This window comes from Engystomops pustulosus, chromosome 5, assembly GCF_040894005.1.
Source record: "Engystomops pustulosus chromosome 5, aEngPut4.maternal, whole genome shotgun sequence".
Classification (NCBI taxonomy): Eukaryota; Metazoa; Chordata; class Amphibia; order Anura; family Leptodactylidae; genus Engystomops; species Engystomops pustulosus.
The window spans coordinates 179118059-179190147 of record NC_092415.1 but is presented as its reverse complement, the minus strand read 5'-3'; the positions used below and the strand labels follow the sequence as shown (position 1 = coordinate 179190147).

Below are 72089 nucleotides of genomic sequence, written 5' to 3'. Positions count from 1 at the left end.
GCGCACGCGATCGGATTGTGGCGCATCGGCGCTGGCATGCACGCGACGGAAATCGGGGGGCGTGGGCGTACGAAAACCCGACGGATTCGGGAAAAACCGGCGCATTTAAAAAAAAAAAAAGGGTTGCGGGACTCGCGCTTACCTTCACCAGGAATAGGCCGGTGAACTTCAGGGCATTCCGGCGGGCCTCGGGGAACTTCAACGCACCAGGAAGGAAGTCGGAGGAACTACCTTAGTGAATCGCCGGAAGACCCGAATCCACCGCAGAGAATGCGCCGCTGGATCGTGAATGGGCCGGGTAAGTAAATCTGCCCCATTGACTTTGTGTGGTTTCTTTCCTATGTCAATCAATTTTACCATTGGAAAGGACAAATGATTAAGAAGATATTTGTTCGTCGGAATCCTACTCATATAAAATAAGCAAACACCCACTTTTGGGCTGATCACATTGTTTATGAGGGCAGGTAAAATGTTCATGGGCAGCAACATGTAAAAAGGGGATGTGTCTGCCATGATATGGGCTGTGTATCATTGTGAAGAGAGGAGAGAACCCATGGAAGACATAAAGGGGGGGATTTATCTTTTTTTGTTTTTTTTTCTAATGTTAGTGTAAAAAGTTGCACATTTTTGTGCAGTTTGGTTTCTGCGCAGTTTATTCTGAATATTCCTTATTTATACCACAATTTGTGGTGTACACGTTTAGGATGGATTAGAATTTTATCTCTAGCTGTTTAAACTAAAGTAAATTTAAAAAAAAAAATTGGACAGACTACACACCATACAAACATGTTAGCCTAAGAAACACAAAGAAAAAACACTTGATGTGTAACCATCATCTGGGATAATTTGTTATATTTTGTAGGGAGATGTGGTGAATAGTTTTTCTAATAGTTTTTCTACTTCATTAACACATTCTGCTTAGTTTGTAGAAATAAATCAAGCTACTCCCTCCAATACAGATACATATTCCAGCCTGTACAGCCTGCTGCATTTACATCCAATATCTCTGTTTGGTTAAACAGCCGTGAGAAGGGAGGATTAACATGTTCACTTTCAGCTGGATCTTTGAAAATACTTCTCATAGCATACTACAGCCAGGGAGAGAGCAGGAGGGGTTAACACTCACAGCTCAGTTAACAGGAGAAGGGGGAGAGACCCAACTTCAATCTGGTGCAAGCTAAGCAGAATTTCTTAATGAAGTATATTAGAAAACTGTTCACAACACGCAAGCACTCCCCCTACAATATCAAACATCATCTGAAATGACAGATACTCTTTAAGACAAATTAGAAAAAATCCAAAACTGAAACTAAACTGAGTGAAAAACTAGAATGAGAAAAGATAAATCTCCCCCATAGGGCTTAGGGGGATAATGTACAATTACATGTTTCCAGGCATCAGCACAATGTGGAGAAGATTTCTTATATAAGGTAAAATGTACATAAAATAAAGCTCCTCTGATACTGTGCATGAGCACTAGTGAGCTTGTACTCTATTACAGGGGAGCAGAGGTAAAGCTAAAGGGGACACATGTACCACAAGACCCATAATGCCCTGCAGCCCAAAGACCCCTCTTAAATTATTTTGATCTCTGATGCATCACAATTTATGTATTGTAAATTCTTTGCTCTCTGCACTCAGATTTATGTCATCCTGGGGCTCATTTACTAAGGGTTGTGCTGCTCACTGAATGGGGCAGATTTACTTACCCGCTCCATTCGCGATCCAGCGGCAAGTTCTCCGACGCTGATTCAGGTCTTCCAGGGATTCACTAAGGTAGTGCGCCCGATGTCCACCAGGTGTCGCTGCTGCACTGAAGTCTCTCGGAGTTCACTGGAGTTCACCATCTGTTGCTGGGTGCTGGTAAGCGCGTGTCAAGCGACACATTTTAAAAAAAAAATTCCGCAGTTTTTCCGAATGCGTCAGGTTTTCCGCCGCCCACGGCCACCTGATTTCAGTGGCGTGCATGCTGGCACCGATGCGGCACAATCCCATTGCGTGCGCCAAAAACCGGGGCAATTCGGCGCAAACCGGTAATTTTCGGGAAACCCGACGAAAAAAAACGATCCCGGCCCTTAGTAAATGACCCCCATTGTTTTTTGTCTGGCTTCTATGCAACAAAATTTGGAAGGGGGGTGGGGGTGGCGTCGGAATCAGCGCCGGATTTAACTTTAAATTTGTTGCAAGCCCAAGCACTTACATGCATCATTAAAAAGATGGATTTCGGACATGCAGGAAACCGGGCGCACGATCCTAGTGAATCGCGGCACAGTGCATTGGAGTCGGACAATGCACTTTCGATGAAATACAGCAGACGGATAAGTAAATGTTCCCCATTGTCTGCCAGACAAGCCCCCCTCCGCTTTCATTACATAGTGTAATCCAGTAAGGAAGATTGTTTGACAAAATTTTTACACTATTCTACATATGTGTAAGGACAACACTGCTGACTACATTACAAGACTGTTACTCCCTTATCTTCACTAAAATAAGAGAATGGGAACATAATCCCTTCTCACTGGTCACAGATGCTACCCAAATAATATGTAAAGTGAATATTCTGTTTGTAAGGTGGGTTCTGGTTTGTACTACATTAGTGGACCATGTGATCTGCCCAACTTGAACTTTTGCAACAAGCTCTTTGAGCCTTTAGCTACAATATATTTGCCCCAAATGTGACAAAACAAATGTAAAAAAAAAAAGATCTGTATGTAAGAGCAGGAATAGAGAGAGATAGCAGAGTCAGATAATAACCCACAGCAATGAAAATTGCTGTCTTTGCCTTTGGAACTGATTCCACGGTCCCCCTTGTCTAATAGTATCCAATCTCCCTCTCCTCATCCTCTGGTACCTTGTTTATAAACCCATCCCACCAGTAACAGATAACCTGGTGGTCCGGAGTTTGTTGCAGTATGGTATTACCCCTTTTGGGGCAGTTGCTCAACTTACAGCCAGCGTTCATGTAGGAAATAATAACTTAACCACAACATTGGGGCACATTTACTTACCCGTTCCTTGGAGTTTACCAAAAGTGCATTGTCCGACGATCATGCATTCTGCCGCGATTCACTAAGATCGTTCACCCAATATTCTGCATGTTTCGCTTCCCCGCTCAGGTCTGACGAAGTTCACCATCTTCTCCCTGGTGCATGTAAGTGCATTGTCTTGCGACACAATTTGAAAATTAAATTCCGTGTTCAGTCCGAATCAGTTGGATCATCCGACCGCTGTCCCCCCAATCTGTCTTGCATAGAAGCCAGCGCAGCTGCGCCAAAAACCAATCGCGTGCACCACAATCCCAGTGCAGACACCTGTTAAATACTCATGCAAGCTGCGAAAAAACCCCCAAAAACGGCGAACAGTCTGACGAAAGTGCGATCCGCGACCCTTAGTAAATAAGCCCCATTGTCTCGATTTGCTTTACAGATGTGATGTATAGAAATTTCTGGAATATGGATATGAGTGGACGGAAGACTTGTGTAAATTGACACTAATGGAAGGAGTATCTGTTAAAACCGGTATGTGGCTACGACGCCAGTGACCTTTCTATCACCCATCATACTGATGATTCCATTTTATCATTTACATTGCACTAATCAGACTCATAATTTGGTTTACAATAGCTTTATTGTAATAGGAATAGAAGTTGGGAATTATTTTTAGGACTATATATTAGTTTCAGCTTGCTGTTCAATGGCTGATCCACTTCCCAATAGCTTAAAATGTTTCTTCTTTCTGTTCAGGGTTTACTGTGTCTTCCTCTACAAGACCTTTAAGCTGCAAAGTGGAAAGGTCAAGGATCTCATCTGATGTCTTCATTATAATGTCATAGTTATAATGTATATACATCAACGCCTCTCGCTGAAGCTCACGGCAGTAAAAAAAGGTTGCAAACTTATAGATTCCAATACAATTTTGAGGACAGAGTTGGTTTCTTAGGAAATTGGAACAAAACTGTACAAGGTCCAGGATGTTCAGGTAGTCTGCGGCAATGAAGAGATCCTCAACATTGTCTGTGTTGATGTGGGCTACCTTGGTGTAAGCATAGTCTAGAATCAATTTCATGACGTCCGGAGAGATGCCAGGGATGTCATATACTTTCTTATTCGTTTTGTGCCCGCTGTACGTGAATAATACTCTGTGAAAATAAAAGAAATAATAAAAACCCATCCAAGTTAGGCCAAGCTCACACAAAGAATTTGGGTTGCATTTGACATTTGGGCATCTTCTGAATGAAATGATCCAAGACGGAGTTACTGTCTACTCAATTGTGAAAAGTGTAGAGTGGTATAAAGATAAATCATGGGGGGCGATGTATAATGTCATATAGGCTAGTTTTCCGGTGTATAAAGCATGAAAAAGTCACAAGGTTTGGAGTATGATATTGAAATCACAACATAAACCAGCTTTTCTGGGTGAGCCCAAACACTGAACCTGAAGTTCTGGTTGAAGTCCTGATTCGGAGACTCAAACCTGCAACGTTCAGCATGGACCCAAACCCAACCCTAGTGATAACCATTAATTGATTAGCTGTTTATTTTAACCAACACCATGAAAACCCCTGACCTGAAATATGGACTGCAGTCACATAGGATGTCCTTATGAGCCAGGAACTCCACTCCACTGGCTTTGATCACGACGTCACACAGCTTTCCATCTAATCTTAGCTCATTACAAACATTGAAATCCATTTGGTTTACATTGTGATCCATGGTGTTGGTGAGTTTTTATCAATATCCGTGATGGGTATATGGTTCTTCACCAAGACCTTCAGAAAGACACTTGTGCCGCAAGAGAGAACTCTACTCTCCGTCGTGATGTGACATCACAATCTACATTACACAATGGAATTCTGAATGGAATAGTCAGGGAGGGACAGCAGAAAAGATATGTTTAAGGATAGATACATCTATGAATAATAAACATCTTAAACGTGGGAAAATCGTATAACAGATTATATATAAAATATAAAATAAATATAATATATATGATGATAAAATAAGGCTATATAGATCATTATTTACTGTCCAGGCTTTCCATGTCCATATATTAGAACGCCACTCTTAAATTTCCACCCGCCAGCAGTCCTGTGATCGTATTCGCTAAGAGGCTCCGGATTCTTAGTGATTTTAGGCGCAAACTCCGCCAGTTCTGACCTGTAGACCAGATCGGAACTGAATGAGTTTTCTACTATAGTCTCCACCGGTTTTCCCCGCCCTGCTCCTCGCCCCAACACGCCTATGGTGGAGAATGGCCAAAATTGGCAGAGAGATTCATGTGGTTACTCCTTCTGGTGGAGAATCCATAATGAATCTCCCCCATAGTGTCTAGTATTACAGCTCAACACTGTTAACTTCACGGTAGCTGAGCTGTAGTACCAGACACAACCTGCGGACAGGTCTGATGCTGGTTTTGAAAATTTGGATGGATTCAATAATAATAGGGTCTGTTCCAAGTCAAAAAAGATACACAGCCATCAAGTTCCATCAAGAAAGGCAAAGGAAGGGGTTGAGGAAAGGGATACAAGTTGTAAGCTTTTTAAACCTTAGCCATTTACAAATTTACCATAACCAGTCATATTACAGTAATAAATTAGTACCGTATATACTCAAGTATAAGCCGGCCCAAGCATAAACCGAGGCCCCTAATTTTACCACAAAAACCTGGGAAAACCTATTGACTTGAGTATAAGCCGAGGGTGGGAAATGCATTGGTCACAGCCTCCCAGTATATAGCCTGCAGCACCCTGCCCAATAGTTTATGGCCAGCACCTGCCCCCCAGTATATAGCCTGCCAGCCCATATCCCCCAGTATATAGCCAGCCCCCTGCCCCAGTATATAGCCAGCCCCCTGCCCCAGTATATAGCCAGCAGCGGGGGAAGCCGGAAAGGTGAGTTTTGATATATATTTTTTTTGCCTGAGTGTAAGCCGAGTTTGGGGTTTTAGCACATTTTTTTTGTGCTGAAAAACTAGGCTTATACTCGAGTATATATGGTAATTGTATTTTTATTATTACAAATTGATTCCAATTGCAACTACATGGATCTCCTGTCAAACGAATGGTGCATCAGCTTGTAATCAGTTAGCAGGTCATGTCAATATGGGATCTTCTGTGACCTTACACATAAGAATGATATAGATCATATATTATGTCCTCAGCACATAAACATATACAGATGTCTATTACAAGCTGCTTCTGGGGAAAAAGTCTGTGGGGGAAATTTATTAAGGGCAAAGATAATCACAATTACCACCAAGGGGGTGTGAAGGGGCACGAAGGGGGAATGGGCAGCAGTAGAGTGGGTCGGCATGGGGCGTTCCGGCTCTGGTACCTGCGCACTGGCTGCAGCAAGCAAAGTTTCATGAGAAAAATTTAGCAGACTGATAATATTTCCATGCCGGAGCCTCTTGGTCTATCCAGCACCGCCAGAGAAGCAATTATTTCATTGAACAACGGTGAACAACATATGATAAATCTCCCCAAATGAGTTCAACTTCGAGGGCATCCATCAGAACTTGGAAAAACTGGCCCTTCCAAAAGAAGTGCAAATTACTACAATTATGGGATGGAGCTGGGAACAGAGAGCTCTGTCTATAAGATGGCGACTGTTTGGGAGATAGAGAACAACGCTGGGTGTACAGTGATTTACTACATTTGGTAGGTCAGGTGATGGTGTAGGCACAGAAGCTGTGCCCGCATGATAATAATAATAATAATAATAATTCTTTATTTATATAGCGCACACAGATTACGCAGCGCTGCACAAGCATGTCAAATTGGTCCCTGTCCCCATGGGGCTCACAATCTAAACAGCCTAACAGTATGTTTTGAAGTGTGGGAGGAAACCGGAGTACCCGGAGGAAACCCACGCAAACACGGAGAGAACATACAAACTCTTTGCAGATGAGCACTGGAGCTCTGCAGTAACAACACTTTAACCATTAAAATGCAGCTATAAATTTAGACAGTGGTGTCTTAATGTTAAAGAGAAGAAGGTGGCATTTTTTCCTTCACCGTATGAACTCCTGTCATGATGTCAAAGGCACAGCATTTAGAAAGCACATTAAAATTGAAAAATCACCCTCAAAACTACCAGTCCCTTAGGTGAGGCAAATATCCTTTGTAGAATTCCTTTTTTTATGTAAAGTATCACCCTTTTACCTATATAAAAAAAAATATCCTCCGAAGACATGTGAAAATGAGCAGAGAAGAGTCATATTTTCCCTGAGATGAGTCAAGCTTAGAGGTCGCAGGGGGAGTGTCACTTCACAACACCCTTGTCTTTGGTTCTATAGGACCTCGAAACATACATATGGTGCCATATTTAAGGAAACCTACCACCACGGATCTACCTATTAAGGCCCTGTATCAGCACGTCCCCTGTATCTTTTATTGCCCTATTATGCTAATTTTCTAAAGAGGCTACTGGAGTAGCTGAGGCTACACGGCGTGGTTACTCCAGGGAACAGGGAAACACAAGGGTATTTCCCTGTGTCTAGGTGTATTCCTCTGAGCACACTTGGATCGGTAGGGTCGATGCAGAAACGCATCAGACAGGGACATAATTGAGACAGACCTACTATATACAACCACTAATAATTGGTGGCTCACCTGTGCTCCTGTGATTGCGCCTACTTGTTTCTTGGTGCATGTTATCGGACTTTGGTTGGCACATATGCGTTTGGATTGCCACCTGAGGGTGCACCTTGAAAAGCCTGAATGAATACTTAGGGCTATTTTTCTAGCACAATTTTAATAATATTTTGAATAAAGATATTAAAGACCTTTAAACGTTCTAATCAGGCAGATCATTCATTTGATAACAGCAGGACGTGAACCTTGTATTGATAATACTTTTAGCCTCCGTATAGATAGTACACTGCAGGGCTCTTTGTCGCAGAACCACAATAATGTTGGGTCATGGGGGATCATTTATGAATGATAGAACAATGTTACTATTAAATTGCTTTTTACTAGCACTGCGTGTTCCCGCTGCTTCTGATAATAATGTAGGGTCCGGGGGTCACAGAAAATGGCATCTGTCACACAAAAATAATGACAGGCGCTCAGTGTAAACTATCAGCACTACCCTGGATTCTAGGAATTGGCTGATTCATAAGATTGGATGTAAAACAACACTAAAATTTTAAACAACTTTTTGGCGTCCAAAAATTGTGGGAAAAAATCACAAAGTTTTTTTTTGCGATTTTCTTTGGAGTAAAAAAATTGCAAAGGCCTTTTTCCTGCATCAATATAGGATCACTGCTAGTGCAACACTGTAGAAAGCCAAATTTATGATTTGCAATTTTTTAAAATAATTCAATAAAAGTCGCAAGATCATTCCACTCCCCTCCTGGAGTATGTGCGGTTGCGATTATTTTACTCTGCTTGTGATTATTTTGCAATTATTTTTTAAATAATCCTAGAGAAATTTATTAAAGGGCCAACGCCACTTTAATGGATCTGCAAAGCAGTGAAGTTCCAAATGCAAACAAAGAACTATCGCAAAGAGCCGACCTAATGATAAATCTCTGCCTAAATGTTTCTATAGGCCCCTCATGTAGAAGAGACATCTGCCTTCCATTGAGGATGGTTTTAACCTGTGGCACGTGTACCCTAGGGCATACATCAGGGGGTACATACACAGCTAGAAATGCTTCTTCCTTTCCCAATGTCACCACTATAGCCACTATGGGGCTCATTTACTTACCCGGTCCATTCGCGATCCCGCGGTGCGTTGTCCGACGTTGATTCGGAGCTTGCCGGGATTCACTAAGGTCGTGTGTCCAATATCCACTAGGTGTCGCTGCTGCGCCGAGGTCAGAGTTCACCATCCTCTTCCTGGTGCATGTAAGTGCGCGTCAAGCGATACTTTTTAAAAAAATACTGCGTTTTTTCTGAATCCGTCGGGTTTTCCGACGGCCACGCCCCCAATTTCCGTCACATGAAACCCTGCGCTGATGCGACACAATCCGATCGGGTGCGCCAAAAACCCGGGGGGAAACCGGCGCAAACCGGTAATTTTTGGGAAACCCGACAAAAATGAGCAATTCGGGTCAATGAGCAATGAGCCCCTATAAGTCTTACCCTATAGACAGGGCTGCCAGTAGTACATCAAACTTCCTGATAACTTTATATGCGTTAAACAGATCACCGGGCATCAGTCTGGAGCTGGCACCTGTTTTTCGGTACTAGACTGCAACAAGTAGGTTCAGAGACAGTTAAGGAGTAAAGTCAATGTAAATCTCACAACTCTCCATTACATTGTGTGCTTCCTGGTTGCTCACACATGTTAATCGTCTCACAAAGTGCCCATATTGCGCATAAAAAATTTGGAAGCCAAAAGTGCCTAGTTACAGGTAGGCCAATAAGTATTTGCCATGCCCTAAGAGTGTGCTTGACACAGCTATCCTATGGCTATACCTGCCAGTCACAGTTTTACCCATTTATGTATGTACAAGATGCCCCATAACAGTGTGTGCCCAACATAGTTTACCCAATAAGGAAACGCTTTACTGACATGTGCAGAAGTTGAAGCCAGTCAACTTAGGAATTCTAGGGATCAATACAGGTGTGTGTGGGAAAGGGCGAAGATAAAGATGAACTCATCGTCAAAGTAAATAATTTTATGCGCTATAATAATTTGAGGAAAAACAATATTTTTATAAAAACATTTGACAACTGCCTATTACCAGTTAGGGGGAGTCACTAAGAAGTTTAATACTATCCAATCAGTGCTGAGTAAGTAGACACACCCCATTTGATAGAAAGGGTAACACCCATTTGTCTATTGATTGATTAAATGCCTAGGGGAAATATAAGCAGGACAGCACAATGGGGGTCATTTACTAAGGGCCCGATTCGCGTTTTCTCGACGTGTTACCTGAATATTTCCGATTTGCGCTGATTTCCCCTGAATTGCTCCGGGATTTTGGCGCATGTGATCGGATTGTGGCGCATCGGCGCTGGCATGCACGCGACGGAAATCGGGGGCGTGGCCGAACGAAAACCCGACGGATTTGGAAAAGCCGGTGAACTTGTGTGCATTCCAATGCTCTTCAGCACAGCGCCACCTAGTGGATGTCGGAGGAACTGCCTTAATGAATCCCGGCCGGACCCGAATCCACCACATAGAATGCGCCGCTGGATCGCGAATGGACCGGGTAAGTAAATCTGCCCCAATGTGTCATGGTCTGAAAAGACAATCCAGAAATAATTTTACATGGGGAATACAGAAAGGTGACATGGAGTCCTGAAATACCCAGTGATCAGGTTTCTCTGCACATTTTATTGCTCATCACTTACTCCTGCATTTCCCCAGCGACAAATGAAGAGAGTTGCCTTCTTTATACCTTACAGGTCCCTGCAGCTTCGCCTGATAATGTGCTGAACTGGAAAATCACCTTCTTTTGACCTTGACTTTATCTCCTTATTCCGATTATTCTCTGTATTCGCTTGGCTAACCCTGCCTAACACCTCAACTTTACCTGCTGGGATTTCAGCTGCCCTTTGGTTCCCTACCTCATCGCTCTTGATGGAGACTGTGAAGGGTCATTACAATCTGTAGGTGTATTGAGATTCAGGGTTTTGTTTTCCTATATGTATGATCTGAGTGAATAAAGGATGTGTGCTTCTCTGTTCTTAGATCATATGGAATGGTGAGAATTTCAAGACCTGTTCACAGGCTGCGGTACTGAGTGGCACTCACTATTGTGTGGTGCTTGAGGGGTGCTGGGGCCCAGAGCCATGGGGGGTTAGCCTGCCCGAAAGGGTACTGGCAGGCTGCTCGATCTTGGTCTCTGTTGGTTCTGTTGTGGTGGTGCCAAACACCATGCAACATTTATTAGATATTGTTAAGACAATACAATGACTAGTTTATTGCTTACACTTGTGATTACTTTTCCCAATCCTCCACCTTCACAGCAGTCCGGCATGAAGGGGCAATCGGCCAGCCAGGAGCTGGGAATTACTGTCCCTACCCCTGTGCACTCATTGCAGCCGGCGACTTTTCACATCATGCCTGATGGGTAAAATAAGGTCTAGTGGTTTGGCAGGAATCATTTGCAATTGGATTGAAAACTGGCTGAAGGATCGTATCCAGAGAGTTGTGATAAATGATTCCTTCTCGGAATGGTCACCAGTTATGAGTGGTGGACCCCAGGGTTCTGTGCTTGGCCCACTACTATTTAATATATTTATTGATGATATAGAGGTAGGAATTAATAGAACTGTGTCTATTTTTGCAGATGACACAAAACTGTGTAGTATAATACAGTCTATGGAGGATGGGAGTAGTACAAGCTGTGTAGTGTAATACAGTCTATGGATGATGGGAGTAGTATAAGCTGTGTAGTGTAATACAGTCTACGGAGGATGGGAGTAGTACAAGCTGTGTAGTGTAATACAGTCTATGGAGGATGTTAATAGGCTGCAGGGTGACTTGGACAAACTGAGTGTTTGGTCATCCACTTGGCAAATGAGCTTCAATGTTGATAAATGTAAGGTTATGCACCTGGGGCCTAATAATCAAAAGGCAAAATATGTCCTTGGGAGAGTACCCTGGGGGTACTAGTAGATCATAAATTAAATAACAGCTTGCAATTTCTTTAGCCAATAGGATCTTGTCATGTATCAAAAGTGGTATGAAGAGCTTCAAGAAGGGTATAGAATTGTTTACCCTAAATCTCTTCCTCATCCAATCCCAACCCTTCCTTGGTTCAACTTGATGGACATGTGTTTTTTTTTCCACCATATAAACCATGATACAATAAACAATGCTAAGATGTAATCTGCTGGAAAACTGGGCTCCAAGGACATAAAAAAAATTCCATAAACAGTGAATATTTATGTCTTTTCTGTGATGGTCTTTGGATATGATCTTTAAGCCAGTTTTCAATCAATTTGCAAATGATTCCTAAGGGACAGTGTCAAATGTCTTTCCAAAGTCCAAGAACACAATATCCACAGCAGCTTCTCCACCCAGGCATCTGCTCACTTCTTCATAAAAGCAGATCAGGTTAGTCTGACAACTTCTATTCTTAGTAAACCCATGCTGGCTGTCACTTATTGTAATGGTACACAGACAACAGAAGGTACTAGGGAGTACCCAGGAGGAAAGTCTCTGTGGAAGGGAGGGACGAGTCTGTGGACCAGTGGACCCTCTGGACCACCTCGGGAGGATGTAGATGGTACTAGCCGACACCCAGGACCGGAGTCTAAGTGGCACCTGGTCTTCACCAGAGCCTGCCACAAAGCGGGATGGTCTTGCTGCGGCGGGATGCCAACAGGTCATTCCACGGGTGCGACTAGGCCCGTGGTGGTAGCCAGGGAATAAGGGGTAGAATGACACAATCCAAGCCTGGGATAACAGCAGGAGTACGGCTTGGAAGGATGGGCTGGAACTCACGGCAGGCAAGCAGACAGTAGCTGGCACAGGACCCAGGCAGACAGGAATGGAAAAGTCCTTAGAGGAGAGCTGGTGGCTTGGAGGCGTCTGGGAATGCTGGGAACACGGGTGCCACCACGAGCGTCAGGGAACGCTGGAGACAGGAAACATGGAGGCATCTGGAAAATCTGGAACAACACACGGAGAACACAAAGGCTTCTGGAAATGCTGACAGACATTCTTCTTCAACAGGAACCGCTGTGGAAAGTGAGGTCTGGAAACCTTGGAAGTTCCTTGGAAATGCTGAAGATCTGGCGAGGCAAGAAGGGAGGTGCCGGAATATAAGGGTAAAGCCGGATTAACGAGCTCCAATCAGGAGGACGCTGGCCCTTTAAGACTAAGAGAGCCGGCGTGCACGCACCCTAGAGAGCGGGGACGCACGTGGCCGAGAGCGAGGATGTGGCCTAGTCGGGAAGCAGGACAGTTGGAGAGGTAAGTACGGGCCGGGGGTGACTGTGCCACATGGAAGGGCAAGGGAGTACCTGCGATCCGTACCGAGGATCGCGGGTGCGGCCTTGACAGTACCCCCCATCCTTTAGGGCCCCTCTTCCTTTGTTTTTCTGTCTCCTCCAATTCTTCAAGGTGACGGGACATCTCTGGAGGAGGACAGGCTGGGGTGGCACTTGAAAGGCCGGAGACTAGAATGGCTCTTGGGAGCCGGAGACTGGGGAGGCTTTTGGAAAAGCCAGAGGCTGGAGTGACTCTGGAAAGCCAGAGGCTGGAGTGGCTTCTGGAAAAGCCAGATACTGGAGCGGCTCTGAAAAACCGGAGGCTGGAGTGGCTTCTGGGAAAGCCGGAGACTCTGGAGTGGTTTCTGGAAAAAGCCGGAGACTCTGGAGTGGCTTCTGGGAGAGCCGGAGGCTGCAGCGGCTCTGGAAAGTCGGAGGCTAGAGTGGCTTCTGGAAAAGCCAGAGGCTGGAGTGGCTCTGGGAAGCCAGAGGATGGAGTGGCTTCTGGAAAAGCAGGAGGCTGGAGCGGCTTCTGGGAAAGCCGAAGACTCTGGAGTGGCTACTGGGCGAGCCGGAGACAGGAGCAGCTTCTGGGAGAGCCGGAGACTGGAGCAGCTTTGGAAAGCCAGAGGCTGGAGTGGCTTCTGGAAACCCGGAGGCTGGAGTGGCTTCTGGAAAAGCCGGAGGCTGGAGCGGCTCTGGGAAGCTGGAGGCTGGAGTGGCTTCTGAAAACGCTGGCAGACTGGAGCGTCTGGAAATGCTGACGGGCCTTCTTCTTCAACAGGAACTGCTGTGGAAAGCGAGGTCTGGAAACTTTGGAAGTTCCTTGGAAATGCTGAAGACCCGGTGAGGCAGGAGGGGAGGTTCTGGAATATAAGGGTGAGGCCGGATTAACCAGCTCAAGTCAGGAGGGCGCTGGCCCTTCAAGGCTAGGAGAGCCGGCGTGCGCCCTAGAGAGCAGGGGCGTGCATGGCCTAGAGCGAGGATGCAGCCTAGTCGGGAAGCAGGAGCATTGGAGAGGTAAGTCCGGGCTGGGGGGTGACCGTGCGATATGGAAGGGCATGGGAGAAACCCCGATCCGTACCAAGGATCGCGGGGGCGGCCATGACACTTATTATACCATGTGATGTCACTCCTGTATATAGTCTTTTAGCAGCACTTCCAATATTTTCCAAATTACAGACCTACAATAGCTTGGCATAGTTGTACAGTACATGTACATGAATATTATACCCCCCTACAAGTCTGGAATTCACTTCCTACATATGATACTAGAATCAAGCTTCTTGAGACATGAAGGACATGTCTCTTCTGTTGGCTTTCAATCTTCAAGGTCCTGAAATGGCTCTTGTGTACATGTGTATGGAGAGCTGGAACAGATGCATGAAGACTTAAAGGGGTTTTCTCACGAAAACTTTCATTACTGAGACACCAACTAATTTGCAAGTTAGGGCTACCCCCTAAACCCCCTTATATTATAGTCCACTACTGATACTATAGGATTGCATTACCCACAATGGCACCACCAGCACCAGATTTTCTGTTGTGTAATCAATGCTAAAAAGCATGTTAAGTATCTCTGCCTTCTCTTGATCACCAGTCAGCAATTCCCTATTATCAGTATATGGGTGTCCCACCCGCTCTGGCCGATTCTTTTTCGCATTTATATACTTAAAGAATTTTTGGGGATTTATTTTGACAACTTTGGACACTTGTATTTCATTTTGTATTTCATTTTGTATTTTATCTGATTTAATTTCCTTCTTACAGATTTTACTAATTAACCCCTTAACGCTCTGCGCCGTAGCTCTACGGCGCAGAGGTATAAGGGATGTATGAAGAGGGCTCACGGGCTGAGTCATCTTCATACAGAGGTGGGGGTTTTTGCATTTTGCACAAAACCCCCCCGCTAATAACCGCGGTCGGTGCTTGCACCGATCGCGGCTATTAACCCTCTAAACGCCGCCGGCAAAGTCGCCGGCGGCGTTTAAAAGACGGCGGCGCGCGGGCGCCGCCATCTTTTTTTCGATCGCCACGCCCCCGAACGTCATCGGGGGGCGGCGATCGGTTACCATGGTAGCCTCGGGTCTTCTTTTGACACGAGGCTACATGGTTTATGCAGGTTCGTTACAATGAGCCAGTGGCTCATTGTAATGTATGACCTGCAAAAATGCCATATATTGCAATACTGTAGTATTGCAGTATATGGTAGGAGCGATCTGACCATCTAGGGTTAATGTACCCTAGATGGTCTAAAAAATAGTGAAAAAAAAAAGAAAAAAAAAAGTTTAAAAAATAAAAAAAATTAATAAAATATTAAAAGTTCAAATCACCCCCCTTTCCCTAGAACGGATATAAAACATAACAAACAGTAAAAATCACAGACATATTAGGTATCGCCGCGTCCCAAAATGCCCGATCTATCAAAATATAAAAATGGTTACGGCCGGCGGTGACCTCCGAGGCGGGAAATGGCGCCCAAATGTCCGAAATGCGACTTTTACACCTTTTTACATAACATAAAAAATGAAATAAAAAATGATCAAAATGTCGCACAGACCTCAAAATGGTAGCAATGAAAACGTCGCCTCATTTCGCAAAAAATGACCCCTCACACATCTCCGTGCGCCAAAGTATGAAAAAGTTATTAGCACCGAACCAGAGAATAAAGTAGGCATGTTATTTGGAGCGAAGAGTGAAAGTCGTAAAAACTGAGCCCACAAGAACGTGACGCACGTGCTTTTTTTTTTCAATTTTTCCACATTTGGAATTTTTTTTCAGCTTCGCAGTACACGGCATGTTAAAATAAATAACATCACGGGAAAGTAAAATTTGTTACGCACAAAATAAGCCCTCACACAGGTCTGTACACATAAAAATGAAAAAGTTATGGATTTTTGAAGTTGGAGAGCGAGAAATCAGCCGAAAAACCCTGCGTCCTTAAGGGGTTAAAGGCTTCAAGTGACCCATTTATGAATGCCCTCTTTTTAGCATTTTTTGCCCTTTGAACTGTAGCTGTAAGCCTTGTGCAGTGTAATCTAGCCCGTCTATAAATTTAGAAGTATAGTATGGAGGTTCTTCACTTAAGGTTGGAACCTAGTTCTTAAAAATTGTTCTTTAGGCTTCTCCACCTACCATCTATTTTATCACTGGCTCCCATATGGACCACGACAGCTGGGTCATCCCTAACACCTCCCAGTAATGAATCTACCATTTCCACCATATGCCAAACCCTGGCACCAGGGAGACTGCAAACCATTCAATTGAGGGGGTCTTGACAATAAATTATCAGTATTTCTAATTGTAGAGTCCCCTTCAACCACTTACTGTCCTGGCTTATCTGCACTGACATCCCCCTACTACTAGCTGGGCTGCTCCCCTGGCTGTAAGGTGGAGAGCAGTATCTTCTAGGGCCATTATTTCTTATACTGACATCCTTGCAATATCGCTCAATTTTTTCGCTTCGGTGTTCAGATGCAGAAGTGGTCTTCCTTTTCTTGGACCCCTTTTGGACACCTCTAGGTACAGTAACCCAGTGACCTACCCGGTCCTACTGGCTTCTCAACCCTCCACTTCTATCCCACTTATTTGCTTATTGAGCATCCTGTGTACTGCCTACACCCTGCACCTTTTCAGGCACAGGCTATGGTGCAATTCTACGCCAGGAGGCCGAAGCCTACTTATAAATCCAGTTCCAGGGGTTGGGGCAACAATTAGGGCAGAATGATCCAGTGTCTTGGCCCCAATGATCTTCTGAAAGTCACTTAAAATCCTACAGGTATTCAGCTGAGCTTCAGACTCCTCCATTACTTCTTTTACTTCTCCATGGTTACCAGTCCTACAATTTTGCTGAGCGGCCAAACGACAGAGCAAGAATAGGTCCAGTTCTATGGTTAACAGGGAACGGGTGTCTAACAGTGCCAAGTTAGATGGACAGGGGAACATTTACCATACAAGCCCTTCTTATGTATCTGCCGTCCGAGCTGTGCTGGCATATATTTCTGTTCCAGGCATTTGACCACAGGCCATGCACACCTTCATGCCCCCCCCCCCCCACCTTTACGGGTGGATCTGGTGTAAAGGGAATAATAATCGCAATGCCTGCAGGTTTGCATAGCACTGCGATTATTTTAGGGCTTGTGCATCAGAAAACTGGCACACAAGTTCGGATATATCTCCACCACAGACTTACCTGATGCACCTCTTTTCCTCCTATTTGTTGACTTTGATTTTTGTATATTTTGACAGATTTCTGTTACATTCAGATTAACCCCATAATGATGAGGACTGAAAAGAATTTAGTGACCAGCACGTTTAGTGAATTTTGTGGGTCAAAGGTTTTTTTTTACAATATTATTGGGAAATATGAGTATGTATATTGGTATTTGTTTTTTTGCTTCATATGACCCCCATGAGGCCATAAAACTCCTGGGGGTATTTCATCATACCCAAGCAGTTCTGATTAACTCTTTCAGACCTGGCAATCATGTGACTGCAGTGTCTATAGAGCTGCTCCTCTATTCACTGCCTAGCACTTCAGTATTACGCAGTAAGGAAAGGAGAAGGCAGAAGCAGTAATAAACCACTTCTACTTTCATTCTAAGGTCTCTGGTTGTCTCTGACAGCTGGAGACCTAGTCTTGATCCTGCTGTCAGTGCAGGCACAGGAGAAACTGCAGCAGACCTAGGCCATGCACCAGCTGACGTCTAAAGTTGGTGGGTGGTCAGAATTGAATAAATAAATGTGCCCCATTGTATCCAATAGAAAAAAAACAGAACATTGCAACAATTTTGCATAAAGCTTTATTAAAAAAAATCCTAAAAGTATATGTTTCCTCTGCAGATCTTTGTATGACTATGGTCAGGAAGGACATAAAATCTTAAAGTGTTGATCATCTTATTGCCACTCACAGAGGTGTACATTGCTTATGCCATGTGCCGTTTCACCCAATTCACTATGCATTAGTAGACACTTTACATCTGTAAAGATTTTTCAAAAATTGCAATTTCATCAGATGGTTAGTAAAATAAATTTTGAAGAGACAAAATAATAAAGATCTGCATATACTGCACAAGAACATATGCGACATCTATGCCCCTTCCTAACTATTCCGTATAGAATCCTCATGTACAATGCAGGTTGTGATGTCATTATAGAAGAGGCGATAGACGAAGTGAAATGACAGTTCAGACCATGATATGTCCACGATATGTCCATCATGGAGATCGAAGATAACATACCCACCAGGAACATGGAACATAAAATGGACCCGATAGCTTACATTGTATTTAATGAGCTGAGATTGGAGGGAAAGCTGTGTGACGTGGTGATTAAAGCCAGCGGGGTGGAGTTCAAGGCTCATAAGAACATCCTCTGCGGCTGCAGTCCTTACTTTAGGTCAGTGAATATTGGCCCACATTTATTAAAGCCTTTGCGCCAGTTTTCTGTCAGACTCTGCACTTGAAAGAATGTGCAAAGTTAGACCATGCGCCACATTTATTACCACAACTTCACAGAATTGTGTTGCACAATATTTGCACAATGGGGCATATTTACGTATGAATGTATGTATGCTAACCCCGCCGCTGCTCTTGCGCAGCGTGATACATCAAGAGGTTGAAGCCCTGCCTGGCGTATAAATAAACTAAAAAAACACAGCGGTCGAATTTTCAAAGTAACGCCCCGCACCTGCCCACTTCCAGCTGGCCACTCCTTCCACTGGTGTGAAGATGGCGGATTGGGCTAAATAATTGCAAGTGCTAGCAAAAAGTGCAGCCACTGGCATGGCACAGAAGCCCTGATAAATATGTCCCTCTATGTCCATCCCAAACTGATAGGTAGGATCACTGCTATGAAGTCGCTCATAGACTGAACATGAGACAACTGCTCCACAGTCTTTCTATAGGTCACTCTGGATGAGTAACAGCAATACTGAACAGTATATCCATCCTTATCTCTCACCCAACCCATTCTTCACTTCCTTCTCTATAGATTTCTATAGTCAATGCTTGTAATTTGATTTTTTAGAAGCTCATACTCTGTCTTGGAAGATCTAAGTAGTTTTAACAGAGTTTTAAGGGCTCATTCACATGGCCGTCTGCGGGAACGTACACGCGGTCGCAATAGTGGCGCGGCACAGATACGGTGCCGCTATTCTCTATGGAGGGAGGAGGGGTCACCTTCTCCTCCTCTGCAGCACACAACGGTATGCCCGCACGGCGGGCATACCGCGTGTGAATGTACCCTAAGAGTTAATGTCAAATTTGGAGGGGGAGCTGTGGTGGGGTTGGGTCAAGCTGTTGTGAAGAGCTCCCGCCTTTATACTCACCATCAAAGATTTTAAGAAGCACAGTATCAATACCAAACTTAAAATGGTCAATAACTTTTTAGCAAACTTCATATCAAGTAGTAATACAAGTGACTAGAAGATACTGTGATGTATCAAAACCAAATTAGCCCTTTCTCCATTTAACGCCAATTCACATCTTACTAATTTCCCCGTTCAATTTCACATCAGTGAAACAAATAGACGGATTCAAGCAACTGCTAAAATAACTGAGATTTGAACTGGAATTACTTTCCTCTCCTTATTTTCCCTTCTTCCCTTGTAAATTGCCTCTTACCCTCAATTTGCTGATTCCCATCTTGCTACTCTTAACCACAATTTGTCTGTCCAAATATCATTGGCTCCCCTTTATTTTGGCACCAACTCTTAAAGGGGTTTCCCCAGGAAAGAAAGTTCTTAAATTTGAATCTCCTAGTGATGTTTGCACAATAAAGCTCATGTGTAATCCCCTTACTTTACAATTTTACTGAGTTTTATTGTTGTTTTAGCTCCTATGACTCAGTGATGGTCAGTGTAAAATTTCAGAGTGTGGACAGGGACTCTCTAAGCAGACACTTCATGATCCCTCTGTGTTATGAGATGCTGTGTGCTTACAATGTAGTTAGATCATCAGGGTAAAAAGTTTATATACAATTTTATTTAGCTTCTGAGCATTCTACTAGTATCTGAGAGATCAGAGATCAGACTCACAAGAGATGATGAGATTCATGAGATGGATAAAATAACACTCTCAGATTTGATACATCTCCACTATAACACACACAGAGTCAGCACTGCTATGCCTCCCTCCCTTGGATGAAGACCTTATCTTGTCTGTAGCTTGCAGAGCAAGCCTCTGTGCGCTGCCTGCCGGCAGAAAGTGTTTGTGTGTGAGCTGGTCTTGTAGTGGAGGGGGAAAGGGAAGGAGGCAGAGAGTACTGCAGTGTGCAGACAGCAGAAGGAAGCTATTCATGAGAAAAATTTTGCCTGTCCGACCATGGTCAGAAGATTTATGGTTGGATCGTGGGTCAACCAAAATTGCATATACCAGGACTGATAGAGACAGGTTTGAATTATATCTATGAAATGCTGTATTTTTGTTAATAACAGTAAATTAGAGAATGTGTTATCCTGAGTATATTTAGGAATCTTGTCTTTGTGGGAATACCTCTTTAATGAACAGAATTTCTCCCCAAATCTTAATAGTTACAGACACTATGGTGCCTAAATATAATTGCTTAATATTGTGCCCAGTAAATGGAAAAATAGCTACAATGCACATTTAATACAGATTTTGTTCTGATCTGGTGAAAAAAAGTGTTAAAATAATGCATGTAGAAAAAAGCCTGGAAATCTGCAACAAAAATGCACTACACATAACACAAATCTGCATGTAAAACATATATACATAAAACATCCATAAAAACCATGTGGACTTGATACATGTGCAGATAGCCTAAGGCCCCTTACACACTAGCGAGTGAGATGTGTGTAACGCGCATCACACTCGCAGCATGTGCTGGCTGTGACGTCCGGCCCGAATGCTGACAACCGGAAGTAAACTGACTGTATGCTGAGCTCAGTCCTAGTTGCTCATTGTTCGTTCCGGATGTTCCAGCCAGCGCACGCTTCTAGTGTGATGAAAGTTGGACACATCTCACTTACTAGTGTATAAGGGGCCTAACGTTATGTCTGTGTTGAGATTTAAGAAACCCATTTATTCAAACTCTTCTATTCTCTCTTTGAACTGAAATCATTTTTTTCTCGCAGAAAACCTTTGTAACCTACTTTGTTCCAGTTACATCTTTCATGTAGTTTTGTTATTAGCTCATGCTTGTAAGGCCAATGTATTTGTACCTGCAGAGCATTGTTCACCAGCAGCTGGATCAGCAGTGAAGATGACGTGTATGACATCCCTGGTATCGATCCGGAGATTATGAAATTGATCATAGAGTTTGCCTACACCTGGACAGTCCCAATCACCTGTAATAATGTGGAAAGTGTGTTTATCGCGGCAGATTACTTAAATATTCTTAGTCTCGTACAACTCTGCTCCAAATTCCTGAAAAAACAACTGTGCCATGAGAATTGTATTGGACTCTATAGGTTCACTGAGTGTTATTACTCCCCCGAGCTGCATCAGGAGGCGCACATGTACATCTTACACAACTTTGAAGATATAGCTAAGCTCTCAGATGAGTTCCTTGACTTATCAGCCGTGGAACTTAAAGGCCTCCTAGAAAAGGACGAACTAAACATCAAACAGGAGGAAACTGCATTTGAAGCTATTGTGAAGTGGATCAGTCATAGCCCAGAACAACGAAAACATCACATTTCACTTCTTCTTCCAGAGGTAATAATCATTTTACAACATGTAATTTTCTACTTTTTGCCTTTATAGCTTTTATTGCCACTAACAAAATAACACAGCACAGAACACATAACACATTATAAATGGCGCAGTGTAGGAGATAGTGCCATATCTGGCAGATGATTACAGTTGTACAGGGCAGACATCTGCCAGCAATGTTTGTCTCAAGAGACAATTCACATTATGTTGAACCTCTCAGATGCTGCGGTCAATTATGACCACAATTTGCATCATGGATGTTCAACCTCTCGGATACTTCAGTCAATTGTGACCACAGCATCCTAAAAGTTGTTTTGTGATAAGAGGCTCCTTCCAGTAAAATATTAGGATTTTGGAAGCAGTTCTGTGGGTATGGAAGCCCCATGATCTTTATGGAGACTTTCTGGTACACGAATTATAATATAATATTGTATTTACCGTATATTCTCAAGTTGACCCCAGTATAAGCCGAGGCCCCTTATTTTACCACCAAAAACTGGGAAAACCTATTGACTCGAGTATAAGCCGAGGGTGGGAAATGGTCACAGCCTCCCAGTATATAGCCATCAAGCCTTCAGTAGTATACAGCCAGCCTGCCCCCTGTAGTATACAGCCAGCCAGCCCCCAGTAGTATACAACCAACCAGCCCCCAATAGTATACAACCAGCCAGCCCCCTGTAGTATATAGCCAGCCAGCCCCCAGTATTTTTTTTTTTAATTGACTTGTGTATAAGCCGAGGTGAGGTTTTTCAGCACAGTGTTTGTGCTTATAAACTTGGCTTATACACAAGTATATACGGTAATGCTTTATAGAGGTGTGCAAATCATTGCATTGACAATTGATTTAATTGTCATGGAAATTGGTAAATAACCATCTTTATAAAAAAAAAGCTCCTGTCTTGTTTCATAAAATTAAAATTTTTAGTTTCCAATAAAACTATTATAACTTCTGTTGATATCATATATACAAGCACGTCCATAGCACGTCTGAAAATATTCGGATTTGATTTGTTGCCTGAAAATCACCAGATTCTTACCTAATCTAAAAAAGCGATGAATAGATTCACTGATCCTCATCCTATTAAGACATTTTGAAAAAGTTAAGAAAAAAAAACATAAATACACAACTTGCAAAGTTAATATTAAAAATGTTAAAGGGAACCTGTCACTACACTACCCCCCACCTTCTTCCACAAACACTACCTTCTTCTATAATATGTATGTTCCCTGGAGGTCTTTTTAGCATATTTTTAGGTTGCAGTGTTGTGAGGGGATCCCTTTATAGATCTCAGAAGATGGTGAATCTAAGTTGTATACTATATTGGATTATTTCTCATTACTTCTCTAACTTTTGGTTGTCTTTTTTCATAAATTGACATTTCTAGGTTCGCTTTGCCTTTATGAACACTGATTTCTTCAACTTCAATGTCAAAATGAACAACTACGTAAAAGGGAATAAAAAGTGTAAACCAATTATCATTGACGCCCTGCGAGCTATGTTTAACCTCAACACAAATGGCTACTCAAATACAGATTTAAGCCCCATGAGCCGACCCCGTCTTCCATATGAAGTCTTGTTTGCAGTTGGTGGCTGGAGTGGAGGTAGCCCTACTAATGCTATTGAATGTTATGATGCCCGTGCCGCCCAGTGGATCCAAATAACAAGTGAAGAAATGAGTCCAAGAGCTTATCATGGAACAGCATATTTGAAGGGGTGTTTGTATATCATTGGTGGATTCGATAGTGTGGACTATTTCAACAATGTAAAACGTTTTGACCCAATCAAGAAATCCTGGCAGGAAGTAGCACCCATGCACTCAAAAAGGTGCTATGTCAGTGTCGCTATCCTGGATGAAAACATCTACGCGATGGGAGGCTTTGATGGCCATATACGTCTGAACACTGCAGAGTGTTATGAGCCAAAAACCAATCAGTGGACCTTGATATCACCCATGAACGAGCAAAGAAGCGATGCCAGCGCCACTACCCTAAATAACAAGGTAAGGAGATAATGGCCTCCATGCTCTGGTTTTCTCAATGATTTGTGTTGTTCCAAAAGATACAAACCTCCTTCATTTTTTAGCTTAATCTAGAAGATTAGCCCAGCACCTAAACCAAGCATCCTGCACCCAAAGAATGTCTACAGTTTGAATTCTGCACCCTAAATCCACAGCAATGAAACCCACAATGAAAATCAGTTCCAGTGTTTTCTTTTCCCCAGAGCATAAGTATAGGATTGGTATGAATCCCATCCACTGAGTCTATAGTATAAATTCCTGAAGATTATCTGCTTATGGCTCCACATCGAATAATTTGCAGCAATTATGGACTGTGTGTACCTGACCTATAATTGACTTCACCTATAAATAATAATAATAAATCTCCCTCGTTCCTATTATTAAGAGGTCTTACTTCTATAGGTACAGTACAGACCAAATGCTTGGACACACCTCATTCAAAGAGTTTTCTGTATTTTCATGATTATAAAAATTGTACAATCACACTGAAGGCATCAAAACTATGAATTAATACATGTGGAAATATATACTTAACAAAAAAGTGTGAAACAACTAAAAAATATGTCTTATATTCTAGGTCCTGCAAAGTAGCCACCTTTTGCTTTGATTATTGCTTTGCACACTCTAGGCTTTCTCTTGATGAGCTTCAAGAGGTAGTCACCTTGTCACGGGTGGACCCGCGACCCACATCGCGGGTCGCGGGCTCACCCGTGCCTCTCGCTCCCCGCAGGTGCCGCGCCAGCGCGTCTCACCTCTCCCCGCTCCCGAGTCCCGGCCTTGCTCCGTGTGCGCGCGGTCCCGCGCCTTTGGGCGCGTGCGCGGCACTTCTAGGAAATTTAAAGGGCCATTTCCCATGAGGCTATTTATATCTGCCTCTCCCAACTAACCCGGCCGGATCTTTGTGCCTCACAGCCTTAGAGAAAGCTCTGTTGCGATTTGCCTGCGTTCCAGTGTCTTCTTCGTTCTAGTGTCTTCTGCGTTCCAGTGTCTCCTGCGTGCCTGACTTCCTCCATGTTCCTGTGTTGCCTGACCTCCTCCGTGTTCCCGTGTACCAGTGTTCCTCCGTGTTGCTGTCGTGTGTGCTGTGTTCCCGTACCCTTCTGCTTGGACCTCCTGTTGCTGACCCCGGTTTGGACTCTGACGTTGCATCTCTGCCGCCTGCCCGACCCTGTGCCTGGACTGTGACCTCGAGCTTGACTGCTGTTTCTGTACCTCAACCTTGGCCGCCACTGCAGACAAGTCACGCCTGAGGAACGACCTGGTGGTACCACGCCGCAGCTTGTCTAACCCGCTTTGCGGCGGGCTCTGGTGAAAACCGGGTACCACTTAGACTCCGGTCCCAGGTAGTGGCTTGAGTCATCGTCTGCAGTGGTCCAGTGGATCCACATCCCGTAAGCCTGACAGTAAGATCCGGCCATGGATCCCGCCGAGGTTCCGTCTCCTAGCAAGCCTGACCTCGCTACTATTGTGATCCATCAATCCCGGCAGATTGCTCCGCAACGTGATCAGCTGGAGCAGGTCACCGCCATGTTGCAGCAACTATTAGCCAACCAACAACCACAACAGGTTCCGGAAGCTGCTCTTGTGACTCCTACAGCTCCGACTCCTCTTCCAGCTGTTGAACCCAGGATGCGCTTGTCCATGCCCAGCAAATATGATGGTGATCCTAAGATGTGCAGAAGTTTTTTTAACTCAGTGCTCCCTGCATATTGAGCTTATGCCGACCCAGTTTATTTCGGAGGGATCAAAGGTGGCATTTTTAATCAGCCTACTCTCAGGGAAAGCTCTGGCCTGGGCTACACCCCTGTGGGACAGAAACGACCCAGTTACGGCTTCTCTCACGGCCTTTGTGTCCGAATTTAGGGCTGTGTTTGAGGAACCAGCTTGGGCCTCCTCTGCCGAGTCTACCTTGTTGAACTTACACCAGGGAAATTCCTCCGTGGGAGAGTATGCGGTCCAGTTCCGTACTTTGGTGTCAGAACTTGCCTGGAATGACGCCGCCTTGTCTGCCGCTTTCAAGAAGGGTCTCGCCTCTCATGTGAAGGATGCTCTGGCTGCTCGTGATCTGCCGTCTTCTCTGAGTGGTCTCATCACCTTGGCCACCCGGATAGACGTGCGATTTAGAGAGCGTGCTGAGGAATCACGCTTCGAGCAACCTCAAGTCCGTCCTCGACGCCTTCCCCGCCTGGCCCCGGACTTCCAAAGACCACTCCAGCCTCAGTTCATACCACCCGCAGAGGAGCCTATGGAGGTGGACAAAGCTAGACTCTCCTCCCAGGAACGCATCAGAAGGCACCAGGGTAACCTTTGCCTTTATTGTGCTAGTCTGGAGCACTTCATCGGGTCCTGTCCTATCCGTCCTCAGCGTCCGGGATACACCAGCACCTAGGGTTCTTGGGAGAAGCGTCCCAGTGGTTCGCCTTGAGAAGCCATTGGTCATCTCATCCGTAAGTGGCCAGATCCTCTCTGACCCGGTCCTGTACCGCACCAAGCCTCTGTCCTTGCAAGTCGGAGTGTTGCACAAGGAGAGACTGTCCTTTTACGTGCTACCTCGGTCCACGTCCTCTATCCTGTTGGGTCTTCCGTGGCTGCAGCTCCATGCTCCTGTTCTCAATTGGATGACAGGGGAGATCCTTCATTGGGGTCCTGAGTGCCGGTCCCGCTGTATGGGGGCCTCCCTGCCTGTACCTGTGTTGGCCTCCTCTCTGTCTGTGAAGCCTTTGGAGGGTTTACCCACGTGCTGCCAGGACTTCTCTGACGTCTTCTCTAAAAAGCAGGCTGAGACTTTGCCACCGCATCGACCCTACGATTGCCCTATTGAGTTATTGCCGGGCACTTCTCCTCCCAGAGGCCGGGTTTATCCACTCTCCGTTCCTGAGACCACTGCCATGTCAGAGTATATCCAGGAGAACTTGCAAAGAGGTTTCATACGGAAGTCCTCTTCTCCTGCAGGTGCAGGTTTCTTCTTTGTTACTAAGAAGGACGGCTCCTTGCGTCCTTGTATTGATTATCGTGGACTTAATAAGATCACGGTTAAAAACCGCTACCCTCTGCCACTGATAACAGAACTGTTTGATCGCCTGCGCGTTTCCAAGATTTTCTCTAAGTTGGATCTTCGCGGGGCCTACAATCTTATTCGTATCCGCAAGGGAGACAAATGGAAGACAGCATTTAACACCCGAGATGGTCAATTCGAATACCTTGTGATGCCTTTTGGATTATGCAATGCTCCAGCTGTCTTCCAGGAGTTTGTCAATGACATCTTCAGGGACCTTCTGTATACGTGTGTAGTGGTCTACCTAGATGACATCTTGGTGTTCTCTCCAGATCTCAAGACTCATCAATCTCACGTACAGCAAGTCCTAGGTTGCCTTCGAGCCAATTGTCTCTACGCTAAGCTCGAGAAATGTCTCTTCCATCAACGGAGTCTACATTTTCTTGGTTACAATGTGAACAGAATTGGGATTGGTGTTTGAAAAATAACATCCAGTGTGAAGCTACACACATGCAAACAATTCTAAGCAAAGAGGACAAGAAAGCATGTGTACAGTAGCAAACAAAAAATCACTTTATTGAAAAATGGACAAAAAGACAACATCAGCAAGACAAACAGTATATAAAAGCAATTAAAAAGGAATGCACCCTAGTGCACCCGTGAATGAACAACCGGAGCCCGACACCTAATAATGTCGGGGTACCCGGACCCGAGTCTCACAACACCATCTCACAGCTCTAATGAATATAGATAACACGAATGGGACATGTGTCTGCGGTAAAGAGCTAGAAAGCCAATCCAACATATAATCCAGTCAGTGAATAAATGGTAAAAAGCACGCATGTGCAAGAGATTCTCTGTACCTGGAAATATAATGTGCAGTAATAAACCAACAAGGCACAGTGCCCAAGCAATAATTACCGTGAGGTGTGAGACGGCGGTGAGAACCCAGGACTGAAGGCCCCACGCGTTCCGCTGCGGGTCGCAGCTTCTTCAGGGGTTACATCATCTCCGACAGGGGTCTCCAGATGGATCCTACCAAACTGTCTGCCGTTCTTCAGTGGCCACGTCCAGAGGGTCTTCGCGCCATTCAGAGATTCCTAGGCTCCGCAAACTACTATCGACAGTTCATTCCTCATTTTTCTACTTTTGTTGCTCCCACCGTGGCACTCACTAGGAAGGGCGCTAATCCACGCCTTTGGCCACCAGCAGCTGAAGAGGCCTTTGCAAAGTTAAAATCCGCCTTTGCTAAAGCTCCGATCCTTTCTAGACCTGATACAGAGAAGCCTTTTATCTTGGAGGTGGACGCATCTTCTGTCGGTGCAGGGGCTGTGCTAACCCAGAAGGGACCCAGGGGCCGAACTCTTACGTGCGGTTTCTTTTCTAAAACTTTTTCTCCTGCAGAGAAGAACTACTCTATTGGTGACAAGGAACTTTTGGCTATCAAACTTGCCCTGGAAGAATGGCGATATCTTTTGGAGGGTGCTCGCTATCCAGTCTGTGTTTACACGGATCATAAGAACCTTTCGTACCTCCAGACAGCCCAACGTCTTAATCCCAGGCAAGCCTGTTGGTCACTATTCTTCTCCCGCTTCAATTTGATGATCCACTTCCGGCCAGCAGAGAAGAATATCAAGGCTGATGCCCTTTCCAGTGCCTCAGATGTTGTTGGAGAAGAGCCGGTTCCTCAGTATATCATCTCTCCGGAACAGTTGGTTGTAGCCGCTCCTGTGGATCTTCGGCAGCTTCCGCCTGGCAAGATGTATGTCCGACCTGCTCTGCGGAAGAGGATTTTGTTTTGGGGACATTCTTCCCGCCTGGCTGGGGACCCTGGGGTGCAACTCTCCGTGGCCCTCATCTCCCGCTACTACTGGTGGCCTGACTTGGTCAAAGACGTTCGGACTTTGTGGGATCCTGCACCTCCTGTGCTCGAAATAAGCCTTCTCGTCTAAAACCGGCTGGTCTCTTGCTTCCGTTGCCGATACCCAGTCGCCCGTGGTCACACGTGGCTATGGACTTTGTCACGGATCTTCCATCTTCCTCGGGCACTACTGTCATCTGGGTGGTGACAGACCGGTTTTCGAAGATGTCTCATTTCGTTACTCTTCCAGGTCTACCATCTGCTCCACGTCTTGCCAGCCTCTTCTTCCAACATATATTCCGGCTACATGGGCTTCCCCTGCACATCGTCTCTGATCGTGGAGTTCAATTTGTCTCCCGCTTCTGGCGCTCACTCTGCAGCCAACTGCAGGTGAAGTTGGACTTTTCTTCAGCCTACCACCCTCAGTCCAATGGTCAAGTGGAGAGAGTCAACCAGAGTCTGGGCTGCTACCTGCGTCATTTTGTCTCTGCCCGTAAGGACGACTGGTCCACTTTGTTGCCCTGGGCAGAGTTCTCCTACAACTCTCTGGATTCTGAATCTGCTGGTGCAGCTCCATTCTTTATTGTCTATGGAAGAATTCCATGCCCACCACTCCCTCTCTCAGTTCCCTCGGATGTTCCTGCGGTGGAAGAATTGGTGCAGGACCTCAGCTCTGTCTGGAGACAGACTCGTTTATCTCTACTTCGGGCGTCTGCTCGCACTAAAATCCAGGCCGACAAGAGACGCAGACCTTCTCCCGTCTTCTCTCCTGGGGACAAGGTCTGGTTATCCTCCAGGTACATCCGGCTGAAGATACCCGGGTACAAGCTTGGTCCTCGATTCTTGGGTCCTTTTGAGGTCCTGTCCCGTATCAATCCTGTATCCTACAAGTTGCGCCTTTCTCCCACCATGCGCATTCCGAACTCCTTCCATGTCTCCCTACTCAAGCCTGTTATCCTGAACCGCTTCTCTCGGCAAGAACCTCCTCCTACCCCTGTGGCTGACTCCACTGACGCCTATGAGGTAAAAGACATCCTTGATATGAAGACAGTAAGGGGGAAGCGGTTCTTCTTAGTCGACTGGAAGGGGTTCGGTCTGGAAGAGAGGTCTGGACCGTGATCTTCTGCAGAGATTTCTTCAGCCCAAGAAGAGGGGGAGGCCGAAGGGGGGGGGGGTGTACTGTCACGGGTGGACCCGCGACCCACATCGCGGGTCGCGGGCTCACCCGTGCCTCTCGCTCCCTGCAGGCGTCGCGCCAGCGCGTCTCACCGCTCCCGAGTCCCGGCCTCGCTCCGTGTTCGCGCGGTCCCGCGCCTTTGAGCGTGCGGCACTTCTAGGAAATTTAAAGGGCCAGCGCGTCATTGATTGGCACTGGTCATTTCCCATGAGGCTATTTATATCTGCCTCTCCCAACTAACCCGGACGGATCTTTGTGCCTCACAGCCTTAGAGAAAGCTCTGTTGCGATTTGCCTGCGTTCCAGTGTCTTCTGCGTTCTAGTGTCTTCTGCGTTCCAGTGTCTCCTGCGTGCCTGACTTCCTCCGTGTTCCTGTGTTGCCTGACCTCCTCCGTGTTCCCGTGTACCAGTGTTCCTCCATGTTGCTGTCGTGTGTGCTGTGTTCCCGTACCCTTCTGCTTGGACCTCCTGTTGCTGACACTGGTTTGGACTCTGACGTTGCATCTCTGCCGCCTGCCCTGACCGTGTGCCTGGACTGTGACCTCGAGCTTGACTGCTGTTTCTGTACCTCAACCTTGGCCGCCACTGCAGACAAGTCACGCCTGAGGAACAACCTGGTGGTACCACGCCGTAGGTTGTCTAACCCGCTTTGCGGCGGGCTCTGGTGAAAACCGGGTACCACTTAGACTCAGGTCCCAGGTAGTGGCTTGAGTTATCGTCTGCAGTGGTCCAGTGGATCCACATCCCGTAAGCCTGACACACCTGAAATGGTCTTCCAGCAGTCTTGAATGAGTTCCCAGAGATGCTTAGCACTTGTTGGTTCTTTTGCCTTCACTCTGCGATCCAGCGCACCCCAAACCATCTCGATATGGTTAAGATCTGGTCACTGTGGAGGCCAGGTCATATGTCGTAGCCACCCATCACTCTCTTTCTTGGTCAAATGGCCCTAACATAGCCTGGAGGTGTGTTTGGGGTCATTGTCCTGTTGAAAAATAAATGATGGTCCAACTAAATGCAAACCGAATGGAATAGCATGCTGCTGCAAGATGCTGTGGTAACCTTATACCTAAAGTTTGAATGAATCCGAAACAGTGTCCCCAGCAAAGCACCCCCACACCATCACACCTCCTCATCCATGCATCATGGTGGGAACCAGGCATGTAATCCATCTGTTCACCTTTTCTGTGTCGCACAAAGACATGGTGGTTGGAACCAAAGATCTCAGATTTGAACTCCTCAGACCAAAGCCCATAATTCCACTGATTTCATGTCCATTCCTTGTGTTCTTTAGCCCAAAGAAGTCTCTTATGCTTGTTGCCTATCCTTAGCAGTGGTTTCCTAGCAGCTATTTTACCATGAAGGCTGCTGCACACAGTCTCCTCTTAACAGTTGTTGTAGAGATGTGTCTGCTGCTAGAATTCTGTGCGACATTGACCTGGTCTCTAATCTGAGCTGCTGTTAACCTGTGATTTCTGAGGTTGGTGACTGAGATGAACTTATCCTCCGCAGCATAGGTGACTCTTGGTCTTCCTTTCCTGGGCAGATCCTCATGTGAGCCAGTTGCTTTGCCGTGCTTGGTAGTTTTTGCAACTTCACTTGGGGACACTTTCAAAGTTTTCCCAATTTTTTGGACTGACTGACCTTCATTTTTTAAAGTAATGATGGCCACTTGTTTTTCTTTACATAGAATTTGTATTATGGCTAGCAGAAAAGCAGCTAACAGTCTATTCAGCTGTGTATTCATCTGACTTCTGCACAGCACAACTGATGGTCCCAACCCCATTTATAAGGCAAGAAATCCCACTTATTAAACCTGACAAGGCGCACCTGTGATGTGAAAACCTTTTCAGGTGACTACCTCTTGAAGCTCATCAAGAGAATGAATGCCAAGAGTGTACAAAGCAGTAATCAAAGCAAAAGGTGGCTACTTTGAAGAACATAAGACATATTTTCACTTGTTTCACACTTTTATGTTAAGTATATAATTTCACATGTGTTAATTCATAGTTAGACTTCAGTGTGAATCTACAGAAAACTCTTTGATTGAGAAGGTGTCCAAACTTTTGGTCTGTACACGATGTATAAAATGGATGTCAATCTTTATTTCTTTACAGATTTATATCTGTGGAGGATTTAATGGGAATGAGTGTTTGTTCACTGCTGAGATGTACAACCCTGATACCAAGCAATGGAACACAATCTCTTCAATGATGAACCGGAGAAGCGGAGTGGGGGCCATCGCCTATAGAGAAAAAGTATATGTGGTAAGGAGGAGTCATATTAATACTAGAGATGAGCGAGTATACTCGTCCGAGCTTGATGCTCGTTCGAGTATTAAGGTACTCGAAACGGCTCGTTGCTCGGACGAGTATTTCCCCTGCTCGAGATCGAGCATTTAATTAAAAAAACACAGTGAAGAACAATGAAGAATAGAATAAAAACAGTGAACACAGTGAACACAGGATCATTTAAGTGAAAAACACAGTGAAAAACACAGTGAAGAATAGATTACAGACGTTCGGCACATCTGCTTACTTGTCGGAAGATACGCGCGGAACGGTGCGAACAAAATAGTATGTGAAGAACAATATATATGTGTGAAGAACACATTGAAGAACACGGTGAGCAGGACAGAGACAACGGGGAGCAGCACAGAGACACCGGGAGCAGCACAGAGACACCGGGGAGCAGCACAGAGACACCGGGGAGCAGCACGGAGACATCGGGCAGAGGCACGGAGACATCGGGGAGCGGCACGGAGACATCGGGGCACGGAGACATCGGGGAGCGGCACGGAGACATCGGGCAGCGGCACGGAGCGGCACGGAGACATGGGGGCACGGAGACATCGGGGAGCGGCACGGAGACATCGGGGAGCGGCACGGAGACATCGGGGAGACTTCAGTGGAAGAAGAGCAGCGGATCCCGGGACAGCGTATCTCCCGACAAGTAAGCAGATGTGCCGAACATCTGTAATCTATTCTTCACTGTGTTTTTCACTTAAATGATCCTGTGTTCACTGTTTTTATTCTATTCTTCACTGTTCTTCACATCTGCTAACGTGTCGGGAGATAATATACGCGCGGAACAGTGAAGAATAGATTGCAGATGTTTGCATACATCTGCTAACTTATCAGAAGACATTCTTTTTCAATTAATTAACACATTTTATTCCCGAACCATGGTCCCTTTGAAAAATGCTCGAGTCTCCCATTGACTTCAATGGGGCTCGTTATTCGAGACGAGCACTCGAGCATCTGGAAAAGTTCGTCTCGAATAACGAGCACTCGAGCATTTTAGTGCTCGCTCATCTCTAATTAATACCCTTTGCTGTGGCAGTATTTGACGCTATCTGTTTTTAGTCTTTTGGGAAGGTTTTTACAGCAGTACTGAGGTATTTTGCAGTTCTAGGGATGTACAGTATTGAGCTGCAATGGGGTTGGAGCACCTCTTCTTGTAATTTATTCACTTCCCCCGTTTCTATATAAGCCCTGCCCGGTCCTGCCCGTCACCTGCTCTATGCACTGTCAACGGGGTTATAGAATTGTAATAAAAGAGGTCCTGAGCTACACCGATCCTCAGGAATGTCTCGGTGGAGCGTGTCTACCATCAGCAAAACTGATGGCAGATGTCCTTTAAACATAACATAGCTTTTCTCTGTGCGCTGGTATATAGAGGAAGTCCCCTACTTAAGAACGCCCGACTTACAGATGACCCCTAGTTACAAACAGACCTCTGGATGTTGGTAATTTACTGTACTTTAGCCCCAGGCTACAATAAACAGCTGTAACAGTTATCAAATGTGTCTGTAATGAAGCTTTAATGTTAATCCTGGTTCTTATGACAATCCAACATTTTTAAAATCCAATTGTCACAGAGACCGAAAAAAATTGTCTGGAGCTACAATTATAAAATATACAGTTCTCACATACATACAAATTCAACTTAAGAACAAACCTACAGAACCTATTTTGTACATAACCCGGGGACTGCCTGTATATCCTTTTTTCTCTGAAAAGCACTTTACCGAGTCCCACTAAGTATTATATTTTCTTTTTCAGGTTGGTGGTTTTGATGGACATAATCGTCTGAGAAGTTCCGAAGTTTACAGCCCTATCAGCAATACTTGGCATATGGTACCAGACATGTACACACCGCGAAGCAACTTTGGAATTGAAGTAGTTGACGACCGTATTTTTGTTGTAGGAGGCTTCAATGGATTTACCACAACATTCAATGTTGAATGCTACGATGAAGCCACAAATGAGTGGTATGATGTTAATGATATGAATGTCTACCGCAGTGCCCTAAGTTGTTGTGTGATATCTGGTCTCCGTAACATCAGAGACTATGCTGCCCCCCGAGACATCTGTTCCAGACATGAAGCTACATCTTCCTCCTCCGCAAGTTCACTAACAGTATCATATGACTTTTGAACACAATAAAATAGCATTGTCCTCTGGATCTGAAGAGCAGTGCATGTGTCAATTCCAGGGTGAAAGGTGCAAGATGCTCCCAAACAAGGGGGTGGAAGTTTATAATATCTCACTGAAAACAATAGGATTAACCCAATGGAATCCAACATATTCCATCCATGGAGAGTTAGGAGGACACATTCACACAAAATTGGCATTCAGTCTCACTTAGAACAAAAGTCTGAACAAAAGAACATCTCGGGGGTTATTTATCATTAGGCAGGCTCCTTTTGACAGTTCTGTTTATTTTTGGAGATCCAATGCCCATTAGAATCATAAAAGTGGCTTTATAACTTTAATTAATGTTCTTGTGGTCTACTTTCTGTCTGGGATTATATATTAAAGAGTTCCCATAAAAGTCTCAACATCCATAAAAAGTCTCAGCAAATACACTAGTGGCTATGGAGTGACTATGAGACTTTTTATGGGAGTTTTTGCAAAAGTCTCAAACCATGAATCTGGCTTTGTACATTGTTGCACTAGTAGTTCTTTGTTTGCACCAGATTAATGAAGAGGTGGAAATAGTCCGGTGAGACTCTTTAGCAGTGAAAAGTCAAAAAAACTCAATGCGACCTTTTGGAGACTTTTTTATGCCAAAAATGTCCAGGAAAGCCAATGATGAATAACCTCACCCCCATGTGTATGGCCAGCTTAAAAGTGCCTGCCACATGCAGTGGAAAGCATGAAACAGAGCAGAGAGGTACACAAATGGATATGGTTTGATGGGAAAAATCTTCAGAATATAATACATTATATAAATCTCCAGCTCTTCCTGCTCTAGGACACTCTACCTACTGATACAATATTATGTAAACGTACATCTTCTTTATTATTTGCTGTCTGCAGAAAATAAACTATGCCTTCTCTTTGTAACTCTTCCTGCTCTATAACATCTTGCCTGCATAAAATAAATCTGGCGCTCCCTGCACTGCTCCGACAGTTAACCTTTTTTTGATGCACCTTTCGTCGCATTTCTTTCTGACACTGCATGATAAATGTGGCGATTGAGCACTGGAAAGCCCCCTTTAGTGCAGAAACTTGTGTTGTGTTAGATATAGTGCAGCATAGTGGCACAGACACTTTTTAAATACCTGTTGTGAGACACTGAAGGGGTTAACTGTGGATGGGCGGTATGTTTCCCCTAGGTTTTGCTATTATGCAAGGCCTTAGTGCTGAGGTTGGGTTGTCCAGCACCTTGGACACAGGTGGTGGGAACAGCCCAATCAGCCTGCATAAAGCCGCTCAGCAGAGCTGAGAGTGTCTTCTCTCTGACAGGAGGCTGGAGAGCACACAGCCCGGTCCTCTGTCGCAACCGGTCCCAAGAGGCTTTGGGGGCCCATAAGATCTCACTTTTTCTTATGAAAAGACTAGTACTATGAACCATACATTATAGTCGGGGGCCTGGCACAGACTTTGCACTGGGGCCCATCAGCGTCAAGTTACACCACGGCTCCCATGGTATGTTATAGGCTCATTAAATGCCACATAGCACCTTAAATTTGTGTCAGCAATATGTGACCTCCAAAAGAGTGATGGCGCACCTTCCCTTATGCGCTCTGTTATGGGCCCATAAAGTGATTTACATCCACATGTGGGGTATTGCCATACTTGAGAAACTGCACAACCAAATCTAAGATGTGTTTTCACATTTTACCCTGCAAGGAAATCTAAATTTTAGGGCTTAAAGGGGTATTCTCGTCTGGGCACTCACATTCAGTTTCATTAATCTGCCATATATAAACATTTCTTCAATTAGATGTTATTAAAAAAAATGTTCCTGTGTGAAGATAATTTCTCATAAATGTAGTCATGTTGTCCCTTAGAAACGAGATAGCTTCCTCGGATACGGCCACCTCTGCTGAAGGGATTGCACAAAGAAACAAATTGTTTTTGTATATGAAATGTCCGGGAGTTACTGTATGTCCTACAGCCGTCCTGTGGTAACGATTGCTGAATCCTGGTGGTCCGGCAGGACTCTATAGCGCAAGTCTGGCCACCGCTGCCAGAGTGTGACGTGGTCGTATCCGAGGAAGTTATCTGGTTTCTAACGGACAACATGACTTCATTTATGAGAAATTATCTTTACACAGGAACATTTTTTTTATTAACATCCAATTGAAGAAATGTTTACATAAGGCAAATGAATTTAATTAAATGTAAATGCCCAGATGGGAATACCCCTTTAATAAACATTTTGTCAAAATTTGAAAATTCTGTATAGAATCTCCATTTTGCTGTGATTCATGTTCGAAGCTTAAAGGGTTAACAAGCTTAAGAAGGGCTATTTTTAATAGTTTGAGGGGTGCAATTTAAAAATGTGGTGCTTTGTGGGGTGTTTCTAATAAGTAGAACTTTTAAAACCCTATAAATATGAATAGGCCTCTTAAATCATTGAATCTAAAATTTCCTTGAAAATCTCAAAAATTGCATTTCAATTTGTGAGCCTCCTAATATTCTAATAAAATAACATAACATAAAATTAATGATGTCAACATAAAGCAGACATGTGGTTGATGTTAGTTAGTAAATTGTTTGGTTAGACTAACTGTATGATGAGAATATCATTTAGAAATCCAAAAATCACAAATTTTTCCATAGCCAAACCATTCCGACCAAAATATAAAACTGAGGCTACATTCACAAAAACGTATGGGGGGCGTATATACTGCTGATGTATCTATGGCGTATATACATCCCGATACACGGCAATGGGCTCACGGTGCCCTACGTGAGCGGTAGGGTGCCGCACACGTGTGGCACCGTTCCGTAGCCGGGAGAAAGATAGGACATGTCCTATCTTTCTCCCATAATACAGCGCTGCAACAATATATTGTTATGGATATATTGTCATTCCCTCCGCCTATCTCAGACACCAATGTATACCGTAATACCGTACAGAGGGCATACATCGTGTGAATGTAGCCTAAGGTGAAGTTCAAAATATCACTAAAAATCACCTTGGTAAGTTAAAGAGTTCTAAAGTTATAATTACATATTTGAAAATCATAAAGATACAAAATAATAAAGATCTGCATATACTGCACAAGAACACATCCTACATCTATGCCCCTCCCTAACCATTCTGTATAGAATCCTCATGTACAATGCAGGTTGTGATGTCATTATAGAAGAGGTGATAGACGAAGTGAAATGACAGTATAGACCACGATATGTCCACGATATGTCCATCATGGAGATCGAAGATAACATCCCCACCAGCAACATGGAACATAAAATGGACCCGATGGCTTACACTGTATTTAATGAGCTGAGATTGGAGGGAAAGCTGTGTGACGTGGTGATTAAAGCCAGCGGGGTGGAGTTCAAGGCTCATAAGAACATCCTCTGTGGCTGTAGTCCTTACTTTAGGTCAGTGATTATTATGTTCAAAGACTCTTTAAAAGGAACCTGCCATCAGAAATTGACATATCATACCACTACTAGTATGTTGCCAAGCAGCTGAGCACAATCCAGATCATTTTTCTTTGAGAGCCCAGTGTGGAGGCATCATTCAGAAAATCAACTTTGGAAGTGAGATGTCATTTGGTTGTATAAAGTTTAACACTGAAGTCAAGCTCTCTCTTTCTCAGAAAGCTGCTGATGACAAGTTCCCTTTAGGGAGGAGCTGATCCACGAACTAATATATTTACCTTGATTTTTAGTAATTTTAGTGATCTATTTTTCAGTTTTCTTGAACTGATAGGTAGGGTCACTGCTATGAAGTCGCTCATAGACTGCACACGAGACAACTGCTCCACAGTCTTTCTATAGGTCACTCTGGATGAGTAACAGCAATACTGAACAGTACATCCATCCTTATCTCTCACCCAACCCATTCTTCACTTCCTTCTCTATAGATTTCTATAGTCAATTGTAATGTGATTCTTCATTATCTTGTACTTTATGAGTTATTGCCAAATTCGGAGAGGAAGTGGTGCTGGGGTAGGGGAAATTGGGGAAAGCTGTTGTGAAGAGCTCCTCCTGTCTACACCTTATCAAAGGTTTTAAAACAAAAACCCCTAACACTCAAAACCAAACTTAAAATGGTCAATAACTTTTGATGCAAACTTTGAATCAAAGAGTAACACAAGTGACTGGAAGAAACTGTGATGTATCAAAACCAAATTTGCCCTTTCTCCATTAAGCGCCAATTCACATCTCATTAATTTCCTCATTTCATTTTTGCATCAGCGAAACAAATAGACGCATTTAAGAAACTGCTGAAATAACTGAGATGTGAACTGTCATTACTTTCCTCATATGATGTTCCCTTCTTCCCGGATAAATTCCCTGTTTGCTGATTTCCATCTTGCTACACACATGGACATTTTTTCATTGCAGTGTATGATTTCGCAGTAATACACAAAAATATTCTCTAAGGTTTTCTCCACACGTTTTTAATTTTGTGTGAATTATATACAAGTTTTGTTTTGTTGCAAGTTTTATTCCAGAAGATTTTCAGCGTAATACAGTAGCATTAAAATTAATGTGATTTGGAAAAAGTTGTATAGACTTTGGGTTTCTTCTCAATTGTAATTTATTGCGGCTGGCTATATAATTGGGGCTGGCAAGCTCTATACTGGGGGCTGGCTGGCTGTATATGTGGGGCTCGATGGCTATATACAGGGGGTTGGCAGGATATATACAGGGGGCTGGCAGGCTATATACTGGAGGCTGGCTGCCTATGTACTGGGGATGGCTATGTACTGCGGCTGGCTATATAATTGGGGCTGGCTATACTGGGGGCTAGCTGGCTGTATATGTGGGGCTGGATGGCTATATACAGGGGGCTGACAGGCTATATACAGGGGACTGACAGGCTAAATACAGGGGGCTGGCAGGCCATATACTGGGGGCTGGCAGGCTATGTGCTGGGGGCATGAGACATTGGCATTAGACTGGCAGTATATATACTAAAGTCTGGCTATATACTGGGCCAGGAACTGGCTATATACTGATGGCTCATGGCTATATACTGGGGGGCATGAGCTAGCTAGGTATATACTGGGTGGCAGATGGGTTGGCTTGCTACATACTGGGGTAGGGAGTTGGATAGCTATATACTTCGGGGCACAGGCTGAGTAGCTATATACTGGGGGGAGGCTGTTACCAATGCATTTCCCACCCTAGGCTTATACTCCAGTCTAGAAATTGAGAAAGAGCTATCAATCTGTCAATCCAGGTTTTTGTGGTAAAATTAAGGGCGTGGGTTTATAATCTGGTTTGCTCATACTCAATTATTTAAAAGGTTTATCCGGGTGTTAAAAAATACTGAGGGCCGGGCTGGGGTGGGCTAGTTAAACATTATAAACATCTACTTACCTTGTCTGGCACTGCTGATGTCCCGCGGCACAATCCATCTCCTCTGTGCGCCGTTTTGTATATAGGAGCGCACAGGGAGCTTCCGGCCGGCCAGCTGGAAGCTCCCATCCGACACCATCTCCCAGCCCTTACAACGCTGAGAGATAGGGACAGATGGGAGGAGCCGGTCACATCGTGGACCGGAAGCTCCCTGTGCGCGGCTTCTGTGCCCCCGTAAACAAACAGGGGCACGGATCAAAGGGCCGCGGCGCTGGAAATCGGCGGCGCCGGAGGTGGTAAGTGCATGTTTATTATGTTTAACTAGCCCAACCCAGCCCGGCCATAAGTAATTTTTAACAGCCAGATAACCCCTTTAAGGTATTTTGTTCCAGTTACTTCTTTCATGTATTTTTGTTATTAGCTCATGCTTGTAACCCCAATGTATTTGTACCTGCAGAGCATTGTTCACCAGCAGCTGGATCAGCAGTGAAGATGACGTGTATGACATCCCTGGTATCGATCCGGAGATTATGAAATTGATCATAGAGTTTGCCTACACCTGGACAGTCCCAATCACCTGTAATAATGTGGAAAGTGTGTTTATCGCGGCAGATTACTTAAATATTCTTAGTCTCGTACAACTCTGCTCCAAATTTCTGAAAAAACAACTGTGCCATGAGAATTGTATTGGACTCTATAGGTTCACTGAGTGTTATTACTCCCCCGAGCTGCATCAGGAGGCGCACATGTACATCTTACACAACTTTGAAGATATAGCTAAGCTCTCAGATGAGTTCCTTGACTTATCAGCCGTGGAACTTAAAGGCCTCCTAGAAAAGGACGAACTAAACATCAAACAGGAGGAAACTGCATTTGAAGCTATTGTGAAGTGGATCAGTCATAGCCCAGAACAACGAAAACATCACATTTCACTTCTTCTTCCAGAGGTAATATTCATTTTTTTACTTTTTGCCTTTATTATTTATATATTGTTACAAACAACATAACACAGCACAGAACACATTACAGATTATACATGGCGCAGTGTAGGAGCTTGTGCCAGATCTGGATGAGTAATACAGCTTTACAGGGCAGACATCTGCCAGCAATGTTTGTCTAAAAAAAATTTACATCATGGATGTTCAACAACTGTGAGTGCAACTGCGACAACAGCCTCTTAAAAATCGTTTAGTCATAGGAGGCTCCTTCCAGTAAAAGAATGGGATTTTGGAAACCCCATGAGCTTTATGGAGGCTTTCAGGCTTGTGAATGATGCCTATCAGAGATAAGTGAATCGTTGGGGTCATTTATCTTAGGATTTTCTCTTTTTTTGGCAGATTTGTATATTTGCGCCTAATTATGAGACTTTTCTATTCACCTAGCAAAGTTTGCCATGCAAGAATTGCAAAAAAACCCCATAGCTCAGATGCCTTATATCAACCTCTAAGATAAACGAAACAAGTCCAAAACACAGAAAAAGACAAAAAAAAAGATGCATACAAATTTCTTAAAGATAAATGACCCCCATTAAATTGACAATTGACCTAATTGTCCTCCAAAACAGAAGGGGGGAGGCATTAATTATTGACTTCTAGACAGAAAACTGGCATTTTTTTCCACCTGCTACACCATATTTATTAAGTGTTGGCATCATAATATTGGTGCTAAACATGGCAGTCCTTGTCTCTTACTAAACTCCAGCTGTGTAAATTTGCAGTCTCTGTGTATCTTTATTTGTGGGTTTGTATCGGATAAGCTGCTAGACCTGAGAATGTATGCCATACATAGAGGTATCTATCAACTAACCAAGGATAACTAAGAAGAACCAACCCATGGGTCAGGAAGAAAAAGAGGGATAAAAACATCAAGAAGATGTTCCGCTCTGGAATGCAGTGAGGCTGACATGGACTCCATCATTCTCATATGTCGAATATGAGAGTACAGGTCCTGCTATGATGGGGGAGCGTGGTGTTTCCAAAATAGAGAAATCAGAGCACTCTACTTTCATAGTGACTTGTTGCACTGTTTCTAGGACCCGGCTGTCCATTGCCCAGTAAAGTTGTATAACCGTGCACTCCCAGAAAACATGTAATAGGGAGGCCCCAAAGGCATTACACCTCCAGCAGGTGTCAGGGATTTGTGGGTTTAGTTTGTTTAGCAGTGCGGGGTATGGTAATAATTCATTAAGATCTTATATTGGTTCCCCTTGTATAAGGCTGACATGGAACCCTTGGGAGACCTTTCCCAAATCATCTTCCGTATGGGCATTGGAATCGGTCTCCCTATTCATTCCTCCCACTGATGCATGTAGGTATGTTTGATTGGCTCTAGGTATGTCTGTGCCAGCAATAGGCTATTGAGATCTGATATACGTAAGTCCTCTAGGGCCAGAACTTGCAAGGATCCCAGTGTCTGTAGGCAATGCTGGGAGATATTAGGAGATAAGTAGTTGTTACTGGTGCAAAGCAGTCAGAGACTGCGAGTAAATCTGTCAAGGTAAGAAGGCGCTTGGTTGTGGAGTGAGCCAGGTCTTTCACTTGGAACACCTTTGTTTGTTTCCAGAACTCCACAAACTCTGTAGTCAGACTTTTAGGTAAATGTGGTGTATATAAAAAGGGTGTGAGCGGGGACTTATGTGTGGCCAGATTGAATCCAATATGGCACCTTGTAAATGCCATTGGTGCTAGAAGTGATGTGGTGGGTGTTTCTGTCGGTGGTCCCCATATGTTAAAGTTCTTTCCTATCAAAGTAATTTCCCCACGGTTTGAGGATAGTTTAGTCAGTACTTTAGTAAGGAAAGGAAGTTGACCTCTGTTAGGGGCATATATGTTAACTCCCAGAATGAATCCTCTAAGTATCAGGTATGGACCATAGGGATCTACCTCAGTTTCTGATAATTGCAAGGGGCAATGACTAGATATCAAAATGGTCAACCTCTGCTTTCTTGGTAGGGGCATTGTACGGGAAGGCAGTTGGATACCAATGCTATGCAAAGTGGAAGGAACCTGTATGAATGTTATATCAGCTTTAGATTTTCATCGTTCCTTCATTAGGAGGCGCCTTTTGATATCTGAATTGAGGCCTTTGACATTAAGTGAAAGGATTTTAACCATTATCTCTGAAGTCTGGTCTTTTGCTATTTGGAAACACAGCCTCAGGGCCCCCCGGACTGGATCCCACCATTAACTATTCCCGTCAGGTTTGTGGGAGACTCAGAGACAACCTTGTACATTGACCCATGGGTTAACAAGCATAACAGAGTTAAACGTTTAAATAGAATAAAAATGTAAAACATAAAAAGGATCTGTCAATATTTCTCGCCTTGAATTCCTTTGATAGGTACTGAAAGCAACCAATTAGTCTGCTCCAAGAAAAAGGGAGCGAGTGGTTTCTGGTGGATTCACTTTAGGGGGAAATATGTACCAAGATACTATGATGATGCATTTGTACAAAAAATGGTAAAGAAAACTAGGTTGACAGTAAATATTGTCGGGTCAATTGTAGATGCACCCCTAAGTCTTGGTACAAAGTCCCACCGTACCCAGTTAGATCTGAGAGTGTCATGAGGTTCCTTGATTCCATTAATTACCTTCTAGTACCACTTTCATTTGAGGGCGCCACGTAACTATCCTTGAATTAATTTTGATCATCTTCGTCCACCCTTTGCGCCACCGGTCCTTTTCGGTTACCCATTGGTGGGTGAGTGGAATAAGCTTCTTTTTAATGCTTATGAGGCTCAGGGTGTGCAGCGCTCACAAGTTATGCGTTTGCACACTTCGGCATCAGGCTACTCCCTCCTTTTTGTTTTTTTAAAGAAAATTTTAAATTTTAGTTTCCAATAAAACGATAATAGCTTTTATTATTATCGTTATAACAGATTTGTACATTTGTCATCCTCTCAGTCAATAATTTTTTTTCCTTCACCTTCTAAAAGTTTTGAAAAAGTCATAAATACCCAAACTTGCAAAGAGGTTTATATTAAATATGTTAAAGATCTCAGAAGATGGTGAAGCAAGTTATTTACTGTATGCAATTATTTCTCATTACTCTCTCTAACTTTTGGTTGTCTTTTTTCATAAATTGACATTTCTAGGTTCGCTTTGCCTTTATGAACACGGATTTCTTCAACATCAATGTCAAAGTGAACAACTATATAAAAGGGAATGAACAGTGTAATCCAATTATCATTGACGCCCTGCGAGCTATGTTTAACCTTAGCACAAATGGCCACTCAAATACAGATTTAAGTCGCATGAGCCGACCCCGTCTTCCATATGAAGTCTTGTTTGCAGTTGGTGGCTGGAGCGGCGGTAGCCCTACTAATGCTATTGAATGTTATGATTCCCGTGCTGACCAGTGGATCCAAATAACAAGTGAAGAAATGAGTCCAAGAGCTTATCATGGAACAGCATATTTGAAGGGGTATTTGTATATCATTGGTGGATTCGATAGTGTGGACTATTTCAACAATGTAAATCGTTTTGACCCAATTGAGAAATCCTGGCAGGAAGTAGCACCCATGCACTCAAAAAGGTGCTATGTCAGTGTTGCTATCCTGGATGAAAACATCTACGCGATGGGAGGCTTTGATGGCCATGCACGTCTGAACACTGCAGAGCGCTACGAGCCAAAAACCAATCAGTGGACCCTGATATCACCCATGAACGAGCAAAGGAGCGATGCCAGCGCCACTACCCTAAATAACAGGGTAAGGAGATAATGACCTTTAAGTATAGTATGAATACCATCCACAGAGCTTTAGGGCTCTTTCACATTGGCGTTGTTTTTCACCTCCATGCTTCAGTGATATCCATGGATGCCTCACAAAGCCAATGATTTCTATGGGTGTTTTTACATTGGCTTGTATTTTCACTGATCCTTTGTCCATGGAAAAAATTAGGAAACGTCCTATTTTTTTCACGGATTCGGATCACGGAAGCCAATAGAAGTCTATGGGTCCGCAAAAAAAACTGATGAAACATCCATGTTTCTCAAAGATGAGGCTGGAAAACCAAGCAATGTTAGACCTTCATTTTTTTTTTATGCGTACACAGAGACAGAGCCCATGAATCACAAAGACAAAACGGAGTCACAACGGAGACAGAACGCAACTAATGTGCAACTGAAGCTGAGCACCAACGCCAATGTGAAAGAGCCCATAGTCTATGCTATAAAATCCTGCAGATTATCTGCTTATGGCTCCACATCAATTAATCTGCAGCAAGTATGGACTGTGTGTCCCGACCTACAATTGACTTCCCCAATAAATAAATCCCTATCATTATATATTTATATATTAAATTGATGCCAATCTTTATTTTTTTTTACAGATTTATATATGTGGAGGGTTCAATGGGAATGAGTGTTTGTCCACTGCTGAGATGTACAGCCCTGACACCAGGCAATGGAGCACAATCTCCCCAATGATGAACCGGAGAAGCGGAGTGGGAGCCATCGCCTATAGAGAAAAAGTATATGCGGTATGGAGGAGATATTTTGACATGAGACAAACCTTGAACATAATAAAGCTTAGCAGTCACAGACCATAATAGATTATACAGTTCAGCTTTATTAGAGATGACGGCATATACCAGTGATGGCAAACCTTTTAGACACCGCGTGCCCAAACAACCAAAACCCACATATTTTTCACAAAGTGTCAATGCGACAATTTCAGCACCAACTTTCACAGGTTTAAATTGTATAGGCACTCGAGGACAACAATACTGGGACTGCAAGAGGCCTTGAGTTCTGTCTGGCAAACTCTACCCTGGGGTGATGGCAAGGGTGCCCATAAAGAGGGCTCTGAGTGCCACCACTGGCACGCGTGCCATAGGTTCGCCACCACTGGCATATACAATGCAAGAAAACTGGTAGTCGTAGTCAGTTGGCTACCACTAGTCCTTCATTGTTATTCAGTGTTATTTGGTGCTGCACTTGGCATGTGATTTCCTCTTTTGTGAAGGTTTTTAGAGCAGTACTGAGATATATTGGACTTTTGGGGAGGTACAGTATTCTGAGCCACACTGGGGTCTTTAGCATTTTTAAAGAAGTATTTTGTTCTGCTTTCTATTATCTTATTGCCACTGCTGGGGAAGTACTCTGTGATATTTTCACATGTCACTGAATATTAAGTGGATATCTCTCACAGCCTAGGACTTCTTCAAATAATCTAAGCTCAAGAGTCCCACTCAAACTATTTCTTACAAGCCCGGGTTTTAGGCCGCCATTACAGTTTCTGTCTTTTATCTCACATGCTCTAATATTCTGTTTTATTATGCAGATTGTCATGGATGCAGCAATACCAAATATGTGGGGGTTTCGTGTATTTTATTCAATTTTTATTTTACTGAATAAAAACTAATTTGGAGAAAATCTTGTTCATTTTAGCATCACCATCTGTTCATATGCATAACTTTTTTATTTTTCGGCTGGCAAATCTGATTAAGGGTTTATTTTTTGTGAGAAGAGGTGTGCTTTTTAGTGGTCTTATTTTACAGTGGGTAACTTTTTGAAATCACTTTTTAGAGCTTTTTTAAAAAGGTATTAATTAAAAATTATCTTTTTTCGGAAAGTTTTTTGCGTTTTTTTTTCCCCCAGAGTTTACCGTGCGGGTCCAGTAATAATTCTGTTTTATTATACAGATTGTTACGGACGCAACAATACCAAATATGTCGGGTTTTTTGTGTGTTTGTGTTTTTATGGGAGTTATATTTTTATTTAATTATTTTTTATTTACTCTACTGTTTAAACGTAAGTGTTTTTTTTTTACTTCTACAAACTTGAACTTGAACCAGTGACGCTCTGATCGCTGGTTCAAGTTCAATACACTGCTCTGCAATACTTATTCATTGTACAGCATCTTCCCGCAGGGACGTACTATAATGTCCAGGTGCGCGTAGGGGTTAAGGAGTTTTTTTACTTCCCTGAACTAGTCTTCAGGCTTTCACTCTGCTGAACCCGTTCCCTACACTGTACTGATAGGATACAAGCACATGGAAACAGTTCTGTCTACAGCTGGGAATCTGTTCCAAAATCTTAATAAAAAGCGATTAAAAGGTTGTACAGTCCCCATAATGATAGCAATGAAAAATTCATATCATCTCAAAAAAATGACACCTTTATGCAGCTACATACACAGAAGTACAGGCATAAAAGGGAGGTTACAGTGCAGTGCAGCAAGTAAGGCCGATGTTGTGGTGAGACATCTCAGTGTGGTGATGTGCAGTGATGGCAGTTACACATCATTAAAATGGTAACAGAGCAGGACAGTCTTGTAGATCATCACTGGGAGCAGAGCATAGGAGGGAGGAGGAGCTACTGAGAACTAAAAGATCATGGGACTTGTAGTTTCTAGTGGTGGCCATCTTGATGATAACTCTATTTTAGAAAGCCCATAACATTTTGTGAATCATAAAAACAAACTATTTAAACCATTTTGTGGTTAATGACATTGTTGTATTCATTTATTTACAGCATTATCAAAAGTTCACATTCCGAGAATACCCCTTTAAACATAAGTCCGATTCAGTATTATATTTTCTATTTTAGGTTGGTGGTTTTGATGGACATAATCGCCTGAGAAGTGCAGAAGTTTACAGCCCAATCAGCAATACTTGGCATATGGTACATGACATGTACACACCGCGAAGCAACTTTGGAATTGAAGTAGTAGACGGCCATCTTTTTGTTGTAGGAGGCTTCAATGGATTTATCACAACATTCAATGTTGAATGCTACGATGAAGCCACAAATGAGTGGTATGATGCCCACGATGTGAATGTCTACCGCAGTGCCCTAAGTTGTTGTGTGATATCTGGTCTCCCTAACATCCGAGACTATGCTGCCCCCCGAGACATCTGTTCCAGACATGAAGCTTCCACAAGTTCACTACCAGTATCATATGACTTTTGAACACAAGTCCCAATAAAATAACATTGTCCTCTGGATCTGAAGAGTGGTGCATGTGTCAATTCCAGAGTGAAGGGTGCAAGATGCTCCCAGACAAGGGGGTGTTTACATAGATTTAGGTGTTTAGGATGAACTGGTACAAAAAACAAACCTAGTGACACTTCTCTGGTTTGATCACTGGGGGGAGCTACAAAACACATTGGGGTAGATTTATCAAGCTGTCTGAAAGTCGGAATATTCTTAGTTGCCCATTGCAACCAATCACAGCTCAAAGCTGAACTGTAATTGGTTGCCATGGACAACTAAGAATATTCTGACTTTTAGACAGGTTGATTAATCTGCCCTATTGTACTTTGGAAGGAATAAACTCTGTTGAACTCTTGCTAATGCTTAGAAAGTTCTCTACAGGGTGATATATTTAACTGTCGGTGAGTTGGTTGGTGGTAGACTCCCTTTAAGTTGTAAGACGCTGGATAAAGTTGTAGTAAAAAAGATATGGAGGTAATAGTAGACAGTAACTTTAAGAGACCATTTCCAGGAAGCTGCTGCCGAGGCAAATAAACCCTTGCTTTAGACAATGCACTCCAGCTCTAAAACTTTCTATAATCGTCTTATTTCATGTCTAAGATCCTACAGTAATTGAATGCCATCTATGACTATATTATTACAAGGGGGAAAACCACAAGGTTTTGTGCTCTTCACCAGGTAAATGTGGCTCAACATCTGGAAATGATTAGAGACTATTTCATAAGCCAAAAGTTCTGGCATCTAATAGCTCTAATATCAACAGTCCATCTGTTGGCAAAAAACAAAGAAAAATGACAAATAGAGGACAATTACAAAGAGTAGTATAAAACCGGAAGTGCCTCTAGTCGTAGGTGGAAATCTCAGAAGACCAAGAGGTACATGAAAAATAAGAAGACAGAGAAGCGTTGTCCTTGTAAAATAAGTTTTGCAGATAATTAGCAGCTTAGGTAGAATATTCCTCACCTTTTAGTTCTGCTGAATGCGCTTTGTAGTAGAAAACAGTCTGGCAGCCGTCAGCCTCCCGAAATGTCAGCGTGTCCAGATTCCAGGTGCAGGATAACCAAGTAAATGTAGATGGGATCCACAGGGTGGTACGGAGTAGGTTCGGTGCTCTGGAAGGACTATTGAATCAATGTACCAAGATGATTCTAATTCTTCAGGTTTGTTGTTGTTAAAAAAGCGACGCGTTTTGGCTCAGTACTTGAGCCTTCATCAGGCAACCTCTGATGCAAGTAGGAGCCTGGTCACTTCTTCCTCTGTGACTGTTTCAAAGGGAGAGCGTGAGCAGGGTGAGGTACCAGAGGGAAGGGGGTTAATGGAGTTATTGAATTGAGAAATTATTTTCTGGTGAATACAGTCAATTTTATCCTTAAAGAAGGTGGCCAGATCTTCAGGCCCAAGGCCTGTGAGAGGTCACTGCACCTTTGGTGTTAGTAAGGAGTGAAGAGTATGGAAGAGCCTTTTGGGATTATTAAAGAGAGAGCATATTAGAATAGTGGAATGGACCTGTTTTCATGGTTTACATGGATGAAGAAAACCATGTAGAGAGAGATAGCAGGGAAGGAAAACTGCCCCTTCCTCTATGACTAAGCTAGTACCTTCTTACGGGTGATGGTCAGCTTTCCGGGACTAGCTCCAGATCCGACTCTCTCTCTGAACACGAAGACCTATGCTAAAAGTAGGGGAACCGACAGAAGGAGACTAGAGTCTGGTGTACTAAATTTGGGCCCCCGTAGTGAAAAGATTGATGCAATTAAAACTTGGAGAACTAGCAATCCCAAATGGGGGACAGTGATGACCGCGGGTTTCTGTGAGATGGTTGGTACTAATGGGACGTGGCTTCCGGTATGTGTGTCCATTTATTGATTCCTTATCAATAAATATTCTTGTTCTTAGCTGTGTAACATCTTTCCCCCTCCCTTAGCTATGAGAAAGACGTTGGCGGTTTGTGGTGCCAAAGAAAATTCCTGAGGGAGAGTCGAATGAAGAGTGAAGATAATCAGTTCCTTATTTACCTCTCCATCAGGAATCAGTGAGTCGCTCACTCATTTCTAGTGGATGCGGAAATGAGCTGGAGCCGTATCTGAGCAGGAAGGACATGAACATAGGAAAGACAATGATCGGGCTCATTTGCAGGGGTCATTTGCATAGGTGAATCAACCTTACAAATGGACTGTGGAACCTTACAGGCACAGGAAAGAACAATAATGGGGTAATTGTAGTGTTGTATGATAGCAGTTTTCAAAGATATGTTTAGTTAGTGTGGGTCAGTTTAACTGACAGGTTTCCTTTAAGCACGATGATAGAAACAACCCGCCTTACATTATCCACGATGCCCCTTTACAAAGACATGATACATTTTTTTCTAGTATTGAGTTGTTTCGGCAGATTTATCTGAGGTTGTACGCTAGTTTTCTGGCAATTCCGGGACTATTTACTCCCTTCAGCCAACTCCATGCTGTATGGGTGTGGAGGGGCATGAAGGGGGACATTCAGGGAGGCAGAGTGGAATGGTGTGGTGTGTTTCTGCCAAAAACTGGTGCAGATTGGCTCAGCAACCCCATCGGGCACCGGATTTATCCGGAGGCCAAAGAGTCCTGTGAGTTCTGATGTGACCGGAGAGGTGGGGCTTAAACATATGATGGCGCACAATGATTAATCTCCCCGATGAATGTATTGTAAAAAAAAAGATCATAAATGCAGAAATTTTATGCCTATATTTATCCTCATCCCAATCTCTCATCTCATCCCAATCCAATTCTTCCCTCTACCTTATAGACTTCCATTGTCTAGTTAATCTCTAATTTTTAAATATTTTTCTATTCTATTTGTCCTTAATTTTTCCTCGACTTTTAATCTGATGTATTAATATATCAAATGAAAAGGGCCCTTTTCTTTTTTGGTTTCCCTAATTCCTGGTAATAGAAGTAGAATAAAGCTTAACATTTATCTGCTTAAAGGAAACTCTTATTTCTGATGGTGGATTACCGTATATACTCGAGTATAAGCCGACCCGAGTATAAGCCGAGACCCCTAATTTCAACACAAAAAACTGGGAAAACCTATCGACTCAAGTATAAGCCGAGGGTGGGAAATGCATTGGTTACAGCCTCCCAGTATATAGTCTGCCAGCCCCTGTAGCATACAGCCTGCCCAACCCCTGTAGTAGGAAAAAAAATAACACTGTACTCATCTTTCCGACGTCCCCCATAGGTCCTCTTCTGTCTCAGACTGTCTCAGACAGAAGAGGACCTACGGGTGACGTCAGAAAGGTGAGTTTTGTCTTTATTTTTTTAGTTGACTCGAGTATAAGCCGAGTTAGAGTTTTTGAGCCCAGATTTTGTGCTGAAAAACTAGGCTTATACTCGAGTATATAAGGTACTCGTGGTAGGTTTCCCTTAACCGGCTCCGCTGACTTTTATCCAGGATGCTTGACTTGCCATAAAGCAATAATTCCTTATTCATTAATCCTTAAGGAAATAAGTCCTTATTCAGCAAAGTATTAATTTAAAGGAATACATTATCCTGCAAACAATATTAAAAGGTATTTCTCTCCAACTCTCTGACACTATAACATCCCTTACTGCTTTATTGCTTTTAACCCCTTGGGCCAACAGATTTTTCCATTTTATGTTTCTTCACTCCCCCACCTTAAAAAATTCATAACTTTTTTTATTTTATTCTTATTACAGAGCTCTACAGAACATTATAAAACCTGTACAAATTTGGTATCCCTACCGCCATACAGTGGGGAACACTACTGCCATACAGGGATGAATACAGCCCCATACAGTGAGGAACACTACCGCCACACAGTGAGGAACACTATGGCCATACAGTGAGGTTCACTACACCCAAACAGTGAGGGACACTACCCCCATATAGTGAGGGACACTACCGCCACACAGTGAGGAACACTACGGCCATACAGTGAGGAACACTACGGCCATACAGTGAGGAACACTACCCCATACAGTGAGGAACACTACCGCCATACAGTGAGGAACACTACTGCCATACAGTGAGGAACACTACCGCCACACAGTGAGGAACACTACCGCCATACAGTGAGGAACACTACCCCATACAGTGAGGAACACTACCCCCATACAGTGAGGAACACTACGGCCATACAGTGAGGAACACTACGGCCATACAGTGAGGAACACTACCCCATACAGTGAGGAACACTACCACCATACAGTGAGGAACACTACTGCCATACAGTGAGGAACACTACCGCCACACAGTGAGGAACACTACCGCCATACAGTGAGGAACACTACCGCCACACAGTGAGGAACACTACCGCCACACAGTGAGGAACACTACGGCCATACAGGGAGGGACACTACCACCATACAGTGGTACACAAAATTCTCATGTTTGTGTAGATTGCCGAGACCCCTGCTGGTTTTGCCTTTAACAATAACGGTATTTTATTATTTTTTACCGCCATTCAGTAAGGAACACTACCGCCATACAGTGAGGAACACTACCCCCATACAGTGAGAAACGCTACTGCCATACAGTGAGGAACACTACCGCCATACAGTGAGGGACACTACCCCCAAACAGTGAGGAACCCTACCGCCATACAGTGAGGGACACTATCCCCATACAGTGAGGAACACTACCGCCATACAGTGAGTGACACTACCGCCACACAGTGAGGAATACTACCCTATACAGTGAGGAACACTACCACCATACAGTGAGGAACACTACCGCCATACAGTGAGGAACACTACCGCCATACAGTGAGGAACACGACCCCCATACATTGAGGGACACTACTGCCATACAATGAGGGACACTACCCCCATACAGTGAGGAACACTACCCCATACAATGAGGAACACTACCCCATACAGTGAGGAACACTAGCCCCGTACAGTGAGAAACACTACCGCCAAACAGTGAGGAACACTACCACCATACAGTGAGGAACACTACCGCCATACAGTGAGGGACACTACTGCCATACAATGAGAGATACTACCCCCATACAGTGAGGAACACTACCGCCATACAGTGAGGAACACTACCCCATACAATGAGGAACACTACCCCCATACAGTGAGGAACACTACCGCCATACAGTGAGGAACACTACCGCCATACAGTGAGGGACACTACCATCAAACAGTGATAAACACTATCCCCATACAGTGAGGAACACTACCGCCATATAATGAGTGACACTACCCCCATACAGTGAGGAACACTACCCCCATACAGTGAGGAACACTACCGCCATACAGTGAGGAATACTACCCCATACAGTGAGGAATACTACACTCATACAGTGAGGAACACTACCCCATACAGTGAGGGACACTAACCCCATTCTGTGAGGGACACTAACCCCATTCTGTGAGGGACACTACCCCCATACAGTGAGGAACACTAACGCCATACAGTGAGGAACACTACCCCATGCAGTGAGGAACACTACCTCCATACAGTCAAGAATACAGCCATACAGTGAAGAACACTCCTGCCATACAGTGAGGAACACAACTGCCATTCAGTGAGGAGCACTATGGCAATACAGTGCGGAACGCTACAGCCATACATTGAAGAATACAGCCATACAGTGAGGAACACTATACCCACACAGTGAGGGACACTACCGCCATACAGTGCGGAACACTACCGCCATATAATGGGGGAAACTACTCCCATACAGTGAGGAACACTACCGCCATACAGTGAGGAACACTAGCGCTATACAGTGAGGAACAATAACGCCATACAGTGAGGAACACTACCCCATACAGTGAGGAACACTACCCCCATACAGTGAGGAACACTACCCCCATACAGTGTGGAACACTACGCCATACAATGAGGAACACTACCCCATACAGTGAGGAACACTACCCCCGTACAGTGAGGAACACTACCGCCATACAGTGAGGAACACTACCACCATACAGTGAGGAACACTACTGCCATACAGTGAGGGACACTACTGCCATACAATGAGGGACACTACCGCCATACAGTGAGGAATACTACCCCCATACAGTGAGGAACACTACCGCCATACAGTGAGGAACACTACCCCATACAATGAGGAACACTACCCCCATACAGTGAGGAACACTACCGCCATACAGTGAGGGACACTACCATCAAACAGTGATAAACACTATCCCCATACAGTGAGGAACACTACCGCTATACAGTGAGGAACACTACCGCCATACAGTGAGGGACACTACCATTAAACAGTGATAAACACTTTCCCCGTACAGTGAGGAACACTACTGCCATACAATGAGGGACACTACCCCCATACAGTGAGGAACACTACCCCCATACAGTGAGGAACACTACCGCCATACAGTGAGGAATACTAACCCATACAGTGAGGAATACTAACCCATACAGTGAGGAACACTACCGCCATACAGTGAGGAATACTAACCCATACAGTGAGGAATACTACACTCATACAGTGAGGGACACTACCGCCATACAATGAGGGACACTACCCCCATACAGTGAGGAACACTACCCCCATACAGTGAGGAACACTAACGCCATACAGTGAGGAATACTACCCCATACAGTGAGGAATACTACACTCATACAGTGAGGAACACTACCCCATACAGTGAGGGACACTAACCCCATTCTGTGAGGGACACTACCCCCATACAGTGAGGGACACTACCATCAAACAGTGATAAACACTACCCCCATACAGTGAGGAACACTACCGCCATACAGTGAGGAACACTACCGCCATACAGTGAGGGACACTACCATCAAACAGTGATAAACACTATCCCCATACAGTGAGGAACACTACCGCCATATAATGAGTGACACTACCCCCATACAGTGAGGAACACTACCCCCATACAGTGAGGAACACTACCGCCATACAGTGAGGAATACTACCCCATACAGTGAGGAATACTACACTCATACAGTGAGGAACACTACCCCATACAGTGAGGGACACTAACCCCATTCTGTGAGGGACACTAACCCCATTCTGTGAGGGACACTACCCCCATACAGTGAGGAACACTAACGCCATACAGTGAGGAACACTACCCCATGCAGTGAGGAACACTACCTCCATACAGTCAAGAATACAGCCATACAGTGAAGAACACTCCTGCCATACAGTGAGGAACACAACTGCCATACAGTGAGGAGCACTATGGCAATACAGTGCGGAACGCTACAGCCATACATTGAAGAATACAGCCATACAGTGAGGAACACTATACCCACACAGTGAGGGACACTACCGCCATACAGTGAGGAACACTACCGCCATATAATGGGGGAAACTACTCCCATACAGTGAGGAACACTACCGCCATACAGTGAGGAACACTAGCGCTATACAGTGAGGAACAATAACGCCATACAGTGAGGAACACTACCCCATACAGTGAGGAACACTACCCCCATACAGTGAGGAACACTACCCCCATACAGTGTGGAACACTACGCCATACAATGAGGAACACTACCCCATACAGTGAGGAACACTACCCCCGTACAGTGAGGAACACTACCGCCATACAGTGAGGAACACTACCACCATACAGTGAGGAACACTACTGCCATACAGTGAGGGACACTACTGCCATACAATGAGGGACACTACCGCCATACAGTGAGGAATACTACCCCCATACAGTGAGGAACACTACCGCCATACAGTGAGGAACACTACCCCATACAATGAGGAACACTACCCCCATACAGTGAGGAACACTACCGCCATACAGTGAGGGACACTACCATCAAACAGTGATAAACACTATCCCCATACAGTGAGGAACACTACCGCTATACAGTGAGGAACACTACCGCCATACAGTGAGGGACACTACCATTAAACAGTGATAAACACTTTCCCCGTACAGTGAGGAACACTACTGCCATACAATGAGGGACACTACCCCCATACAGTGAGGAACACTACCCCCATACAGTGAGGAACACTACCGCCATACAGTGAGGAATACTAACCCATACAGTGAGGAATACTAACCCATACAGTGAGGAACACTACCGCCATACAGTGAGGAATACTAACCCATACAGTGAGGAATACTACACTCATACAGTGAGGGACACTACCGCCATACAATGAGGGACACTACCCCCATACAGTGAGGAACACTACCCCCATACAGTGAGGAACACTAACGCCATACAGTGAGGAATACTACCCCATACAGTGAGGAATACTACACTCATACAGTGAGGAACACTACCCCATACAGTGAGGGACACTAACCCCATTCTGTGAGGGACACTACCCCCATACAGTGAGGAACACTACCCCCATACAGTGAGGAACACTACCGACATACAGTGAGGAACACTACCCCATGCAGTGAGGAACACTACCTCCATACAGTCAAGAATACAGCCATACAGTGAAGAACACTCCTGCCATACATTGAGGAACACAACTGCCATACAGTGAGGAACACTATGGCAATACAGTGAGGAACGCTACAGCCTTACATTGAAGAATACAGCCATACAGTGAGGAACACTATACCCACACAGTGAGGGACACTACCGCCATACAGTGAGGAACACTACCGCCATACAGTGAGGGACACTACCATCAAACAGTGATAAACACTATCCCCATACAGTGAGGAACACTACCGCCATACAGTGAGGAACACTACCGCCATACAGTGAGGGACACTACCATCAAACAGTGATAAACACTTTCCCCATACAGTGAGGAACACTACTGCCATACAATGAGGGACTCTACCCCCATACAGTGAGGAACACTACCCCCATACAGTGAGGAACACTACCGCCATACAGTGAGGAATACTAACCCATACAGTGAGGAATACTAACCCATACAGTGAGGAACACTACCCCCATACAGTGAGGAACACTACCGACATACAGTGAGGAACACTACCCCATGCAGTGAGGAACACTACCTCCATACAGTCAAGAATACAGCCATACAGTGAAGAACACTCCTGCCATACAGTGAGGAACACTACTGCCATACAATGAGGGACACTACCCCCATACAGTGAGGAACACTACCCCCATACAGTGAGGAACACTACCGCCATACAGTGAGGAATACTAACCCATACAGTGAGGAATACTAACCCATACAGTGAGGAACACTACCCCCATACAGTGAGGAACACTACCGACATACAGTGAGGAACACTACCCCATGCAGTGAGGAACACTACCTCCATACAGTCAAGAATACAGCCATACAGTGAAGAACACTCCTGCCATACAGTGAGGAACACAACTGCCATACAGTGAGGAACACTATGGCAATACAGTAAGGAACGCTACAGCCTTACATTGAAGAATACAGCCATACAGTGAGGAACACTATACCCACACAGTGAGGGACACTACCGCCATACAGTGAGGAACACTACCGCCATATAGTGAGGAACACTAACGCCATACAGTGAGGAATAATACCCCATACAGTGAGGAATACTACACTCATACAGTGAGGAACACTAGCCCATACAGTCAGGGACACTAACCCCATTCTGTGAGGGACACTACCCCCATACAGTGAGGAACACTACCGCCATACAGTGAGGAACACTACCGCCATACAGTGAGGAACACTACCTCCATACAGTCAAGAATACAGCCATACAGTGAAGAACACTCCTGCCATACAGTGAGGAACACAACTGCCATACAGTGAGGAACACTATGGCAATTAATTGAGGAACGCTACAGCCATACATTGAAGAATACAGCCATACAGTGAGGAACACTATACCCACACAGTGAGGGACACTACAGCCATACAGTGAGGAACACTACCGCCATATGGTGGGGGAAACTACTCCCATACAGTGAGGAACACTACTGCCATACAGTGAGGAACACGAGCGCTATACAGTCAGGAACAATAACGCCATACAGTGAGGAACACTACCCCATACAGTGAGGAACACTACCCCCATACAGTGAGGACAACTACCCCATACAATGAGGAACACTACCCCATACAGTGAGGAACACTACCCCCGTACAGTGAGGAACACTACCGCCATACAGTGAGGAACACTACCACCATACAGTGAGGAACACTACCGCCATACAGTGAGGGACACTACTGCCATACAATGAGGGACACTACCGCCATACAGTGAGGAATACTACCCCCATACAGTGAGGAACACTACCGCCATACAGTGAGGGACACTACCATCAAACAGTGATAAACACTACCCCCATACAGTGAGGAACACTACCCCCATACAGTGAGGAACACTAACGCCATACAGTGAGGAATAATACCCCATACAGTGAGGAATACTACACTCATACAGCGAGGAACACTACCCCATACAGTCAGGGACACTAACCCCATTCTGTGAGGGACACTACCCCCATACAGTGAGGAACACTACCGCCATACAGTGAGGAACACTACCGCCATACAGTGAGGAACTCTACCTCCATACAGTCAAGAATACAGCCATACAGTGAAGAACACTCCTGCCATACAGTGAGGAACACAACTGCCATACAGTGAGGAACACTATGGCAATTAAATGAGGAACGCTACAGCCATACATTGAAGAATACAGCCATACAGTCAGGAACAATAACGCCATACAGTGAGGAACACTACCCCATACAGTGAGGAACACTACCCCCATACAGTGAGGAACACTACCCCCGTACAGTGAGGAACACTACCGCCATACAGTGAGGAACACTACCACCATACAGTGAGGAACACTACCGCCATACAGTGAGGGACACTACTGCCATACAATGAGGGACACTACCGCCATACAGTGTGGAATACTACCCCCATACAGTGAGGAACACTATCGCCATACAGTGAGGGACACTACCATCAAACAGTGATAAACACTATCCCCATACAGTGAGGAACACTACCGCCATACAGTGAGGAACACTACCGCCATACAGTGAGGGACACTACCATCAAACAGTGATAAACACTATCCCCATACAGTGAGGAACACTACTGCCATACAATGAGGGACACTACCCCCATACTGTGAGGAACACTACCCCCATACAGTTAGGAACACTACCGCCATACAGTGAGGAATACTAACCCATACAGTGAGGAATACTAACCCATACAGTGAGGAACACTACCGCCATACAGTGAGGAATACTAACCCATACAGTGAGGAATACTACACTTATACAGTGAGGAACACTACCGCCATACAGTGAGGGACACTACTGCCATACAATGAGGGACACTACCGCCATACAGTGAGGAATACTACCCCCATACAGTGAGGAACACTATCGCCATACAGTGAGGGACACTACCATCAAACAGTGATAAACACTATCCCCATACAGTGAGGAACACTACCGCCATACAGTGAGGAACACTACCGCCATACAGTGAGGGACACTACCATCAAACAGTGATAAACACTATCCCCATACAGTGAGGAACACTACTGCCATACAATGAGGGACACTACCCCCATACTGTGAGGAACACTACCCCCATACAGTTAGGAACACTACCGCCATACAGTGAGGAATACTAACCCATACAGTGAGGAATACTAACCCATACAGTGAGGAACACTACCGCCATACAGTGAGGAATACTAACCCATACAGTGAGGAATACTACACTTATACAGTGAGGGACACTACCGCCATACAATGAGGGACACTACCCCCATACAGTGAGGAACACTACCCCCATACAGTGAGGAACACTATCCCCATACAGTGAGGAACACTACCGCCATACAGTGAGGAATACTACCCCATACAGTGAGGAACACTACCACCATACAGTGAGGGACACTAACCCCATTCTGTGAGGGACACTACCCCCATACAGTGAGGAACACTACCGCCATACAATGAGGGACACTACCCCCATACAGTGAGGACCACTACCCCCATACAGTGAGGAACACTACCGCCTTACAGCGAGGAATACTACCCCATACAGTGAGGAATACTACACTCATACAGTGAGGAACACTACCACCATACAGTGAGGAACACTACACCCATACAGTGAGGAACACTACCGCCATACAGTGAGGGACACTACCCCCATACAGTGAGGAACACTAAGGACATACAGTGAGGAACACTACCCCATGCAGTGAGGAACACTACCGCCATACAGTGAGGAACACTACGGTCATACAGTGAGGAACACTACCCCATGCAGTGAGGAACACTACCTCCATACAGTGAGGAACACTACGGCCATACAGTGAGGAACACTACGGCCATACAGTGAGGAACACTACCGCCATACAGTGAGGAACACTACCCCCATACAGTGAGGAACAGTACTGCCATACAGTGAGGAATACTACCCCCATACAGTGAGGGACACTACCGCCATACAGTGAGGAATACAGCCATACAGTGAGGAACACTACCCCCATACAGTGAGGAACACTACCCCCATACAGTGAGGAACACTACCCCTATACAGTGAGGAACAGTAACGCCATACAATGAGGAAAACTACCGCCATACAGTGAGGAACACTACCGCCTTGTTCTTTCTTCTTCCCTCAGTTCTCTGCCCCACGTAGCACGTTGTGCTCGCGGCCATTTTGCTAATAAAGGGAAGAAAAAAATATTTAAAAAAATAAAAATCCGAAATTTGTTCCCATGAATCACTGTAAACTTCTGATTCACGTTGTATCGATTTTTTCCTGAAATTCTAAACGAATTTAGAATCGTTAGAATCGATTCGCTCATCTCTATTGATATATAATTGGAGCTGCCCTCTCTAAAGAGCATATCCTTAGTACCCGTGGTCTGCCGTCCTTCTGTCAGCATGTCAGGTGTATTATAATACGTTTTGTCCATTTTCTATCAAAGACATTGACATTTTCTTCACTCTTACCATTTCTTGACCTTTCCACAAGTGCCTTAATATTATTTGTTCTATGTAGTGTAACTTTTCTCACTTATCTCTCGGAGGTCTCTGAGGAAAATTTCTGAATTCTGAAGTGTGGCAAAGTGTTTTTATTGCAGCTGTCTCGATATACTTCCCTGGGCTCTAATTCTGAATCGTGCTACTTAGCATCCACTTCTCCAAATATATCAGATATGTGCTCCACATGACTTATAGAGGTTACCAATTAAATCCAAGCTAAGATTGTTCTTTTACATGACTAATATTATATAACGATGGCTGTGAGTCATCCTGAATAAATCAGCTGAACGTGGAAATTTACCACATGGACAAAGTATTGCACACCAAGCCCACTTATATGCTGGTGTGTGTCCTCCTAAACATGATCAATTCTTCCATCATCTTTTCATGGCCTAATTGTGGAGAAAACTAATTTATAAAGTTATGCAAATTAGCCTCAAGGGGTCTTGTGTAGATTGCGGATGCCCCTTATTACTACGTCATCTGCTCATTGTGACATCTCTAGCTCTCGGACTGGGGAGGGGAAGGGAGGAGTCCGCAATAACACCAAACAGAGGTGTGCATAATTGGGGGATAACACAGCCAGAAAGGGCTTCTTTGGTGTAGACAAGAGCCCCTGAGGGCTCAGTTTTCCAAAATGAGACTATTGAGAAAAAGAACAATGGATCTTGTTTCAGGGGACAGGCACCACCATATATGTTTGCTTGGTGTAAAATACTGCATCCTTTAACTGAATTTCTCTTTTGCATTATTACTCTGCAATGCAAGGACTTAAAGGAGTTGTTTAGGGATAATATATATATATATATATAGTTGTGGTGTTGGGAGATTGGCTCAAAAACAATAATTTTACATATAACCCCCCCCCCCCGGGCCATTTTTAGACAAAGTGGGGACCTGGTCAAAAGTAAAGAATGAGGCCAAAAAAATAAAACTACTTTATGAACTGTCACATGTAGTAAGAGGCTCCTGTAGTACTGCACAATTATAACACCTTCTCTGTCACTATTTCTGTCACCACTACCTGTTGGAGCAGCTCAGTGATGTCACACCCCTGTCCCCTCTCCCCTCTCCTTCCCCTGCTTGTGTCTGTGTGTAAGGTATAGTAAAGCATTGCTAGTGTCTGTGCTTTATCTGCTGACATGCTCTCCCTCCTATACACATGTGTGAGACACAGACATCAGCTACACAAGTACCTGACAGGTTCTGCTATAACATGACTGCCTGGAGCTGTTGTATCTCTCCTATATACACACACATGCTGCAGGGGTTTCCAGCACCAGGAAACACATGGAGGAGCCATTACACCACCAATATACAGGCTGTCAGTCATGTGTATAGGAGTATCTCATACACACACAGGCTGCAGGGGGCGCTGAACGGATTGACGCAATGCTTTCTAATGGCAGTTTATGAAAATATATTTAGTTTAGGGGGGTTAATTTGCCTGACGGGCTCTCTTTGAGGAAACTTTGATAGAAGATAGATGAAAGATAGGAGATATGATATATGTAGGAAAAATAGCAGCACTCCAGTCCAGGTACTAAATGTAATAATCAAGGTGCCACATTTCAAGCAAGAAAAATGCTAAGCAGAAGAAACGTTATATCTTGGAATAAAGTTTACAGCTTATTTCACCCGATTTTTTTCTAAAAGATTGATAGATGTGAGATACATTTTAGGTAGATATGATCAGTAAATAGACAGAAAGACATATAATATATATAGATATACAGCCCCCCCACCCCTGATCACCTGCTTTATTGGTCCCATTGATTCACAGACACAGAAATCTTTAAAAAGTGCCCACACCCTGATCAGAAAATGCTGATGGCTTTACTAATAACTGACACTATGCATGTTGACGATTCACACAATAGTATCAATCAGTGACATAGACAGTGGCATCTAATACCTTACCACTTCTCCAAGCCATTATTTCTGAATTTTCCACCTAATGTCTTCAGTTATATTACAGGCAGTCCCCAGGTTACATACAAAATTCTGTAGGTTTGTAGGTTTGTTCTTAAGTTGAATTTGTATGTAAGTCGGAACTGTATATTTTATAATTATAACCCCAGACAAATATTTTTTGGTCGCTGTGACAATTGGATTTTAAAAATGTTGGGTTGTCATTAGAACCAGGATTAACACTAAAGCCTCATTGCAGACACCTGTGATAACTGTTATAGCTGTGTATTGTAGCCTAGGGCTAAAGTACAGGAAATTATCAATTACCAGAGGTCCGTTTGTAACTAGGGTTCGTCTGTAAGTCGGGTGTTCTTAAGTAGGGGACCGTCTGTACATGAATTGTTACACATTGTTTCCACATTTATTAAAGCGTTTGTGCCAATTTTCTAAAAAGAACGTGGAAACTGCTTGCACATGTATTTGTAAAGTGTCTGCGCCAGTTTTGTGTCGTGGGTGCTCTGTGTCCGAGATACAAGATAGGTTCTTAAGATGAATTTGTATGCAAGTCTGAACTGGTATACCTTATAGTTTTAACTCAAAGACAAACCCGACAAGACAGAAAAAATGTGCACCTAAAGGTTACTGCTTAGTCAATATTTGTGCTATCTGGTGCCCACAACACTCCACAGGAAAACTGCACATAGTACAGACTGCACTGGCTTTGATAAGTGTGGGCTAATATGTTTTGAAACCAAGTGTGAACGCACAAGGCAAAATCACCAGACGCATATGTGAAACTTATTTAGACTAAGTTCACCCAGGTTCACGTGAATCCAATATAAAATCATTATAAATTTTCTGTCATGTTCAGTTTGGAAAGTATCCATTGTGTGCTTTTTTTTAAAATGGAGAAAAAGTACTGCAGCCTCTGTTATTTTTTCCGTCAGAAAAACGCAACTAATGGATATAATGGATATGGATATAAAATTTACATTGATGTCAAAGGGATTTTTAATTGATACGTTAAACCTCCTTTCTTCACTCTTTTTTTAAGGACGTGAGGAATGGAGGTTTGAACAGTAGAGTGAACTTAGCCATATATAAGTAACAAAATGTTTTGTGTTTTGACTCTAATAATAATAAGAATTAACAATGTAAAATAATTATTTTCAAAGCATAATAGAAATTCATTGTGTGACTATAGCCACAATATTCTATACACAACCCCCCTGTCCCCACAGTCTACATACAGCCCCACTGCCACAGTCTATATACGGCTTCTCACAGTCTATATACAACCCCAACAGTCTATATACAGCCCCTCCACCCCCATAGTCAATATACAGCCCCACCCCACAGTCTATATACAATACCACCCCACAGTCTGTATACAATCCCACCTCACAGTCTATATACAACCTCCCACAGTCTATAAACAGCCCCTCCACCCCCACAGTCTATATACAACCCCACCCCCACAGTCTTTATACAGCCCCACAGTCATATTCTGGCCCCTGCCCCACAGTCTATATACAGCCCCACACCAAGTAAAATAATACAATTCATATCTTCCTCCCTGTTCTCACACTGCTACCATCTCTTTTTCTCTTCTTCCGAATCGCGGCTCTGGCATGGACGTGATGACGTCATCAGATGCTGCCTGCAGTCGCAGGTGTCTGATAGGATGGCATCCCCAGCCTTTATCAACAAACATAGGCTGGCAGTGACAGACAGCACTGCAGGAGAACAGGAGCACCGGAAGAGGTGAGTATTAATAGCTCATTGTTTATCTATGAAGATTGACAAAGTATTTTTATTGCAGTTGTCTCAGCATACTTCCCTGTAGTCAAATCCTAAATATATATACTACTAAATATATCTACTTCTTCAAATATATAGAATTGTCACGGGTGGTCCTGTGACCCATATTACTGGTCGCAGGCTCACCAGTGCCCCGCTCTCTCCGCCAGCGTGTTGCATGTGGTCCCGGCTTCCGCTCCATCCTCCTCGGCCGTGCACTCGCGTTCCCGACTCCTAAGGTGCGCAAGCGCCGGCTTCAGGAGATTTAAAGGGCCAGTGCGCCACTAATTACTGCTGGCCATTTTCAGGTTATCTATTTAACCCTGCCTCTTCCTGAAAACCCTGCGGGTTCTTTGTATCTCACAGCCTTAGAAAAAGCTCCCTAGCGATTATCCTGCGTTCGTGTGCTTCCAGCGTTCCTGTGTGTTCCTGTGTTCCTGCTCCCGTGTGTTCCTGCTTCTGAGTTCCCATGTCCTGTGTCTCGTATGCCTGTGTTCCCGTTCCCATCTGCCTGGACCTCCCGTAGCTGACCCCGGTTTGGACGTGACTTTGCATCTCTGCTGCCTACCCTGACCTTGTGCCTGGACCTGACCATGGGATGTCTCCTGCTAAGCTATCTAGACCTTGGCTTCCACCGCGGCGTAGTTGCACCCGTTGAACAAGTTGGTGGTGCCCTACCGCAGCAACGCTTTGCGGTGGGCTCTGTTGAAGACCAAGTGCCACTTAGACTGGTGCCCTGTCGGCTAGTACCACCTCCCACGGTGGTCCAATGGATTCACGCAGCCTGAATCCTGACAGCAAGATCTGGCCATGGATCCCGCTGAGGTTCTGCCTCCCAGTCGGCCCGATATTGCCACCATCGTAGTCCACCAATCCCGGCAAATTGCTGCACAGCACGAACAGCTGGAGTAAGTCACCGCCATGCTGCAACAGTTGCTAGCTACCTAGCAACAGCAACATGTTCCTGAGGCTGCTCCTGCGATTCCTGCTACCCTGGCACTGAACCCAGGCTACGACTCTCAACGCCCGGCAAGTATGGTGGAGATCCCAAGCTGTGCAGGGGCTTTAGAACCAAGTGCACCCTGCACATTGAATTCATGCCTACCCAATTTCTCACGGAGCAATCCAAAGTGGCATTCATTGTCAGCCTTCCCCCGGGAAAGCCCTGGCCTGAGCTACTCCTCTTTGGGACAGAGACGACCTGTTCATGGATACTGTCACGGCATTTCTGGCGGAGTTCCGGTCCGTCTTTGAAGAACCTGCACGGGCCTCTTCTGCTGAGACTGGGCTGTTGAATCTGCGCCAGGGAAACTCTTCCGTGGGAGAATATGCTGTCCAGTTCCGTACCCTGGCCTCGTAGCTCTCCTGTCCGCAGCTTTCGAACAGGGACTCCCCTCTCACCTTTAAGAGGCTCTGGCCGCTCGTGATCTGCCATCTACCCTGAGTGGTCTCATCACCTTGGCCACCCAGATTGATGTGCAGTTTAGACAGCGTGCCGAAGAGTTACGCCTCGAACAACCCCAGGTCTGCCAATGACATCTTCCTTGCCTGGCTCCTGCTTTCTAAAGACCGCTCCAGCCTCTGATTGTACCATCTGCAGAGGAGCCCATGGAGGTGGACAAAGCCAGACTCTCTTCCCAGGAGCGTATCAGAAGACGTCAGGGAAACCTCGGCCTGTATTGTGCCAGTCCTGAGCACTTCCTTGGGTTTTGTCCTATCCATCCCCAGCGTCTGGGAAACGCCAGTACATAGGGTTCTTGGGAGAAGCGTCCCTATGTGTAGGCAAAGCTTCTCTATGCCTGATGATTCCGGTGCTTCTCAGCATTGGCACCGGCACCCAGATCCAGGTCTTTGCTTTCTTGGACTCCGGTTCTGCAGGGAAATTCGTGGATACCGCTCTGGTCTCCCGGCATCACATCCCTGTGGTTTGCCTCTAGAAGCCTTTGGTCATCTACTCTGTCAGTGGCCATATCCTCTATGACTCGGTCCAGTACTGCACCAAGCCTCCGTCCTTGCAAGTCAGTGCGCTGCACAAGGACTGTCTTTTTATGTACTACCATGGTCTACGTCCTCCATCCTGTTGGGTCTACCATTGTTGCAGCTCCACGCACCAGCTCTTAACTGGAAGATGGGGGAGATCCTTTGGTGGGGACGTGAGTGCCAGTCTCGCTGTGTGGAGATACCTCATTCAGTGCCAGCCTTGTTTTCTTCTTTGGCTCCCAAAGCCCTGGAGGGCCTCCCCGCTTTCTACAAGGACTTTTTTGACATCTTCTTGAAGAAGCAAGCCGACACATTGCCGCCTCACTGTCCCTACGACTGTCCTGTGGATCTGCTGCCGGGTACGGCCACTCCATGGGATTGTGTGTACCCACTCTCAGTCCAGAAAACGCAGCCATGTCAAACTATATCAAAGAAAACCTGCAGAGGGGATTCATACGCAAGTCTTTTTCTCTGGCTGGTACAGGTTTTTTCTTTGTGACCAAGAAGGACGGGTTATTCCGTCCATGCATTGACTACCACGGTCTTAACAAGGTCACAGTTAAGAATCACTATCCATTGCTGTTGATCACAGAGCTGTTTGACTGTCTTTGTGGAGCCAAGATCTTCTCCAAATTGGATCTTCGAGGGGTCTACAACATCATTTGTATCCGCCAGGGAGATGAGTGAAAGACAGCTTTTAATACCTGTGATGGACACTTCGAGTACCTGGTGATGCTGTTTTTTCTCTGTAATGCACCAGCGGTCTTCCAGGAATTTATTAAAGACATCTTTAGAGACTTGCTTTATCTCTGTGTTATGGTCTATTTGGAGGATATTCTGGTATTCTCTCTGGACTCACCAAATCCACTTAAGGCAAGCCCTCAATCGTTTAAGGGCCAATCGCATTTACGCCAAACTTGAGAGGTGCCAATTCCATCAGCGGAGTCTTCCATTTCTTGGCTCCGGATGGATTCCGCCAATCTGTCTGTAGTTCTTCAGTGGCCTCGTCCTGTAGGACTATGCGCTATACAGTGGTTTCTGGGCTTCGCCAATTACTACCGGCAGTTCATCCTGCACTTCTCCTCTCTGGTGTCTCGTCCCGACACAGAGAAGCCTTTCCATCTGGAAGTGGTTGCCTTCTCAGTAGGGGCCGGTCCGGTGCTCACGCAGAAAGGTCCCAAAGGCCGAACCTTCACCTGTGTTTTTTTTTCCAAGACCTTCTCCTCCACAGAGAGGAATTATTCCATAGGAAATTGAGAACTGCTGGCGATTAAACTCGCCTAAGAAGAGTGGCATTACCTCTTGGAGGTAGCTTGGTTTCCGGTCAGCATTTACATGGACCACAAGAACCTCCTCTATCTCCAGATTGCTCAGTGACTTAATCCACGTCAAGGTCGCTGGTCACTCTTCTTCTCCCGGTTTGATTTCCTCAATCATCTCCGTCCGGCTGAGAAGAACATCAAGGCTGACGCCCTCTCTCGTGCCTCGGGTGTCATTGGGGAGGAACTGGTTACTCACCATGTCATCGCGGCTGAACGACTGGTACTGGCTGCGCCTGTGGATCTTTGTCAACTACCTCCTGGCAAGATCTACGTACAACCTGCTCTGCGGAGGAAGATTCTGACATGGAGACATTGCTCGCGTGTGGCCAAAGATGTTCGGGACTTTGTGGCTTCCTGTGCCTGGAATAAGCCGTCACGTCTCAAGCCTGGTGGTCTTCTTCTGCCGTTGCCAATACCCAGCTGTCCGTGGACTCATCTGGCTATGTATTTCATCACAGATCTGCCGCCTTCATCAGGCAATACCGTCATCTGGGTGGTGACTGTCCGTTTTTCCAAGATGTCCCATTTTGTTCCTCTGCCAGGTCTGCCATCTGCTCCATGTCTTACCAGCCATTTCTTTCATCAAATCTTCTGACTCCATGGACTTCCCCAGCACATCGTCTCTGACTGTGGGGTTTGGTTTGTCTCTAAATTCTGCAACCAACTTCAGGTGAAAATGAACTTTTCTTCCGCCTGCCACCCCCAGTCTAATGGGCAGTTGGAAAGAGTGAATCAGACCCTGGGCTGCTATCTATACCATTTGGTTTCTGTCCGTCAGGATGAGTATGTGGACAGCAGACCATCACTATTGTACCATGGATACCAGGATATTTACAATGATGATGACGGTGATGAAACCAAAGTAATGTGGAGACTGACAAGGAGGCATTGATGAGGGCTTGGTAGAAGAAGATCTGAGGGGTAATGATGATGTCCTAGACCCAACATGGCTCAAAGCCAATGATAGTTCAGAGGAATAGCTGATGGTCACAGAGCCCTAGGTAGCTAGCAGAAGATACAGAAGACGCAGAGGGGTGGAAAGGAACATCAGACAGCCCATAGCCATGATGCTATAACCCACTGTGCCCAGGGCTTAGCCACCAAGGGCCGACTAGAGGATCTCCATGTTATGGTATTTTTTCAAACAATTTGTAGAAGACTAAACACTTGTTTCATTGTGTCATTTACATGCTGTGCCACCAGTCCTTGAAGAGAGAAACAATCTGAGCACCAGGTGTTCGAGCAGGCCCGGCAAACAAAACATGAGCTGCAGTGGGTGACACACCAAGAAAAAGACATGGTAACACCTTAGGCTCCCTTGCTGCTTTGTTTGTCTTAGCATCTTCCACCACCTCTCAAGTGACAGGGCCATCTGTCTCCCCACAGGATGTGATGCCACCACCAACAAGCCTGTCCACACCATCCCAGGGAAGGGTTCAGCCCAAAGCAATGAAGAGAAAATGGAATTTAATGCATTTCACACACAAGTCCTGGTCATAAATAGAACAGATGAAAAATTGTTGGCCTTTGACAAAGCTACCATTCCGGACAACTACATTTTTGGGCAGACCAACCCGGCCCAGCACCAACAGATTGTGGAGAAAATAAGATGTGCACTATGAAATACCATTAGGCGCAAGGTGCACATGCACAACTGGCAGGGATCCTATGTCTTTTTAACTGCCCACTGGTTTAATGTTGCGGGCAGCGGCAGAAAACGCTGCGGCGGAAATGTTTTAACCACTGAGGATGGAAGGACATCGCTCCTGGCCTCGGTTTGCCTCCTACTCTACTTTCTCTTCTCCTGTCTCCTCATCCAGTCAGTGTCGACCAGTACCACCAGTTTCAGCACAGCCATGAGGAAATGCACCCGGCCATGCTGAAACTCTTCTGCTGGGGCAATAATCTCTGCTGTTTGGGTCAACTCATCACTAATGATTGGTAGATTCAGAAGCTGATGAAAAATGTTTTCTAAAGAAAGGAAAGGAATCCATCAAAGTATAAACAGTTATAGGAATTCCAATGATGTGTCTGCAGACATTGATGTTCTGCTTATGAAATACTGATTGCTTTTTCGATTACCATTTTTCTTTATATTGAGGCTGATGTCAGTATGAAATGTATGACAAAGAACACAATGAAATGAATCAAAGCAATTTCTGCAACTAGAGATTTTACTTTTATGAACCATCATTAATTCTATTGAAGTTGCATTGTTAATATAAACATTGTGTGTATCTGCTCTTAATCTCGTAGAAATCTTATTTGTTTAGCAGAAGGGGATCATAAATTCTGATTGATGTCTTTTATTGATACTTTTTTCAGATAAAAAGCAGACAAAAATGCCGGGTGATAAAACGGTAATTTGCTGGTATCTCATGGGTATTAGTTGTTGTGTAAAACACCCACTGTACCTTCTTCCTATACCAGGGACATGGGGCATAATCACCACAGGTTTGTTATAGTGATATTTCTTTTATTAACTTATTGCGTTAAAATACCCTGAAACACTCATGCTAGTTTGCCCTTAATAGGGGAAAAAATCCTTTCCCATCCCAAATATGGAAATCAGAATAACTCCCTGGATCAACATCAAATTAAAGGGGTTGTCCACTTACAGCAAATAACTAATATTGTTTGTGTAATGCAAAGTTCTACAATTTTCCAATATATACTTTCTGTATCAGTTCCTCACTGCTTTCTAGATCTCTGCTTGCTGTCATTCTATAGAATTCTATGTTTATATCCAAATCTGTCTATGGTCACATAGGTGCACGTTATAACACATAGCTCTGATTACTCTCTGTGATATAACAAACCCACTATCAGAAACCTGATAACAAACCCTGATAGATGCTGCAAGGTGGGAGAGAACTTACTTTGTCTGGCAGCTGTTGGATGGTGGAGTGGACAGGAAACGGGAAGACAGAGACAGACCAGTGTTCACACCACGACAGGCATCAAAGCAATAATTGAATACAAGTCTCAGTCAGGGAAAGTGGGGTCACATCAGGAGAGATGACAAGACATACAGGGACAAAACAACATAGATGATAGAACAAGCGAAATCAGGAATAACTAGGTCAAAACCAAGATGGCGGCGCAGCACAGAATTTAAAGGCAAGACAATAGTAGACTCAGTAGACAACAGTAGACTCAAAATTCAAAATAAGAAGGTCAAATTTTACATTATAACATACGTTAGCAAAATCTAAATATACCAATAGTTGAAATCTTTTATGGTGACTGAAATTGATTTATCAACTATTTGATTGGGGGTGTCTGACTTCTGGATGAGCATGTGCCCTGTTGTCCACTGAACGCAAGAAGACTACCTCCAGCACTCTTATATACAGAGATTAATTGGACAATAGTGCTACAGTTTCTGATGCTCACATGGTTCTGAATGGAGCAGAAGGACACATGCTCAACTTGTCATTCCATCAATTAGCAAAAAAAAGACCCCCATTCTCCCGGTACGTGGGGGTCCTGTGGATAGGTGATAAAAATAATACTTGCTACAACGCATTTAAAGGGGAATATATACAAATTTAATCTAGTCTTTTTGCTACATCCCCTACTTCTACAGAGTCCATATACTAGATAAGCGATGTTATAAAGAGTTCACTTTGGCTACACCTCTACCAACAGGAGGCAATCATTTATCTATTAAAGGGATTCTATGTACATGTCTTTACCTTTGAAATGTTACTTTATACAGACTCCTGTTGTGCTTCTTTATTTTATATGTAACCTCTATCACTAGGCACATTTATATTCACATAATTACCCGCTTTTAAAAATACTTTTATTGAAAAATCTACATCATATAAAGGTCGAGAGAGTTCTACATATATTTACATTTATAAAGGTTCTACAGTTTGGAAAGTTGGCAGAATGCATGGAAAAGGGAAGGGATATCAGCTCTAAATTAATTATCTATTTGACCTTTTGAGATCATGTGAAAGTACATACAGGAAGATATAATTAATATTTTTTAATAATATCGGTTGGATTTCTTTGTTCTTGGGGATCAGAGGATTTGTGTCTCTTTTATGCGTTTCAAAGGAAATGGCAGCTGTGAAACAGCTATAAGAAGCGAAAATACTTTATAAAAAAAGCTGAAATAATAGAGGATAGACATCTATACTGTCTAAGTAAAGTTGATATACTGTAGTAGTGGCGTTGTTTTTACCAGTTTATAGGCGAATTGTATTGTTAATAAAAAATATTTCTAGAACATTGTAGTAGTAGAATAAGAGTATTATTACTCTGCAGTGCCAATCTCTATAGGGTAAAAGCAGTAGTACTGTGCAGTGCCCATCTCTATAGGGTAGAAGTAGTAGTACTGTGCAGTGCCCATCTCTATAGGGTAGAAGTAGTAGTGCTGTGCAGTGCCCATCTCTACAGGATAGGAGTAGCATTACTCTTCAGTGCTCATCTCTATAGGGTAGGAGTAGTAGTACTGTGCAGTGCCCCCTCTATAGGTTAGGAGTAGTAGTACTGTGCAGTGCACATATCTACAGGATAGGAGTAGCATTACTCTTCAGTGCTCATCTCTATAGGGTAGGAGTAGTAGTACTGTGCAGTGCCCCTCTCTATAGGTTAGGAGTAGTAGTACTGTGCAGTGCCCATATCTACAGGATAGGAGTAGTATTACTCTGCAGTGCCCATATCTACAGGAAAGTAGATGCAGTGCTGTGCAGTGCCCATATATCTAGGACAGGGGTAGTGCCTATTTGTATATCAGGAGTAATATTGTTGTGCAATGGCTATATATTTAGGACAGCGGTAGTAGCACCA

The 72089-nt window shown here is 44.4% G+C and overlaps 3 protein-coding genes across 4 annotated transcripts; 2 read left to right on the top strand and 1 right to left on the bottom strand.

Annotated features, from left to right (window-relative positions):
• Nucleotides 1–3608: 3608 nt before the first annotated feature.
• LOC140134255 (kelch-like protein 10) lies at nucleotides 3609–4817 on the bottom strand. The gene is made up of 2 exons (XM_072154840.1): nucleotides 4567–4817; nucleotides 3609–4138 (listed from the first exon to the last, which is right to left on the bottom strand). The coding sequence occupies exons 1-2, from the start codon at nucleotides 4710–4712 to the stop codon at nucleotides 3718–3720; spliced, it is 567 nt and encodes a 188-aa protein (XP_072010941.1). The 5' UTR covers nucleotides 4713–4817; the 3' UTR covers nucleotides 3609–3717.
• A 13228-nt stretch (nucleotides 4818–18045) lies between these two features.
• LOC140133584 (kelch-like protein 10) lies at nucleotides 18046–34092 on the top strand. 2 transcript variants are annotated; one of them, XM_072153934.1, is made up of 5 exons: nucleotides 18047–18292; nucleotides 21084–21573; nucleotides 22956–23570; nucleotides 31735–31884; nucleotides 33682–34091. In XM_072153934.1, the coding sequence occupies exons 1-5, from the start codon at nucleotides 18105–18107 to the stop codon at nucleotides 34054–34056; spliced, it is 1818 nt and encodes a 605-aa protein (XP_072010035.1). In that variant the 5' UTR covers nucleotides 18047–18104; the 3' UTR covers nucleotides 34057–34091. The 2 variants fall into 2 exon arrangements, with proteins under 2 accessions (XP_072010036.1, XP_072010035.1); XM_072153935.1 differs by lacking the exon at nucleotides 31735–31884 and having other exon boundaries at nucleotides 18046–18292; nucleotides 33682–34092.
• A 3128-nt stretch (nucleotides 34093–37220) lies between these two features.
• LOC140133583 (kelch-like protein 10) lies at nucleotides 37221–47345 on the top strand. Its single transcript, XM_072153933.1, has 5 exons — nucleotides 37221–37464; nucleotides 39854–40343; nucleotides 43490–44104; nucleotides 44727–44876; nucleotides 46948–47345. The coding sequence occupies exons 1-5, from the start codon at nucleotides 37277–37279 to the stop codon at nucleotides 47308–47310; spliced, it is 1806 nt and encodes a 601-aa protein (XP_072010034.1). The 5' UTR covers nucleotides 37221–37276; the 3' UTR covers nucleotides 47311–47345.
• Nucleotides 47346–72089: the final 24744 nt, after the last annotated feature.

Coding starts and splice junctions, on each gene's coding strand:
- LOC140134255 (XM_072154840.1), bottom strand. CDS start 4,712: ATGGATCACAATGTAAACCAAATGGATTTCAATGTTTGTAATGAGCTA. Junction 4,139..4,566: donor GACTGCAGTCCATATTTCAG/GTCAGGGGTTTT, acceptor TTATTTTCACAG/AGTATTATTCACGTACAGCG.
- LOC140133584 (XM_072153934.1), top strand. CDS start 18,105: ATGTCCATCATGGAGATCGAAGATAACATACCCACCAGGAACATGGAA. Junction 18,293..21,083: donor GGCTGCAGTCCTTACTTTAG/GTCAGTGAATAT, acceptor TTGTACCTGCAG/AGCATTGTTCACCAGCAGCT. Junction 21,574..22,955: donor TTTCACTTCTTCTTCCAGAG/GTAATAATCATT, acceptor TGACATTTCTAG/GTTCGCTTTGCCTTTATGAA.
- LOC140133583 (XM_072153933.1), top strand. CDS start 37,277: ATGTCCATCATGGAGATCGAAGATAACATCCCCACCAGCAACATGGAA. Junction 40,344..43,489: donor TTTCACTTCTTCTTCCAGAG/GTAATATTCATT, acceptor TGACATTTCTAG/GTTCGCTTTGCCTTTATGAA. Junction 44,105..44,726: donor CCACTACCCTAAATAACAGG/GTAAGGAGATAA, acceptor TTTTTTTTACAG/ATTTATATATGTGGAGGGTT.